The sequence below is a fragment of the Columba livia genome, chromosome 1, assembly GCF_036013475.1.
Source record: "Columba livia isolate bColLiv1 breed racing homer chromosome 1, bColLiv1.pat.W.v2, whole genome shotgun sequence".
NCBI lineage: Eukaryota > Metazoa > Chordata > Aves > Columbiformes > Columbidae > Columba > Columba livia.
Window position 1 is genome coordinate 30195426 of NC_088602.1, and position 72089 is coordinate 30267514.

Sequence of the window (72089 nt, forward strand, 5' to 3'; positions counted from 1 at the left end):
GGCTTTTTTCTTAACCTAGATATAAAACCCAGTTTTGGCTCCGTCCTAACTGGCCAGCCAAACTGTGTTATAAGGTTAGGCCATAAACAAATTTAACAACTGTTGTTAATTAAATAGTTATTGTAGTATAGATGGGGTCAAACAAAGGGTATGTGTGGGAGGGAAGGGGAAGAGAGTGCCTAAGTGGCAAAAGATTGGGGGAATCTTGGCTCCTGATTTAGAAGGCGTGAACAAGCAAGAACTCTGTGGAAAAGACCTCTGGGACATAACAATAATAGTTAACATTTTGAATTTTCATGCAAATATTAATCAATTAATAGCAAATGACAGCTCATATTCCATCATTCACACTTCCCTGTGCTCTGAAATCATCTTGGTAAGTAAGACTTGGCTTTCCTGAAGCAGAAATCCTTTATCTAACTCTATCAGTGGTATCACTGTGACAGCAGCGTTTCATCGACATATTAGTGCCTCTCCATGCCAGGAGGTTGTCCAAGTTCCAGGTGGTTAAAGAAGTCGTTACGGAATGAGAATTCCAGCTGGAGATTTATAGAAGAGCAACAGGGGAAAAAAAAAATAAAGAAGATTACACTTAATTTCAATATTCAGAAATGTGCTTTCCTTGTCAAGAAAGTAGAACCCTGCCTGCATATCTGCAGCCTGCCTTGCATACTGATTTTGTGTGTGCCTAGCTAAAACCAGTGCCTGTGACATGATCCGATTTCGACTCTACAGAGGAAGGCAGGAGGAGCAAAATTTATGTTTCAGGTCTGTAAGGCATTTTAAAGTTAATCGGGTCCTTTGGGTCTGTTATAATTTGCGTAAGATTGCTGTTGATTATTAGAATAGCTATTTAAGATTTTTGTTAATAGTCTGTTACATGGACCCAGTGGAAAGATTCCAATAGCAGTCTGTTAGTTTTTCCCTGTCACATTCAGGTTACAGACCCTTCACAGATGTTGTAAATAGACATCAATACTAAAAGGGAATATTACACAAATTAAAATCATAAGTGTGCTCAAACTGCCAACACAGACATTTTGTTAAAAACATCTGTCACATAAAAGCAAACATTTAAGGCCATTATATTTATAACAATTGTTTTCATTTTTAATATGTACAACATATTTTTATTTTCTTCTCTTCTTATTGACTCGACTATTTTTTCTTAGTCTTTAATACTTATTTTTCCCAATGTTACTTATGTTCTTGACCATATTAATAATGATGACAACTTTTAATGAAAAGAAATAAATCTCAGTAGTTGGAAATCTAATAGATACTTGCACAACAAATGAGTCAACTGAGAATCCAACACTATGTTCTCCAAAAAATATATCGTTATCAGATATTATAAATACAAGTATTAAGCTGGATGTCTGTTTGGTTACATCCAGCTATTACATTCTGTTCTGAAATTAATTTCTCAGGTGAAAAGGATAAATGACGTATAAATCTCCTATCCCGGGTCTTTCTGTTGCATTATTGCTGATGCAGCTGTTCTAGTTGTACCAGTATTCACCATGACACTGTGCAATACGGCCCCCCTGAAGCTGGACACCCCTGGGGTGCTTTCTTCCTGGCACACCTACCACACTGGGATTATCCACCCCTTCCTTCTCCCCTTCCACTGTTGCTTGCAGCTTCTGGGTACAGCCTTTGTGATACCTTTTAGCCCAAGGATCTCTAGGGCTATGAGGCTGGTGAAGGGTTTGGAAGGGAAGCCAAATGAGGAACGGCTAAAGTCACTTGTTTTGTTCAGCTTGGAGGAGACTGAGGGGAGACCTCATGGTGGCTACAGCTTCCTCACAAAGGGAGGAGGAGGGGCAGGTACCAAACTCTTCTCTTTAGTGATCAATGGCAGAACCTGAGGGAATGGCAGGAAGATGTGGCAGGGGAGGTCCAGGTTGGACATTAGGAAAAGGTTCGTCCCCCAGAGGGTGGTGGAGCACTGGAACAGGCTCCCCAGGGAGGTGTCACGGCCCCAAGCCTGACAGTGTTCAGGAAGAGACTGGACAACACCCTCAGACACATGGTGTGAACTGTGGGGTTGTCCTGTGCAGGGACAGGTGTTAGACTCGATGATCCTTGTGGGTCCCTTCCAACTCAGTACATTCTATGATTCTAGGCTTCTCTCGTCAGTGTTGACCTCTTAGGCTGTTCCTACTGCAAAGTAAAAGAGTGTTAGGAACCATCAGTGCCCCCATTAACCCTGCTTACAGCTCTTCTCTTTCTCTCTGGTGGGTTTGTTCTGGAGTGAGCTATTTGGAGCTAAGGCAGGAAAAGAACTAACAGTCAAGAAGTTGGGACAGCTGGGACCTCACAGTCAGGCCCACACCTTTGTCTCCTTCCGTTAGTAGCCGACCACTGTCACACTTCCTAACAGCTCGAACATGTCATAAGATTATATAAATTCAATTAATTGTCACAATCATGAAGGTTTTGCTCCTGGGAGAATGAGAATCTTGATCTGGTTAAAATCAATACTTGCTGTTTTCTTTATTATCTGTGCTCTGAAAACCACTTAAATATATGCTCAGCTTTAAGGCCACACCTAGTTTTCCTTAAGTCAGTGAGATATTTTTTATATAAGGCCTCTATATAGTTAGACACTGTCGAAGAACATTTGCAGTCTCTTGAGACACTGTGTTTCTGCATGGCACAGAGGGTGTGCCGGACCCTTTACGAATGTAAACAGAGACACATCCCATGGCCTGGGGAATTGCTGAACCAACTCAAACTCACACAGGAAAGCCATGAAGAATGTAAATACTGACTTCTGGTTCAACTCAAGAGTGGAGCAGACCTCATGAAGAGATTAGAAAGATGCTGTGTGGTGTAGGACTGAATAGGCCAGGCCCATAGCATCATAGAAAATTTGGTTGGAAGAGACGTCTGGAGGTCACCAGGTCATATAGTCTAACCTCTCTCTCAAAGCAGGGCTGCCACCAGCACTAGAGCAGTCTTTAGGTTGAAGGAACATTGAGATTTTTTTTTTTTCCTGGTTGTAAGGCGATATCCATACTCATTGCTTTGCAGCACAGCATCGTACATTGAAAAGTGCAATTATTAAAATCAGAGTAAAGCCAAAACCAGAAGTCGGTGGGTTTCACTGAGTTGCTGAAACACAGTCAAGAGTGATTTGAGATTGTAAAGGGTATCATGTAGAATCCCACTGCTGCTGCAGCAGGATTCGGGCTTGCCAAAAATCCCATCACATCCGTGCATCATATCTGTCAGCCCTGGTACTCAAGAATCTCAACTAGATACCTCTATCTAGGCACCAGAAAGAGCTCCATTGACTGTACTAACCAGAATTCAGCTGGCTACAACAGCAACTTACACAACATGCTCTCAGATAAACACCTGTGTGTAGACACCTATAGGAGACAAATCCTACTTTGAGTGGCAAGTCAGGATGTTTCTGGAAGAAAAGGAGTTTCAAATGCTGTTTTAAAGAACACGATGTTCATGCCCATCTTTATTGTGGAGGTACATATCCCATACCCTTAACGTTTCAAAAGAAATTATTAGGAGGCCACACTGTATGAGCCTGGACTCTCAGTCTATGCAGTCTTACTCAGCCCAAAGCATCAGAATTTAAACTTCTCTCGTATATGCATTAGGGTTTCTGTGCTGTCTAACTGACACTTAACTGTATAATCATTGTACTTTTAAATTTTAGTATTTAATAATATTTGCTCAATTGTATTCTCTTGTTATTTTTCATTTAACAGAAAATACCCAAGGGAAACAATAAGAAAAGATAGTGAACGTGCATAAAAAGGATGAGGTATTACAATTTCTCCTGCACAAATGTCATAATGTTTTTTTAGGCTTTTTCAGTGGGAAAATGGGAACACAATGGGTCACAAATAAAATGTTGCTTTCAGTGTTACTGCTTTTATGAACTGCAAACTAGAACCACCAGGCATTCCGGCAGCGTGTAGATAAGAACCAGCAGTGTCAAGGCACTAACCGGACAGATTCCTGTAAAGCACGTAGCCCCTAGACCTGCATGGGATCCTGTGCTGAAAAATATACAATTCCTGCAATGTGTTAGTTCCTCTGTTTTCTGCACATCTTAATTTTTGTGTGTATCTTGCTTTGAGACACCTTATTTGCCGTGCTCTGCATTAGTTCAGGCAAACGTTTCTCAGTCTGCATGTGTGTTTTGTTCTATTACTTCAATTACTTTGCTCTGTGAACAGAGTTACTGCTGTTTGTGGCATGAGTTCTGGTAGCATTGTTCAATCCTGTTCTTTATGAGCTTAAAAGTGCACAAATTCAGGCATTTCTACACCTGTCTTTCTAATTTAATGCCAAATTAAGCTATTCTCTAGAAATTACCAGGTACATCAGTAGAGATTTTCAGACAACTGGTTTAGGGTGCATGTATGTTCAAAATATTTAATTATAGCTAAAGCAAAGGAGTTTTTCTTTTCTGGGGTAAATGAACTGGAAGATTTAGCAGGAAACAAAATATAAGAATCAAATTGCTAGGTTATTTTTTCAGAAAGAATGAAGTAGGAAGTTAAGAGTTAGCTGAGGGTCAGCGTAATACGTCTAAGGGTTTGGCAGGGATTTTCTGAGGTGATTTTATGTTTAATTGCATTGCAGCTTTGCATCACAGCTGGACTCTGCTGAGACAGAGGTAAACCACCACATGGAAGACCCAATATGAGAATATTAGCTGAAAATCCATGGACACATCATCTCTCAGTAACTCTGTGTGCTCTTGTGCCTTGCAGAAAAGTGGTCCTTTGAAATCTCTTGCCTATCAGTCAATGGGTCAACAGTCCCTCGGTACCAGAGGGGAAAGGCTGTGCTGGGCCAGCAGACTGGCAAACCACATGTGGTAACTTTGTGCAAGACCTGACAGGTTGGGAAAATTAATCTCTGGTCTTTGTGGCTTGTTCTAGGTCCTTTCAAAGCTCAGTGGGAACTTTCATTGCTTTTTCTTAGTGCTGGCTCAGATTTTTTGCAGTGCTCAGTTCAGATCCTACTTCATGCACTCCTGGAAGAACATGGTTTTGTGAACACTTCGTAGCACACTGCCTTTGTGCTTAACTGTTGTATCTATGGTTGATCTCTTCCTTCGAGCATGCAGCTGCACAGGAACCTGTATTTATCCTCAGATTCTTCGTGCTTTCAACTGCATTCAGCTCTTACAAGTGTCTTCTATTTATTGTTTTTCTGTTGGAGCCTTTGTTCGCTTAAGTCTTTGATCTCACATATCCAAATATACATATTCTCTCGAACACTGTACTCAGACGGTCAGAGGAAGGAACAGTCTTTGCAAATACGCATTGTGTCAGTATCTCAAAAATCAGGGAAAGTCACATGCATAAGGCCAAGCTTTATCCTCTGTTTATAAGATAGTAAGGAGCAGGGAAGCTTCTTATCACTGCACAGAGCAGCTCTGCTTGGAAGGTGAGAGGCCCCAGAGAGGGTCAGTCCTGTGCTGATGCAGTATTGTGGTGATGCGATGATGATAAGCAGATATATGGGAGGACAAGAAAGTCACACAACCCTTTTCTGTTCCAGTCTCTTTCCCAGCAGAAGGCTGAAGTCCCTTATAATCACCCTGTGTGGCCTTGGGGTGAGGGTGGAAGGTGAGTTAAGGCCAGTCAAGTGTGGCTGGTGAGTGGTGTGTCATCCAGGTGCTCTTCATGGTTTCTACAAGGGAGGCTTTTCAAGCCAGTGAGATCTTTGCTCTCCCCCACAGGACAGCTCCCACATGGAGCAAGAAGGTGGAGATGTGGCTAGTGCCACTTTTACGCTGTAAACTCTCTCAAGTGAGAGATAGACTTACAACTTGCCTTAAAAATGCCTGGACACCCTGAGAGCTATGTAAACATTAATAGTATGACTGAGCTGTCATTTCATAGGGGAGATTCAGAGGATGGGCTCTTCTGCCCTCATGAATTCTGCTATGGCACATTTATGCCTTCCAGTAGAGTCTCATACAAAGATGGCCTCCCAGTTTCTTTGGAATAAACAGAACATCAAATGTGACAAAAGCCCACTGCCACAAAATGTTAACTGATTACATCTGCTACAATAATAAATTAAGCGTTTAACAAAATTCATATTTGAAGTTTCATGTGTGTGGTTTTTCATGATCAGAAGCATAAGCTGAGATATGTTTCATTAAGGATTTCTTTGAAATGGCTCAAATTCTAGACCCAGTCCCTCATCTGGCATGAATCCTCACAGATGCTTATGTAAACATGTCTGCTTCCATAAATTGTGGGTCTGGCCCTGACATTTTAAAAGATAAGTTTTAATTGAGTAGAAATTAGAATATCTGTCCTCTCTGGGGAGATCCTAAGTCCCTGGGTTTTATATGTTTTCAACACCTCCAGATTCTTTGTTATCTATGCCCTGCTAAAAGCAGGGGGGCTCAATGGCTGTGGTCAGAAGGCAGTGTTTGCAGTAAGAAGACTGTAGTGATTTTATTTTAGTTAAAAAAAAATAAATTAAAACTTAGTTGGCAATGGCAGTGCCAAAGGGTGTTATAGAAAAAGGAGTATGGTGACCCTCAAGATTTATGGTTGTGGAAGGCATTCACAAGCCTGAGTGCTTTTCTCCCAGGAGGGTACAAACCCACACAGGGGACTTGCTCTCTCACGTAGTGACTTCCCCAGCCACGACCCAGCGTGTATGACACACTGGGCAGTACTAGTGCACTAGCCAGGAGGAAGCCAGTTGTTAAAGAGAAGGTTAACTGTTTTGTTTACCAGTATCCAAATTTTCTACATATAACTGCTACAAAAATGACAGGAGTTTCTCTTGCAAGTGAGTGAGAAGTTTGATCTTTATTTTGTGTCTGTTTCCAGAATGAACTGTCTCTACGCCATTACATATGGGATCCATAGGACACTATGTTAGGAATCTGCATTGACTGTCCATGGTGCCTCAACTCCCCTTGAGAATAATTTAATCTCTGTTCTGCCTTTATTCACATGCTGCCATTCAGGCTTCCCCTGAGTACCTCGTCAATGGAGAGTAAGTACAGCACAGGATTTGGTCCTTTCACTTCAATTTTTACGGTGTGTTCTTATATAAACACATTTCGAGGAGTTTTACAAAAGCTGCATAATTCAAGACAGCTTTTGGCATGATGATAAGAACTGAAAAGAGAGCAGAAAATATCCTTTCACTTTGATTTCAAAACGGAGGAGTAAAAAGTGTCCCAGACATCTGAGATGGAATGGTCCAGAAAAAGACTTCTTAGCAACCCCCATCTACATAAACAGTGAGACAAATGAGCCAGTATGAAATGCGGTGAAAAGCCATGGGAGCTCCAGTGTGTGCTTTTTAGGATCTCAGAGGCTGAAAAGAAAACAACTTTAAGCCTAGAGCTTGTTGGGAATTTTCTGCTTGGGTTGACCTTCCACACAAGAAAAGGTTCTCTCTGTAACACCAACACCGGAAAACACTGATTTTGTAAAAAGCAAGGCAAAACAAAACAAACAACCTGACGTTTCCATTTGGGAAATTCTCATTAAATGTCTCATTTTAGGTTATTTATTTAGCCAGTTAAGAGTTATTTAAACTCACTTGGAAAATTTAATTACAAGTCACTATAAGAAAATAGTAAGGACCCCACATCATTGCCTAGACATAACCACATTATGTTGTCTGAGATGTGCTGCTGTATCTCACCTGGTTTCCAGCTGCTGCCCAGACAGGCTCTGGTCTGCCATAGCCCTGTGTCTCATCTGTCAGCCCTCTGCAGGTATCTTTGGATGCATTACTGCACAGCATCCTCCTTGGAGGTTGCAGCTGACCCAGGCTTTTTCTTCCTTGCCACCTTTTTTGAGGCCCAGTACTGAAACTCATTTAGCAGGGTGTGTTCTGTGAAAGCCAAAGGTGAACTCAGAGAAATCTGGTGTCCATCTGGCTGTTCTGTCTGGTTTCCCATTTACCTGCTGAGCTGACTGCCCAGTCTGGTCTGGGAGCCCTGTGTAACTCGCTCTGGCTCTGCCAGGAGAATGACCTACAGAATTAGCTTTACATACATCTCACAAGCTCTGGATGGAAAATTCAGAGAAAAAGCAGACAGATACCTGGACAGCGTCCCAGATCTTTGGGAGGAGGTGTCGTGGGGAAGTTTTCTGCAAATTTTTTCTACTTGGGAAGAGATAGACTTGGTATTGTATCCAGTGTATGTCTTTTCTATGAATGTTCTTTCATTAACCAAGTATAACCATCCATAATATAAACTCTAAATAACCCACCACACGGTATGAAACTATAGGTAAGTAAAATTTAGAATGGTTCAAATGAAGTCAGCCAGAGCCTAAAGTTTCCTTTTTTTTTTTTTTTTTTTTCTGTAATGGAAAGTAGAAAATTACACCCTTGGACTTTTTACTTCTTCCTACTGATATTCAGACTGACCATGGCACATTCAGGTGAGTGAAGATACAGAAGACTCACTATAAAAGTCCAATAGCCCATTACAACTTCAAACATGTGAATTAAGATCTACAGGGGAAAATTAACTACTTCCTCCAACTATATAAGAAAATTATAACATCTTGCTTACATGAACAGGACTAAGACATACATGTGTGTTGTATAACCCTTTCACAACATCTAATAGAATCTGATTCTTTTTAAGCATACCATTGCCTTAATTCATAGAATCATAGAATCATTTCGATTAGAAGACATCCTCAGGATCCTCAAGCCCAACCATAATCTAACTCTAGCACTTAACCATGTCCCTAAGAACCTCACCTAAATGCCTTTTAAACACCTCAAGGGATGGTGACTCAACCACTTCCCTGAGCAGCCTGTTCCAATGACAACCCTTTCTGTGAATAAATTTTTCTTAATATTGAATCTAAACCTCCCCTGGTGCAATTTGAGGCCATTTCGTCTTGTCCTATCACTTGCTACTTGGGAGAAGAGACCAACACCCTCCATGCCACAACCTCCTTTCAGATAGTTGTAGACAGCGATCAGGTCTCCCCTTAGTCTCCTTTTCTCCAGCCTAAACAGCCCCAGTTTCTTCAGCTGCTCCTCATCAGACTTGTGATCCAGACCCTTCACCAGCTTCATTGCCCTTCTCTGAACTCCCTCCATCACCTCAATGTCTTTCTTGTACTGAGGGACCCAAAACTGAACACAGATTCGCGGTGCAGCCTCACTAGTGCCAAGTACAGGGACACAATCACTTCTCTAGTCCTGCTGGTCATACTATTCCTGATACAACCCAGGATGCTGCTGGCCTTCTTGGCCACCTGGTCACACTGCTGGCTCATATTCAGTCGGCTGCCAATCAACACCCCCAGGTCCCTCTCTGCCAGGCAGTTTTCCAGCCACTCTCCCCTGAGGCTGTAGGGCTCCGTGGGGTTGTTGTGACTCAAGTGTAAGACCCAGTACTTGGCCTTGTTGAACTTCACACAACTGACCTCCGCCTGTCAATCCAACCAGTCCAGATCCCTCTGTATGGCTACCCTACCCTCAAACAGATCAACACTCCCACCCAATGTGGTGTCATCTGCAAACTTACTAAGGGTGCACTCGATCTTCTTGTCCAGTTCATTGATAAAGAGATTAAACAGAACTGGGCCCCGTACTGAGCCCTGGGGAACACCACTCATGACTGGCTGCCAACTGGATTTGGCTCAGGTTACAGAACATTGTATTTTGTCTAAATTTCCACACTACGGAACTCAGTGCTCTTTGGTCGGGGGCATACCTTAGCTGTAGCAGCTTGATTGAATTATGTTTTGTAAATGCTTACCTGCCCAAAATGTATTACATTAGATTAACAAGGCAGCAAAAAGAAAATTAAATTTGGGGTTATTTTCATATTATAGTAATGGGATGTTAATTTTTAATGACATTAAAAAGTAAATCACCTACAGCAAGCACTAGGAAGTTGTCAGTAACTGAGATTTTTCTTTTCCTTTTCAAGGACTATATTGTAAGGTACTTTCAGGGTCAGATGTAGCTCTGATATGGTTGGGGCTGGCAAGGTAGCTACACAAATTCTCTCATCTCGTGTTGCTCCTCCTAAGACAACCAGGTCATCTTTACCCTTCCGTGTATGCACATGTCTGACTTCTGTCATCAAACAGTTCAACAGCACTGACCTTTTTTTTTTTTTTGTATTCACATTCTTCAATTTGCCTGTAGAAATTGCATATTTGATTGTTGCGCACTTAATTAAAAACTGTTGTGTGGAAATAGGTAACATTAGATTTGGGAAATGGTTTGCATGCACTTCCATGGGTCTAGGCCCAATCCTGCAAACTGCAACCACACTGAACTTAACAGCAGTTCACAACATTTGGAAGATAAAACCATGCACTGCACAGGCCTGTCATTCTAGAGAAATTGGCTTTGTATTTATAACCTTTGCAAAAGAGCTTTAGTTTTCGTTTTTGCCTTTGGAAAAAACAAAACCAAATCAAAATGTGAACTTCAGTATTTCCAGCAAATCTCCAAGGAAACTCCCATCTAAATTATGTGAACCATCAAGTTTATGGGTATAGCTGTTAAACTCAGTTGTTGTCTAATTGTATTCATGCTTAAGCTTGAGCTGTAGGACAGAAACTGAGCCATATTATAATTGGATTAAAAATATAGTGTGCCCCATGTAGAGACCCTAGTCCTCTCCCAGGACCAGATGACAGAGGGATTTGGATGGAAGTGAACAGGCTGTCATCACTTCTTCCTACACTGAAAAACTAACTGCAAATATAAGACTTTTCTCCCAGGCCTTACATACTCAGCCTGGATTCTTCCTGACATTTGTAAAAGAGACAGCCTTCCTTCTTCTTGAGTTAGGCAACGGTGAGATCCTGGATTTCAGGGACTGTCTGTTCTGGAGCTTCCTCAGTGTGCTCTCTATGTCAGCCTCTATGGCCCTATATGGTAGTCACCAGCACTGCCCAGCTGTAGGGTGTGTGACACCAACAACAACCCCAAGAAAACCCAGGGTTTCCTTGAAAAGCACCCTAGGCTAAAGGGAAGTCAGGGCATCATCTGAAAGTTGGAACAGATACAATCTTTTCCAATTTCTGTCAATCCGGACCCTGACACAAGATCTAACTGGGTTAATAGTGCCTGTTTAGAAGTCACCACCTGGCTTTCATCTACACTGCATGGGACAAGCCTCCTCATGAACAAACTGCATCCATACCAACTTGGCTCAAGATCTCCTGCAAGCCTGGTGAAACACCTTGCCATCAGGTGTCATTATCATTCTGTGCTCAGCTCAAAGTTTCTGAAATAGTGCAAGGCCAAGGCTGCAGCCCACCAGAGTTATGTTTTTGCAGCAAGACAGTGAGGTCCATATTTCATGTCCTGGGCTGTGATGTAAAAGCATATGGGGGAGTCTGAGGATGAAAAACCTGCTCAAACAGCATTAAAGAATGATAGAAGATGGAGAGATGCAAAGCTGGTACAGGCTTCACCACAGCTCTGCCTGGGCACTGTCTTGGACAGAGCTATTTGGAGAGGTCCAAAATATAGCCAGAGAGAAAATAAAGTAGTAAGTAGTAAGGGTAGTTGAGAGCCTGGTACAGGAGCTTGCTCCTGGTCCTCCTTTCCTTTGCACTGCAGAAATACTCAGAGATGGTATTGCACAGCTTGTGTCTGCTGCCAGCAGTTAACATCTTTGGGCAAGGAGGTCCTACCTGTAAGGCACATGGGGCCAAATGTTCCACACCACTACCGGTTTTAACCTGTGCTGCTTTTTCACAGATATGAAGAGAGCTTGTGCTGCCTGCTGAGTGTACTGTGCTGTGCTCCCAGCTCAGGGCAGCTCTCCAGCAGCAAGAGCAGGGATGGATGGATGGAAACACAATAATTCAGCATTTCCCTCTTCCTGAAACTGCAATTGCTAGCAGGGGCAGCTGGTTATCCACAAGGGTAACACTGGTCCGTGTTACCCAGGGCCCAAAGTTCAGGCCTGTGCCTACCTTCTTGCTGCTAAGGCTCCTGCTTCCCAAAGATGTGGCTGCCACGAGTCTAGACCCTCCTTTCTGGCATGAGGGCTTGGCCACGAGTGTGACATGGTCCACATTTATTTGGCTAAGTACCTCATTAGCTGTTGGTGGTTTTGGTTTTCACCTCTGACGAGGGCAGGGCACCCCCAGGGTCAGAAGGAGGGGCACAACAGGATTCGGGAGCTTAATGTGTACATATATGGAGCTATAATTTTCCTTGGATGTGCTCCTGTGGGTCCAAGCAAACACAGCATTTGTGCTTTCACTGCCAACAGCGTCGCTTTGCTACTGTCTTCCATTTCTTCCACACATGGCTTTCTAAAAGGACTGAATAAAATGAATTTTATTGCAGTTTTATTAAATAACTTTGGTTTATGTTAGTATATGCATCAAGATTGCCAGCATATGTCCTATTTCTGGGTGTATTTAAGCTGGAATGGACGATAAAATACATATGGGAAAACATCAGAGTTGGCAGAAAAGATGTCTTCCTGTGAAAAATGATGACACTGAGTGCTATCAAAACCAGTCTAAAACTACCTTCAAAAGGGCCAGGATTTTACCTCAACAATTTGAAGAAACCTTTCCCATTTATATGTTCTCTGATTCTGTAAACGAGCAATATTATACATCTTAGGTCTGTCACATAAAGAAAAAACGTACATATGAGTTTAATCCCTTTGTTGGTTTATAACCTTAGAACTCAGGCAAGAGAGTCACAAATCCATGTAGACATCCCTGAGTGCTGACTTTTGCATTTGGATTTCTGATTTAGTTGAAAAATATATAAAAACTTGTGTAGCCAGACAGCTCCCTATTGGCTACACATCTGTATGGGCTCAAGAGCATAATATATTTTTGTAAAGATCTGGAATAAATTGTGCTCAATGAATTGGCCCCTCATATGCTCATTTCAAACAGCAGATTTGGATGAACTCATGTATCATGGGACCATCTGTGGCAAAACAATACCTCTGTGGTCAAATCCAGTGGGAGCTGCTATCATAAAAGTGGAAGTTGTGTATATGCAGAAATAAATAATTGGGGGGCAATTGAAATGTACTTACAGATCAATATTAGTGACTGCAAGCTACATTCGGTGTCTCAGGAATTAGTTTTGCATTTTTTAAAAAATCACAATGAGTGAAGAAAAGCAGCTTCTACGGTAAGGATCACCTACTTGATCTCAGCCTTCTAGAAAAGAGATACCTGGTTTGAGGTGTGAAAATGTCATCTAGAAATGTCATTTATAGAGAGCTTCATGGTAGTTTGGCAGCAGAATATGTCATCTTGTGAGCTTGCATTTTTCTCCATTGACAAGAGGGAAAATATTCAGAGCAGTACACTTAAGTTTTATCCAGCTAAAATTAGTAATCTACTGTTGAACATGTACTCAGTAGACCACTTACCCAGTGCACGTGCATAAACAGCAAGCAAGGGTACAATACTGAAAGCAGACTTACTAGTGTTTTTGTTGATATGTAGCTTTATCCACGCCTCACTCTGAAGGCCCAACTCAGCCTCTTTTGTTAGGTGAAGAATGTGTCTTGTCCTTCTTATTCACCTGACCTGACCTTGTTTCTTTAAGAATGCAAAAGTCCTTGAATGCATCCAGAGGAGAGCAACAAAGCCAATGAAAGGGATGGAAGGAATATCCTATAAGGAGTGGCTGAGGACTTTGGGCTTGTCTAGTTTTGAGAAAAGGAGGCTGGGAGGGGTGATCTCGTTGCTCCCTTCAGCTTTCTGAGGAGGGGAAGTGTAAGGAGGTGCTGAGCTCTTCACTCTGGGATCCAGTGAGAGGATACATAGGAATTGTTCAAAGATGCACCATGGGAGGTTTAGACAAGCGATTAGGAAGCATTTCTTTACTGAGAGGGTGGACAAACCCTGGAACAGGCTTCCTAGAGAAGTGGTTGATGCCCCAAGCCCATCAGGGTTTGTGTCATTTGGACAATGCACTTAACAACATGATTTAACTTTTGGTCAACCCTGAACTGGTCAGACAGTGGACTAGATGAGCATTGTAGGTCCTTTCCAACTGGAACAGTCTTCTATTCTATTCTATTCTATTCTATTCTATTCTATTCTATTCTATTCTATTCTATTCTATTCTATTCTATTCTATTCTATTCTATTCTATTCATTCTTTCTCCTGTAAACTTAAACAGATCACTGTTTGCAATCACTAACCCTTAACTCTAGTTTGGCTGCTTAGCTGAGTGTACACACATTTAAACTAAGCAGATTTCAGATGTGAAAGCTCCGTTTTCTTTCATGACCAGGATTCTGGTAGAGTGGGTAAAAACTGCACACAGATTTATGAATCCTGTTGTTCACCCAGCTTAATATTTGGCTCTGCTTCAACCTCTTTCTCTTCCTGTTTTCCCAAGAATGTTCCCCCTTTGGAAGCCAGCTTCATTAATGCAAAGTTCAAAATTCTCCAGAGACTCCCTCCCACCTTCCCAGCCAGCTCACATCCTCACTAGGAGCCTTGCAGGTCTGTCCTTACCAAGACAGGCTCTTTTCCAGGACCCTCTGGTCAGAGTCAGTTCCTCCTCCTGCCACCTGATATCCTGTGTGCAGCACAAACCCACATCCCTCAGCTCTTTTAAGCTCAATTTCCTCCCTCTGAATTCCTTGCTGAATTTAGGTGACCCATAATGCTTCCCAGAAGGTCCAATTATGAGTCACTTGCTCTTAACACACGAACCATCTTTCAGCACATCTGCAAAGTGAACTGTAGTTAGCACAGGTGAGACTGAGCCTCTAGCAACTCTGTTCCATGCCAAAAATGTGTATTTAGACTTTCAGAAACACATAAACCGTTCTCACATCCCCACTTCTGAAGACACCGTTCTCATATCTCCACTTCTGAAGACACAGGACTATATTTATTTGTGGCTTTTAATAAATATATAAGTAGTGTCACTTGTTCCTGGCTAGTATTAATATTGCTACTGTTAGGTTAGTTGTGGTAGCAGTCTGAGGAACGTTGTAAATTGGCTAACCTGTTACTAAGAAAAATAACCCCCAATCTCCTGTCCCTTGTTCTTGTCCTAAAGCATTCCTCCCCATGTGAGCACAGCAGTCTGCGTGTCTGCAAAATGAGCTGCCCTGGGGAGGGCATCCACCTGAAGATTGTTTTTTTCACTGGGTAAGCTTAAACCCCTCTCAGCTTCTCACCTGAGTTCTTTGCACAACTAGAAGGAAGGAGGCAAAGCAGAAGCAGGAAAGCAAGGTGGGACTGGGCAAAGGTGGGACTGTGTCTTTCAGCACCGATGCCTCTGTATACCAACTTGTAGTGTCTATTGAACTGCACCTTAAATTAGTTTACCTGATGTTGCCTATGAAGAAAAGGCTACTTACATCTCTTTCAAAGATCCAGAAAATTAAAAAAAAAAAAAATGCCGTTCTATGGTGGAAATGCTTCTGAGAACAAAACTGTCACTTCAGGTAACAGCATTTTCTTCAGCTCCTGTCAGATCTTACTCCCTAGATTTTATGCGGATGTCTTTGTGGTTTCAGATTTTTTTATAAAGAAGATTTTGTGACAGTCAGAACACAGTTAGTAGTTAAAAAAAGAACAAAAAGTAGTGTGTACAGCCTCTGAAACAGTTAATGCAGAATGATAAAGCTGTACCTCACTCATGCAGGAAAAATACCAGCCCTTTCTTTACTCCAACATCAACATGTTTACCACTGGGCTGGAGGGAAGACAACACCCTAGGTATACTCTTAAGAATAAAGTTATTTTGTCCTGCAGGAATTTTCATTGCTTTTACGCTCGCAAATACAGTACAGATGTGGATATTAGGAGAAAGCATTTGAAAAGCCATAAAACTGCTACTCATTTTATCATCTACTTATAGTCTCTATATGATTACCCTGTCTTTAGTTACGGCAGTGCGTTAGTCAGCTGTGCTCAGCACTGACACATGGCAGATGAACCGCTCTGTGCGCTGCTCCTGTGGTGCTCTAAAGCTGATAAAACTCAGCAGCTGTTATTTTCACTGGCTTGTGCAGTGCATAGTGGGTGTTCTGGTCACTTTATAAATATCACCTTTACACTTCCAAATGCTTAAGAAGCACATTTATTTCTAACAGAGTATCCCCACTTAGGTGCAATGTGTGTTTAGTTGGTGTTACATAAAAAGGTTGGTTCTGAGGTCAAAACGTCTCTCCAGAATGACACATACAAGAGTGAAAATATTTTTACATTTGTATCCTAGGAACATACACCTAATTCTGGTCAAGTGTTCTCCACAGGAAGAGCCACACTGGTGGAAGAGGCTGTAGTGTCCAGCTGCTGCTTCTGGCCCTTGGCTGCGAAGTCCCGACCCCACAGGTGAGCCAGCAGAAGCAGCCAAGGGGGTTGTCCCCACCACACCAGTGCTGAGCCACCCATGCTAATTCAGGTGTTCATCATTTTATAAGTGAACTGCACTGGCTCTGTGTTTTCAGAACAAGTGACAATCCCAGCTGACCCTCTGTGGGGACACTAACATGTAGCAGAACAATGGGAAGAAGCTGGAAAGGAACAGTTAGGGGAAATATGATAGAGGTCTGCAAAATGCTGGCTGCTGTGAAGGATTGACTACTCACTTGTCCCTTCCAGCACAAGACTGAAGCCAGGTTGAAAACAAAAAAAAGAAATTCTTCAAGCAGGGAGTGGGCATGGATTTTTTTGCCAAAAGGCACTGGATGCATGGATTTAAAGGGAGAGTAGACAAGCACTTGGAGAGGGGCCCACTATGAGGTACTAAACAAACAAACAAACAAACAAAAGAAGTTCGCTGGCACAAATACTGTCCCACGTTGAGAATGGTCAGAAGCTGTGGAAACATGTTACAACTTGCCTGTTCTCATTTGTCAACAGGCATCCCATTGCGGCTACTGTTTTTCTTTTCCCTGAGGGACACCATGAATGTGAACCCCATTGCCACAATTCAGACAGATGAGTTGCCTATTTTGGGGGCAGTTGCAAGCTGACTCAAAATGCTGGGGATGAGCCTTAGTTGGGGAAAACACTGGGGGTATCCCCTGCCACTTTTTGGAGTTAGAATACGGGCCCAGGTTACTCTGATCTAAGGCAGTACAGCTGTCCTTAGGTTCACCATCTAGCCAAAACAATGGACAATTACATGGAAGAAATCACATGCCTATGCTCAAAACTGTGCTCCTGAAAGCCTCTGCTTGTTATCCATGAGCATTTTGCATGGGTCTCTGAAATCTTCTGAGGATCTATAATCGCTCAGCACCTAAGCTCCATTAACATCTATTATCCAAATATTTCTCTGCCTAAACACCCATGGGGTTCATCCCTGTGGGCATATGTACAGCAGCAAATCAGCCCTCAATAGCTCCATGCTGGGGTGGTGGTAGCTTCCATCTTCCTTTCTATGGTGAAGGTAGCTACCAGCAGAAAACCATAATCTTTTTGGGTGGTTTTACAGAAGAGCTGGTAGTGAGGAAGCACCAAGCAGCAGTTACACGGTATGGAAGACCAGTGCTCAAGCTCCATCTTGACCTTTTATTCAGTGGTGTTCATTCCCATGATTCCTGCTCTGCTTTGTTAATTAGTCTGGTAGTTAATATCCCCACTAGGGAAGGGAGGGACCAAGATCTGAGTACATATGAGTGAGAGGATTTAAACTCCTATTTCCCATAGCACAGGGATAAGTGAGATGCTCATTCTCTCTGCCCACCTTCCCATGTGGCAGCAGCAGCAGAGCCCAAGCATATTTGTCCGAGGCAAATGGGAATGTCCTGCTTGGTTTGCCCTTGTGAGGGCACCAAGGAGCATGCCCTCCACACCACTCCATGGTTCTTCCATCTCCTGCTGCCATGTTGCTGGAAATACTTTGCCTGTCCAGAAACTACTATAAATAGAGAGTGAATAATTGTTTGTAGCAGTCATTTAGGGTAGAGGGAGGGCAGTACATAGGCGGCATCCAAATCCTTGTTTGCATTACGCTTAGATTATAACCAATTTTTTGTCCCCAGCCAAGCCAGTCCTGAGACACAGCCAGGAGCCCAACACCTCTTTTCCCCAAATGTCAGAGCTACAAAATGATGCTCTCTTCTTTGGGCTCTTTCCTTGATAAGGCATTGAATCCTCTTCTAGCACAGCTTGAAGACATGGGATACATATCCCCAAAAAGCTTTTCAGATCATAGTGAAGCCAGACCTGTAAGAGATGAGAGTTGAAACCCATCCTCCACTAAGGTGGGTACCCTAGGGGTACCCTAAAAGCTACCTATTGTAGCAGTGAAGTTTATAAGTCCAGATCATTTAGTGGGTTTTGTGGATCAGAATATGCATCTGTCCTCTGCCCATACCAAATTCCAGAACTGTCTCAAGAGAAGTGCAAGGTATATGATGAAGGGACACTGTGCAATTGCCTTCTCCCCAGAGACTAATTTCTTCCTAATCCTCATCAGTTCCTGGTTGGGTTTCACCTTGAAGCTGAAGGGCTCATATCTTTTAGAAGTGTTTATTCATCTCCACAACAATTCAGAGTTCTCCTTAATATCGTTCACATATTAAAAAAAAAAAATAATAAAAAGGTGATTAGATGTTCAAATTAGATCAACATATTCTGGGAACACATATAGCACATTTCCTGGATACGCGGTCTCTCCTGAGCCCAGGTGCTCCCTCAGGCCCTGCTCCACCATCCCACCAGCACTGTAATGTGCAAACAGCAACAGCAGCAGCCAGCAGCAGTGCAGAACTCAACCATTCCTGGTAAACCCCACTATCATCTGCTGGGGAAAAAAGCGGATGGACTCACAGCCACCTGAGCTTTTTAAAAATGATTATCAGGTGTGTCTGGGCTTTGGAGCTAACTACTACAAGATCTCAGCCTCCCCTTCCTCCCTCTCAGTCCAGACACTTAAAGGCAGAGAGAATATTCCAAATCTGTGCCACCGAATGCTCCAGCACTGTGTCTGCAATGCCTCATCATCCCGATGCTGTCAGTGGGTGCCAACTCAAACAAAAACCAGTGAGCATGGCGCAGACAGGGGGAAATGGGCTTCTCCCCACGCGCTGATGGAGACGGAACGGCGCGTGGCAGCGGCCCGGCAGCCCCTCCTGGCCTGAGAGGCACCGAGCTGGGGCAGCAGAACACTGCAGGTGCAGAAAACCCATGGAGCTCGAGTCTCCCTGCAGATTTCCTACGTTCCTTCCAAAGTCACAGTATTTTAATTGATATTTCTTGTGAGAATTCAACAGGTGCAACATAAATCCCAGGGATTGTGCTGAATCCCACAAAACCTTGACTTGCGTTTTGGAAGGAGGGAGGGGGGAAAGAAGTTTTCTTGCTCTTTGGGTTTTTAGCCTTGAGCTACATGAAACAGAAAAAATGCTGTGTTTGGTCAAAGTGCTGCCAGATTAAAATAAGCAGCTATCCATCTTATTTTCCTGAAAGGATGGTTAACTCATTGAGAAAAACTTATTGACTGTAAAAATACATTCAATTATAGCAGAACTATGATAGGGACAAACTTCACTTTTCCTTACACATCTTGGAACAGGGGGCAAAAGCTCCTATATCCATTTCTGCCCCTTCAGACTTACTCAGCAAAGCAGATGAGACAGTAGCTGTGTCAGGAAAAGAACCTTTGGATTTGTGGATGCACACTAGAACTCTGTCAAAAACACTTAATAGACCCATTTTGCCATGGTTTTAGTTATAAGATGAGAGGTACTAGAGGTAATGAAAGTAGATGTCACAACATACGATTTCTTTAGCAGTAAGTTGTGATATATCTCCTCTTGGTTTACTCTCTACTTGACCTATGGCTCAATATCTTCAGGGCACCACATGGTACATAGATAAACAATGAAGAGATAGGGAGGGAGATGTTGGAAACAAAAACAGACTTCCACTTCTCATTTTTGCAATTGTCCATGTATAATATTTTTCTAAGAAAATTCCTGATAAGGGTTTGTTAGAGAGTCAGGAGGTTTTTAAACGTTTTTTGTGTAAAACAAGTTTTATAAAATGTTAATCCACCCCAAAACTTCAGACCACCTAAGAAGACCATATTTCTAGCCCTCAGAAAGTGAGCAAGCTGATAAACTGCAAATCTGTGTGTTCTTCTCCATACTCCTGTATCCACTTCTCTGCTCTTTTACCTCATTTGCAGTTTCATATGAGTGCCTGGCACATGTCTTGCACTGATGCCAGGCTAGTTTATCTCCAGCCCTAAGATGGGATTGATACACCTGATTTTGGAAGAGACAGTGACAGTAAAGCCCTCCTCTTAGGAGCAAGAGAATGACCAGCCCTTCTCCAGAGGGAATTGCTGTGAGATGTTCTGCCGAGTGCTGTGATAATCTAACGGGGTCAAAGAGAGTGGGACCAGGCATGTCTCTCCTCATTTCCTCCTAACAAAGCAGATTTGTCTACATTTATAAAGAACACAAAGAGAAAAGGCTACCTGAAGTTTAACTAGGAAGCAAATAGAAAGTTTAGATAAAAGTCTTCCAAGGAAACATAATGAGCAGAATTACAGTAGAAACAGTTGCTATATGGATAAGGCAAAATATTTGACAAGGAAAACATATCTGAGAAGAAAGCACAAGGGCAGAGCTATTATAGCCTCTGAGGCCTTTTCCCTCAGACTTCTTATTTTATAACATATTTCTAAAACACAACACCCACAACTGTTTTTCTTCATCTATCAAAGCATAAAATTGCCAGTCCTTTGACCTAACTTAAATGAAGGAAGTAGCAATGTTAGGTTTAATTAAAAACAGCAAATATTTGTACAGCTGTCCTTGGTTTCACGGCACAGAAATAGGTTTAGCATCAAATCTTACAGTTTTAAATCCTCTGGGAACCATATACAAAAACATATAGGATCCTTCTGGCTAACTTGCCAAAGCCAGAAATGCCTTTTTTTGGAGTTATTTCAGGTGGGGCTCGTTCAGCCTTCCTGTTTCCAGCCCACTGTTTTCCTACTTGAGACTTTTTTTTCTTTTTTTCTGCTCTCCAAATGTGGCACTGTCAGCTTGACAGATTTGGATGCGTTTGGTGCTTTTGGGGCTTGTGAGTAGTAACAATAATAATAATAAAAATGAAGATAAGCTGAGAAATTTTGAGTTATCAGCAGCTATAACTTTTTGGTGGAAACCCTGACAGCTGGACCTGGCTGGGTGTTTCCAGGGGTCTCTGCCTGTCGGTGTGGGTGTCAATGGGAGGCATCTGGTGCAGGATGCAGGAGCATCAACCAGATCCACGCCGAACATCCCCAAAACCGGGAGGGGTTTGCAATGAAAGGTTTCACTCCTGACCCTTGGCCTCCTTTTAAATTGCACATCGAAATGTTGTAAAATCCTTCAGCACGGAGCTTTATAACGCAGCCTCTGGAGGGCTGACTCCACGCACACTCCACCTCCTGGAATAGGCCAACTTTGGCAAGTCTGCTCCCAGTGGGGACCACAGGAGGATTTACACCCCTTTGTGCAAAAGGTTCAGCAGCCACCAGCTCTGCACCCACCCACCCGTCCCTCCCAAGGATGCACGGGTTTCAACCTGCCCAAGCCAGCCCAGGGAGGGCTGGAGAGGCGGGTGGGGTGCATGGCCACCCACGGAGGAGCCAGAGATAAGAAGACAGAGGTGGGGAAGGGGCCAAGTGGAGTTTAAAAAGCTGCACCCGGGTCTGGAGTGGGAAGGGAGGTGGGAAGGCAAATGACCAGTCCAGCTGCCCTGCTTGTGTCTCTCAGGCACCAGTCAGGGGCTCTCTGTACCCTCTGGGCTGTCGCAGCCCCACATCCTCCCCACAGTCCCCCCCAGCCTTCCCACACCCAAACCTTCAGGCCAGCTTGGCACAGCCTGAGAGAGGAGACGGAAGTGTCTGAGCCTGGTGGGGCTCTGGAGCTGGAGGAAGAGAAATCAGTCCCAGGGAAGAGCCTGAAGGATGGAGACGAGAGTGGAGAAATATCTCCTCCCAGCCCAGGTGAGCCCAGGCCAGAGAGACTGGCCTGGCCAGGGCTGGCGAGGTGTGAGACACTTCGAGAGATGGCTGTGCGCAGCAAGCTGTCCCGACTAGTAGAAGCGACTTCCCAGCTTGTAGAAATAGAACAGACTCTCCTGCTCCCTCTCCTACAGCAGCTTCCTCTTCCTCTCCACCCAAAAGTAAGTGAGGCAAGTAAGTGCTCTTATCTCGGGCTATTGGTGGAAGGGCAGTGGGCTGCACTAATAATTGCATGCTCTGGGTCTTGCCATGCAAACTGGAAGAGTTAAATAATTTAAGGCCACAGCCTGCAAAACAATTAGAATGCTAACAACAGTTCAGTGTAGTTGCACCACAAGGGTTCAGGGGACAAAACCAATTTTGGGCAGTATGAAGGCTTACTGACATGCTGAGTAGCCTGGAAAGATTAGAGCTTTTTTCAGAAGCAGGCTTTATATGTCTAAATTTCTACAAATGCACATAAAGTTTTAATTATAAAGCTATTCTCCAGTTCTAAAAGAGGCAAAAACCAACACAAGATGAAGAGACCAGTAACTTGGAAGGGAAACATGACTGACCTGCAGAGCCCATGGCTGTTCCAGATTGACACAATATACATCCAGCATATGAGACCCAGTGAAGCAATACCTGAAAAAATCCTCAGTTTTCCAATAAATGCACTGGTTATGCATATTACCCCAGGAAGAAGTCTAAGAAAAAGCCTAGGCATGGGCTTGCAATTCATGAGTTTAGCTGTCATGTCTAAGTCAGTTTGACATTGCCCCAAAACTTTCACCTTATGATTATTCTTGGGTGTACCATGTAGAACAAGATGGCAGTTCTTATCCAAATTTTAGTAGCAAAGATGCATGCCACAGAACCCCCATTATTAGTTGAAACTAATTTCTGGGTCAGCTGAGCTGAAACTAGGATTTGCTCTTCTACTTTTATGCCAGCCTTCCCAGCACAGACCAGCACAATGTGGGAAGCTGGGGCATACTGAAGCAGCAAAGATGTAACCACTTAAAGTCTCATCTGGTGGATAAATATTGGTGGTCAATATTTTTCTATGACTTCAGGTTTCTCAGTGTCTTGGTGATGACTTTGACACATTGCAAGATACTGTTTTCATGGGTGCTTGGTCAATGTGCTGAGTCCAGCTGGCTTTGAGATTGTTCACAGTTTGTTAAAAATCAAATCCAAGCTACATCAAGTCAAGATGCAACTCAGTCATAAACTCAGCCACCAAGAATCAGAGGCAACCTTTGAACATCTGGGTCCAAATACTTTTAGTTTCCAGGAATATCCATCTAAGAGTCCACTAGGAATAAATTCGCCTGGAGATGGGTGGGGAGATATTGGAAGATATGCATGACATAAAAAGAAGAGTATGTTAAGAATCAGCTGAAATTGTTAGACATTATTCTTCAAAAATGAGATTGCAGTGACAGGTTGGACCTCTGCAATACCAGTTTTCCAGTAGGACTTCTTAATTGCTTGTAATTTAAAATAAATAAGGCAAATGACATTTATTTTTTGTACAAATGCTAGCTTGATGAACTACAGCCACCTCAATGAAAGCTTTACTTTCTTCCTCTTCTTTCCCAGAACTACTTTAATATTTGTTTGTGTGAAAGCATGTGTTTAGATACCACTGGGAATACAGTCTACTTTGGATTCTGATTTTCCTGTTCTACTTGAAGCTAAGTTAGGTCCTTTTTTTCATTGAAAACCCATTATCATGACCCATTGAGCGCTGGGACTTCTCCCCCTTCCTTTCTAGAATGAGGTTACATAAATTCTGCAGTAGGTTTCCTCAGACCCTGCATCATGGATAAGCAACCCATTTAACTGTGAGTAGTTTCATTGCTGCAGATTTGATTTTGAAGTAAATTGGATTTCAAGGGACCCATTTATATTACAACCTGCTCATAAATTCAGATGAACGAGCCCTTAAAAATAAGCTGTAAGCCAATGAGTTGGACGAAGTCCCTTCAAAATGGCAGCCCTTGGAAACATGTCCTTCCAGTCACTGTTTTTGAAGGAAAGCTCTGAGTTTATGGCTCAGAGACACTCAGACACGCTAGCATTCATTATTTGATATGTTTCATTAATTGCTACGCTTATGTCTCTTTCAGTTTTTTCTTGATAATCCCGACTTTCCCATGTTCCATTTATTTTGGGGTTGTTCCTTGTTTTCCTTTTGTTGGTTTATAGTATTGGTTTATCAGCTAAACTGGTTCAAAAAATCACTCTATAAAATGGTCCCAAAACAGATAGACATAGGCTTGAAGAAAAAATAGATTGAAGGTATGGGAAGGACAACACTGAAGTAGCCCATCCCCTGTAGGTATTGGGAACAATGCTTTCTGCTGTGCCCCAGTACCTGTTAGTCATTGCTAGTACTCAGCAATTAAAGGGTGAACTTCTGATGAAAAGTGACAGCCTGGCAAGAATTGGGAGCAAATCCTTCACTAGCGAAAGCAAGTGTGTTGTTACTGATTTTGCCTGGCGTACAACTGCAAAGAGACTGCCTAGGGAAAGGGTCTGCATGGAGACAGAGAAGAGCAAGGGGCCCCTGTCCCCCATCCTGAGACCCAAGCAGCCACATCACCCACTGCCTAATCAGCTGTCTACCAACATCACACCCATAAGCAAACTCCTTGCCCCTTTTGCCTTTTGCCTCCGCAAAGATGCCCTGCAATAATGTCCGTGTTTTCGCTCTCCTGTAATTACACACTGTCAAGGTGAACAGAATGGCTTTTTTTTTCTTTTTTTTTCTTTTTTTTCTTTTTTTTTTCTTTTTTTTTTTTTTTTTTTTTCACAGAGATTCTATATTTTAAGCAGCAATGTGAGTGCATTGGAAACGGAAAAATACAAGGTATAAAAGCTTCCCAAAATAGCAGCGTGTGGCTTACCCTGGCTGTGCTCAGGTGCAGCTATGCATTACTACAGCTTTTTGATAACATCCTGCCTCCTGTGCCGAAATTACCAAGGGGTCGTGAAGACAGTACTAAATCAGAAATGTGTGGCAGATTGGACTGGCCCAATCTCAACGGCAGCCAGTGGGGAATGGAACATAAATCACGCTAAGAAGTTAAAATAGCCATCCCATTTGCAAAACAGTCATGGTGTTTTCTTTAAGGGGGAAAAGAAAATAGTGTCCTTAAAGGGTGCCAGACTGACAGGGCGGGATAATAAAAAAACTTCTGACTGTGCAAGTTTCTCCTGCCCCCGTGCTACGGTGCTGCTGCTCTGCCTGGTGCAGCAGAAGAAGAAGGTTGGGGCAGCAGGCTTGGTACTTCAAGCCAAAAGGTGCAGCATCAGCAGACCTGCACATGCACCTGTAGAACTCTTGCCCTGGATCTCCTGTCGGGGTGAAACAGTGCAGTTGCTGTGAAATTAGGCCAGTGGCATTTAATTTGTACCAAGAGTGAGTCACATCACCGGGACTGGAGGGATGGCGTGACGGCAGCCCTACCGGGGCTCTCGCAGGCAGGCGGGGGGACAGTACATTGCCTTTGCTAAGCCTGCCCACAGCGGTGCCAGCCGCAGGCTTTGTTTTCTTCCTATATTGAGACCCATCCCTGGGGAACAAAACAGAAACCACAAGTTCATTGCAGGCCTAACAACAGGACAGCATCAGACATTGCTGACTTTGGCCACAAGTGAGCTGAATACCTGGAGATGGCCTGTTCCTCAGGAGAACAGTGGGGGCTGGTGCAGCCAGGAATCTCTGCCAGCTGCTCTGCACAGCATAAGCCCAGAGCACTTCACCTGGCGGATTTGCGCATTTGGGGGGAGGAATGTGGAATGGGTGGCTGTTGCTAGATGACATTTGTAATGGTAGTTAATAAGCTTGTTTTCTGGTTCTGTTTTGCTGACACAAATCAGAGATTTGTTCTCAATTGCAAAGTGACTTGCTCTTCCTATGAGAGAGAACTGAAGACTGATTCATAAATAATGCCTTAGGGATGATGGAAACGAGATAAATTGCTTTCATTAGAAAGCAAAACAGCAGCATAGTCCCTGCTTGCCACCATGGATTGAACAAATGTGAACAAATGTGCCAGCATGCACGTTTTTCATTTTCCAGGCACTGATATTATGAAGCTGTTCCTGAAACTAATAGCTTTGAATCTTCATTTTTTACAGTAATTAATACAAAGAGTGATCCTGGAAAAAATTGCCTCACCCTCCATAAAGTTATTTGCAAGCCATAGGCATCAATACTTGTTTGTGTGGATATTTTTTAAAATACTGACAAATGGACAATTTTAAGTTCTTCAAGTGAGGAATTGCCTCCAAGATACTTCTGGAAGCTCAGAGGAAATATGCTTAGGCAGTTCCATTTTGTTAATATGATAGCGCTGCACTCCACGCGCATTCGCACCTGCTGTGCAAGAAAGATGCTTTGCAGCAGCAAACCGCAGAACGAACTACACTAGGGGCTTAGAGGATATTTTTTTCCACAGTAATAGCAACTTCACAATAAATTATTAACAACTCCACCATTCTCGGTGGTATATGTCTTAGGAGATATCTTCCAAATGCAACTGTTTTAGAAAACAGCAGGTGAGAGATGGATACAGACTTGAGAAGGGTCTTATCTGTCCCACAGAGGTTTCTCAAAGACTAAGCTACTCAAGCCATGTTCCCTTTAGGGTCTCAAGAGAGAAAGAAGCACTCCAGATTCAGTTCATCCTATAACAGCCATCTAAGATCGGTCAGATAACCTGTTCCTGTTGCTCCCCGCTGACTACACGCGGAGCCTCTGGGACAAAGCTCCGGCTTAGACTTTCACATGCCCAAGGAATGCCATAAGAATCACTTTCTAAAATGACCATTTTATTCCTCCAGAAATCGACCTATCCTGAGAATATATACTGGAAAAAAATGAAGTAGGTCAGTGGGGGCGGAGGCGCTAAGTTACCAGGAATGGACATTAGGAGCTCTGGCACTCCAGCCCTGACTCCCAGATTTTGGCCCGCCAATCGTGAAGAGCATCCAGCACCTGGACTAGGGCACCACCACTGCCACTCTGCCTTCAGTGGAAATTTTGTCTACCAGGCCGCATGGAGATTAAGAAAAAATGTTGAGGGTTGGCAGTGGGCTGAGGTCTAAAATTCGAGCGTGCTGAAGAAAAAGGCAGCTGTCTGTAAGAGCCAGCTGTAGGAATCTGTTTGATGGGTCAGGTTGGCATCTCTGAGTAAAATAAAAGATGGAAGAAAGCAGTTTGTGTCTTCTCTAAGGAAGCCTTTATAAAAGCGGCTTCTTCACAAGTGCAAAGCAACTTGGTGGATAGTATCAATTTTATGTTAAGGTTCAAAAATAAAAGCTGAGCCATCAGAAACATCCTGAAACTTCAGCCTGCCACTGAGTGACAACTGCATGAAACAGACACAGAGCAGTGGAAAAATTTAAGCCATAAATTAGACAGCCTTGAAACTAGTAGGCCATGCTGTTTTTATTCTGGGGGAGGTTCTTTATTAACTCATCTGTCTAAACATATGGACAAATGAAAGCTGCAGGGAGGATCTGTGCTCCTGTCTTGCAATTGAAAACACTTGAAATCAAATCACTGCAAATATTCCTGTTACCTTCACTTACATGGCAAAGTACGGCAGGAACTGTTGCTCTCTATCAGTTCAGCTCACAAGGGCCCTATTTCCTGAAGTTAAAATGGAAAGAATTTTTAGTCTGAAACTTTTGCTTTTCCTTCAGTTAGTTACTGCTCACTTTTACTGAAAGGAGAGAGATAAGTCAAGTTTTTATTCTCTGTCATGTATCCTAAGGCTGCCATGTGCTGGACACCTGCAAAAGCTAGCAAAGCTAGCTTGTTTACTTAGTGCAATTTATTTGACCTTTTAATATATTTGAGTAGGGATTTTATACCTAAGGCAACTTTACAGAACAGATTTGAAAGGTGACCTTCAAAGGAAACATCAAAATCTTTCTGAAAAAGGAAACTTTGGAAATATATGTGAAAAAGGCTGCTTTTCAGCTAACCTTAGGACTCCCTGGCTTTTTGGCACAGGGGCGTACCAGAGCGATGAGTTCGCCTTGCCCACAGCAGACCCACAACTGCTATTGTACAATACCTAAGGGTCCAAGAATGGTGCTGGATGGCTAGTTTTGGTATTTTTGTAATTACTACCTTCTGTCTTCTGTCTGGGGCAGTCATTCAGCACTGGTTTTGATGTTAAACCACATTTTAATCCTTCAAATGCAAACCCTTTTTGTTGCTACCATTATGAAGCTGGGATTGTCTAGGTGAAATGGAGTTTTAAAACTGGTTTCTCTGTTGTTTTTAATAACAAAGGTAAAACCAACAACAGGTCTGAACCTTCATACTTTTAAGAATAACATTAAAACTCAATCTCCTCACAGCTAAAATCACGGGCTGCTACTTACAGAGTAAATACATCAAGTGAAGGAGGTAAGAGGTGCCAAAATCTTGTGTGTACTACATGCTATGGAACAAAGTTGATCCATCCCCTATAGCTTGTCCTGGGGCGTTCATTGCATGTGGGACTCTGCAGAGGCATAGGTTGTGAACAAGACCATGTTTGCACATAAATTTTATGATGACAGAGGCTGATTCTGCTGCCAGAAGAGGATGTCTTGTCCTCTTGACCTCCACGTGCTCATTCGCACCATTGAGGTCCTCCTTCCTTTGTGCGGACACAATCATTTCCTAGAGTAAACCAGGCTGGGGGAACCATTGTGAGTTAAAACTCTGCTTCTACCATCTGCTCCTACTCCTCTTTTAAGGAGAGGTAGGAGCAGACGGTGGTAGAGGGGGATTTTTTTTTCAGTATTTGTATAAATGTGCATAGTAGATGTGCACCACTTTACAGTGCTCACAAACCTCCGCTGGCCCAGCTCAGTGGCAGCAGAATGTTGCCCCTGCCCTAGGCAAGGTCCTACAGCCAGCAGCACTATTGCTGCTTAGAGGGGCACTGGCTCCACTTAGCTTTTTCCTAAAAATATCAGGAGGGGTTTCCATGAGCTGTAACATATGACATTGGTTTGACTGGATTAAGGAATGCATTTGCCCCATGCAGAGCATTTCCCCTAGCATGGGCAGGTGCCAGAGCAGCACTTCTCACATTGCAGGCCATGCCACATCTGATGGTCTGGGAAGGCTTCATCATTTGTTATGATGTGCGACTGGAAGAGCTGTTGATGTCACCTGCCTTGCAGGTGATCCCAGTCACCTCACAGATGAAGGACAAAGCATGGAAGTGATGCTTCAGCAAGGGTTGCTCTCACAAAGTCCCTTTGGGACCCATTGTGAGCTCTCCAGTGATGCCTGGATACAACATTTCCCTGAGGCCCTCCCCTGGCCCATCAGGGTAAGGGGAGTTGACTTGCACGAGGACAGCTAGTAAAGCTCTGTCTGGTAGAAAGAGTTAAAAGAAAAAAATGAAATATTGCTGATGCCTGGGGAACAAAGTGCCCCTTAAAAGTGAGCAGGTGAAACTGCTACCCGAGGCTTCCTGCCAAGATGGCTTGCAGCACTATTTAATGGTTACATTAAAGGTATCTCAAAACTAAAGATGTTTCACAGTAAATCAGATATGAACTTTCATGGTTATGAAGTTTCTGCTTAGAAAATCATGCCTATAAAGCCTAGGGAGCATTATTTTTCACTCACTTCTTTCTGCTTTTCCTTTTAGGATAGCATTGAGTTTAGAAACATCTGTAGTCGTATGGCTTTGCAAAGAGAGGGACAACAATTTGAGAAAGACTTACATGAAGCCCAGCAGTGTTTGAAGACCATCATTGAGAAACTCATTTGTTCGCTGGCAGTTTTCCCCTCAGATTCTTGTATCTCAGTCCGGTTTGCCCTGAGACAAATCCTGCAAAATCTCCTGGCAATGTGAAACAGCAGTCTGCTTGGCCAAGGAACAGCAAGGCCTATGAGCTGTAGTTACCCTATAAAGATAAGAGATAACTTGAAAGGTGAATCCTGGATATTTTACTGTAGCAAGAGTTCCTGCTGACTTTACATCAGTGAAGACTTCCCAACAGAGACGGTGTTCCTGCAAAGGACTGAATAGCCTTCTTACATCACTTATACCAAAGTCATGTTAATATGAGCTGGGAACATCTTCAGAAGTCGATCTGGAGGAACAGGAATTCGTTCTTAAACAATAAGGTCTCAAAATGAATACAGAAAGGTGGAGACTGAGAAGACAACCATCAGGAATCTCTCAGTTTTCATCACAGCTCAGGAAAATGTGTTTTCAGTTAATTTTTTATGGAGTGGATACTTGAGAGAGACAGAGAAAATATAGTGCTTAAGTATGGGCTCTTTCATGAGAAGGTATATGGCCTGATTATGCTGCAAATAAAGACAGCCTGCTAAATCTTTACTGCATTTTACCATAAGAGTAAGAAGCCAACAAACCAATGGAAAGGTGAAGGTGTGGTATCTTCCAGTAAAAAAAAAAAAAAAGAGAGAAGAAAAATATGTGGGACCAGTGGGATCAGTCACTTAAAAGCAATAAAAGCTCTTGGTAGATGATCTAGTGGAGGTGAATGGAAAGCAAAGCAAAAGAGGCATTAACACTGTGAAGCAAGGTATTTATAAACTGAGGTGAAACATTTGTGAAGATTGCAGAGCTTTCTCAGCCCCTGTGACTGTGCAGCAGACAGCATAAAACTCTGCTCTCCTGCTGCTAAATCAGGAGGGTTTATGAAGTCACTTATTTCTGTCAAACAGCTGCAGCTGTAATGCTGAGAAGAGGCATTTTCCCCCCTCTTTTGCAGTAAGATTTAACGTCTCTGTGATTGCCGAACAGGAATAACGGCTTGTAAAACTTTTTTTTTTTTTCAAAGGGATAAATTAAGCTCATTTTAACTGTGATTTGGGCAGCAGGTGAGGGAATTATGTAGACTATGAGATAGAAAAGTATCTCTTTCCATTGGCTGGAGGAGTGAATTTCCACACGTAATTTTTTTTGTCTTTTTTAATTTTTTTCGACGTGTGATCGTGAACATCATCAGCTGAATACTTTCCGAGTGTGGTTCCATACTCTGATTGATTTGCCATATTTTATGTTCACACTTTAAATGTTACACTGGTGTAATTCTCACAGCTATAATTAAGGCTACCTCAAAACACTTTTTCACTGGTTCTTAGTGTGAATGCAGACAACTGCCCTGGGTTGAAATTTTGCCTGGGATGTCTCAGCTTAGAATTCATTTAGAAATGGGAAGAAAAAACATGGAAGTTGGGCCAGAACCAGATATCTCCTTTTTTCACTTTTTTTCCCCTTTCTTTCTTTCTTTCAAGTGTGACTCCCTCAAGGGAAGAGGGGAAAAAGGGCTCTGCTGAGAGCAGAACATGGTGTCTGCCAAAACATTGTGCTCTCAAGGGTAACACTGAACATAACAGCAGGCAGCAACAAACAGAGGGGATGCACACAAAGGTGTTATACCCAACCCTACAAAGGTATTAGTGAGTGTGTATCTACTATAGTTTCTACAGTTGCTTCTACTAGTTTTGCTCACTCTGCTCTCACACATGAGCACCCTATTACAGGGTCTGTGTTTCAGTTCCTTCAGCAGGGAGTTAGCCCCACGCACAGTTTTATCTCCGGTTTAATTTAAAAGTCATTTAAAAGAGAAACTTCCCCAAGGACTCTCTATGTCCCTCACTTGTATCTAGCTCAGTGCACTGAAATCCTGAAGATCCACTGCAAGATCCCATTGACTTCACCAGGGCCAGAATCTGGGCTATGCTCACCAGGTCAAAGCTCACATCATCAGTGTTTGCTGACAGGGTTGGCACTGGAAAGACTATGAAAAAAAACCAAAACAGGCTGATTTCAACTCTCTCTGCCCAGTCACATGTGTGTGCACAGAGCTAATAACCAAGTACAAAAGAACAAAAGCATTTGGCAGGTAATTTTCTCTTCAAGCTTCTAAGAAACCAGCAAGTGTTGTAGATTAAAAGTACATTACATCTAAAAAATACTCTGGCCACAGTTTCACCAAATTGGACAGGTTCCCTTCCGGATTGCTCTAGGCCTGCAGAGATCCATTGCAGGTAAGAAATAGACCCAGAGACTTAGGGGAAGTTTATACCTTCTGTATATGACTCTTCATGTTTTTTTACAAGAATTAGTGTTTATGCTGAAAATTTCCAGAACTTTTTCTTTCCCAAACATTCTCACTTAAAATGAATATTTTAAGTCAAGGTCAGTTAAAAAGAAAACAGTGTTAAATTATTTGAAATTCTGGATAGAAATTTTAGAATCTCTTGGGAAACTTCATCTTGCATCAGACTATACATCACAGGTGCTCAACTCCTCTCCTTGTCCTTGAGATGATGGTGCAACAGAATGGCAGGGCAGTAGGTTCTCAGGTCCCGAGCCTGCAAACTCCATGGGTATGGTTTCATGATTCGAAGTGCTCACATTACTGTGGTTTAATAAGTTACCACCCATCAGCTGAGCTGTGGCAACTGTCTGCGCACATACAATTAACTCACCCTAATTGCAAAATGTGCAACTCACCCACTTTCAGGAGACCAGTGCAGCTGCACATTGATATCAAGTTATCCCTTGGCATGCTTGAGGCTAAAGGTCCCGTTTCATCATACATTAATCAAGATGAATCATGGTAGAAGATATGATGAGCATTGGGCATGCCTCTTGGGTGGGGATTCACAGCTCTCCTGGCCTTGTGTCTCGTGGACTCCCACCATGGTGACCAGCCCTCGAGCTGAGGTGCAAGCTGCTCTCTGCAGTGCGTCTTGTCTGCTGTGTAGCAGTCAAAAATCAGAGAATCCGAGGTAATAGACTGAAATTTGCCTTCCTGCCCCTGACATGGGAAGCAAGGATGGTGCAAGGTAACCTGCTGCCCAGAAATGGCTGCCCTTCCTCAATGATGGGTAAAGGTTTTAAACTAAAAGGAGAGATTTAGGGTAGACACAAGGAAGAAATTTTTTACAGTGAGGGTGGTAAAATGTTGGCCCAGGTTGCCTAGAGAGGTGGTAGGTGCCCCATCCCTGGAGACATTCAAGGCCAGGCTGGATGGGGCTCTGAGCAACCTGATCTAGTTGAAGATGTCCCTGCTCATTGCAGGGGGTTGGACTAGATGACCTTTGAAGGTCCCTTCCAACCCAAACTATTCTATGATGGCTATGTCACCAGCTTGCACGTCACATGCGCTGTTGCTACGCCTATAAAAGCTCACTTTTTATGCCAAGATACTCTACTTTGGTTTCAGGTGAAGGACTAACACGGTTTGCACCTCTGTGATTTCATATACCCACCCCAAAATCCTGCTCTGCAGCATCTGTGTTTCAAAGATCTCCATATGCATCTTCTCTTTTCTGTTGTGCGTTCCAAATAACACCACCCAATTTAGCACAACTGCTGTGCATATGATCCACAAAATTAGCCTGTTTGTATGGGTTATGTATTTACATCTCCTGCTACCAGGCATTTGATGAAACAGCTTCCTCCTCCTTACCAGTCTTTTTGGGCTCAGATGACTCAATTCCTTACTCATGTGAGCAGCCCTTGCTTGAATGTGTACTCTGTTGTTTCAGCTGGGTCTTCCTACAGTAGCATCTAATGGATCAGGATGTTTCCCACCAGCATGCCAGGTTTAAAGCACAAGATACACTTGCTACATCAGGAAATTAGTGAATAAGAAGCTGAACTGGCAAAGAAACCTGGAGCATGAAAGTATCAATGATTCTATCTGGTAAAAGTATTTTCCCATTACACTCAGCACATGAGGCTCATGTTAACAAATGGGGCAAAGTAGTCCAGGAAAACTACAGTAAGGTAATAAAAATGTACACACACACACACACACACACACACACACCCTTTTTATTGCATGTGTAGAACTATCTTATTTCCAAAAACTAAATAATGATGAAATCTCAAGACTGAAAAAATAAATTTAAAAAAAAGTTAATGATTTTTCAGTAGTTTTTCCTAAATAAACCACGCTAACTGCCCTGCATTTTATTTTAGCTGCTTGAAATATCTTGGGATTTAAAATAGGAAAGAAGCCTAGGCCATTTTTTTCCAGGTGTTTGTTTTTGCTTTGAGCAGTTCTATCATCTAGGTAACCTATTTTAAATCCCTGTAATAAATTTCAGCTGTCATTCACCTTTGAGCAGTGCACCTGCACTCATGAATCCTTATTTTGGGACTGCTTTAACCTTCCAAACTTCTGACCAGCTTCAAATAGGCACAGCTGCTTGTTTGTCAAACATTAAAGCACGTTTCCTCCACAGCCAACCCCAAATATTTGGTCCTAGATCAATGCCAGCCTAAATGTGCAATATCTGATGGACCACCACAGCTAGAAATTGAGTATTTTTAACAATTTTAAGCAGAATATACCATTTCTTAGAAGTCGCTGGCATTTGAGCCTATCCAGACAATTCAGGGATTGCTAAATTTGTGTTTAGTTATGTGTAAATTTGCATGTGCTATAAATATGTCATGCAAAGCATCCAAAGCTGCTCTAGGAAAACTTATTTTATAATTGCACCTCACCACAGTATGTTCTGGTTTCTCTCCTCTATTTGTTTGTGGGCAGTACAGAAGGACAGTGTGCAAAGAGCGCTGCCATGGTAGTGGCATTAAGCAAGCAATGGAAAGAAGAGTTGTCAGAGTTAAGTTTTCCATTCGCTCCATTTTGCACAGGCATAATGTGAAAAGCTTTTCACTACACAATTACGAAATCTTAATCTGAAGGTTCCTGCTCCACTGTCTGCATGGAATGGACAGTGTTCACCAAATGAGCAGCTACGTGATATTTAGTTCAGCACATGTCTACGTGTTTGCTGCCCACTGCTCAGCGTCAGGGAGGCAGTGGGAGGCATTGCTGTTTTGCAGAGGAGGAGGTGCGGCATGCAGAGATGACAGCTGAGAGATGCCACCCATTTGGTGGGCCCAGCCCTCAGCAGCCAAAGCCCTTGGTGCCTCCCCTTGTCCTCCTTGAAGCCCTGGCCCTGCTGTGTCCCCTGGGCTGATCCCTCCCATGGGCAAGGAAAGGCTGGGTCTGGGCTCAGCCACCGCGTGGGAACAGACCACCCAGAGAGGATCTCAGAAGCTAAATGTGCCCCAACCTGGACTGAAACAAGAGTGCTTGGGCTTTTACCAACTTTTCACTGTGCAGCCCAGCTCACAGTACTGCAACATGGATGCGTGTAACTTAAATGATCGATGCAACCTTGTTCCTCCACAAGAAAACCATCAGTGGAGCCCAGGAGTCCCGGCAGTGTCATCCACACTGGGCTGTGGAGCCGGGCGCAGCGCGGGGCTGCGTCCCCCGGGATGGCGGGCACAGGGTGCGGGGGAAGCGCCAGCGACTCCGGAACGCATTAGACTTCCTAGACCATGGCGGGGCTCGGCTGTCCCTCCCGCCCGGAGCAGCGCAGCCCCTCCTCGCCTTTGAGCCATTTCAGGCGAGACGCGGGGGCTACGCGGGGGCGCCGTTCCTGATGCCGCCCAGTGGGTGGCGCTCTCGAGTCGCCCACGGGGCTGCGCGGGCGCGGAGCGGAGCGGGGCCGGGCCCGGCAGCACCGCCGTGCGCGCTGCGAGGCGGCCGGGCGGGGGCTGCCGGCGGGGCCGAAGGAAAACTAGAGGGAGGTGAGGGTGCGTGCAAAGGTGGGAGGAATTAAAAGCGGAAAAAGTGATGCGGCCTTGGGGAGTGAGAAGGGCTGGGAGGCGAGGAGGGCGGCATTCGGCAGCAGGAGTATGGAGTAAGGTGAGGGAAGGAGTGGAGGGAGGGAGGAGGCAGGAAAGGAAAGGAAAGGAAAGGAAAGGAAAGGAAAGGAAAGGAAAGGAAAGGAAAGGAAAGGAAAGGAAAGGAAAGGAAAGGAAAGGAAAGGAAAGGAAAGGAAAGGAAAGGAAAGGAAAGGAAAGGAAAGGAAAGGAAAGGAAAGGAGGAGGAGAGGAGAGAGAGAACAGAAGAGAAGAAGAAGAAGAAAATGAGAAGAAAATGAGGAGAGAAACTCATCTGTGCCTTTTCCCCCCCAAGTTTTTTCAGAAGATCAATGATTAAGTAAACGATTGCTATTTCTTTTTGCTATGAAGCTTCTGCTCACTTCCATGCTATGTACTGAGACTGAAAGTGGAAGAACTCAAAATACTACAGGAAGACCATTTTCAGATATAATATTCACAAAGCTCTCAAAGCACTGGAAATCTCCAGAAGGGGTTGTCTGAGGCTTTCAGCCCAATTTCTGAATGATGCCCCCTCTATAAATAGGTAGTTTTTGTACCACTATAACTGTGTAAAGAGACAGGTTTCTTTTTTTTAATCACAGTTACTTTGGTGACACCACAAGTGTAGCTCTGCCTTCACTAGTGGTAACATGTACCAGTATAACATCTACCTCTTCTGAAGAGGAAAAAATTATACCGGTGAAGAAGAGCCTTAGAACTGGTGCAAAACTGTAGGTTCATCAGCAAGGCTATGCCCCTTTTGCTGTTCCATGACGTCCAACAGGTAAGCTTTGTGTTCAGAATCCCACTAAGGGCCTCAACAATTATCAGCAGTATGAGACTACACAAAATTGAGTATTATTTGGTCTTGCTCATTTTAATGCCAGTTCTGGAAATGCTGAAAGTTTTCTACATAAAATCAGATGAAGAAAAGATGCTTAGTACTACAGTAATAGCCTTTAACCCAAAGACTTGAATTGCTTCTTTTGCCCTCCTGCCCCCAGGAAAACACATTTTCCAGCTTTTCTTCAATTTCTTTGCACTGTCCCTTGGAAGGTTATTAACATTCTGATGCCCAAGCGTTGTACACCAGTGTGGATGGGCACAGTATTGCCAGGAGACACATGGCAATACCCATGTGCACATGAAGGAAAGTTAGAATAGCCCACTTTCCAAAAGGACCTGCAAATAATTTTTGGTTTTCCTTTTTAAATAACTGCCTATGAGTCAGACATGACAAGGCTCCTGTAATCTTCACAGACAATTAAGTAATTCATTCCTTTTGTCTGTGGGTAGATACTGCTGTCAAAACTCAGGCCCATTCTGGAAATAGCTGAAGTGCTTTCTTTGGAAAAAAACAAAACAAAACACAAAAGAACGGACAACAACAAAATAAACAGCACCAACCTCTTACTTCCTCCCACCTTTGATTAAATAATCTTAAATCTGAAGACTGTATAGTAGGGAAATTTGCTTGTGTGGGGCATTGCTTTTGAAGTTGATGTGACAGCTTGTTGCACGACGCTTTGTACACATTCTTCCGTTTCACTGGGAGGAATGCAAGAGATAAGCAGAGCAAATACCTTTTGATTTTTGTTACTACAGGTTGACAAAATACAGCTTTGTCACTTCTGATGTTACACTGACAACCAGTGTTTCACACCTCAGCAGTGTGGAAGTGGCTGCAGTGTCTGTCACACGGGCTGAGGTGTCCCAAAGCCTAAATGGGTGGACTCCATACAAAGCCAGGCTCTTCCTGATGCCCATCCCCACTGCAGCATCAATGTCAGAGTGAGCAGAGACAAGTCTTCCTCCCTACAAGGGTTATCATTCACCTTTGTTAACAGGATATTCTGAGTAATACATGTGTCGTTTTCAGTTTCCTGAACTTTTTTTGCATGGACAATGTTGTCCCAAATACCCGCATCACCAAGGAGCCCTGCAAGCTCCTCAGGACACCTGAATTCTGAGAAAGCAATAGGAAATTTGTGATAGGGGTGAAACAGGCTGCAGTGTCAAACCAGACGTTTAAAAGAGATCCAGATTCTGCAACATAAGAACATAAATCAAACTCAGAGGGGGAAAAAATGTTAGACTCATGGAATTGTCAGTTAGAGACTTTGTATTCCTCTTCCCCATGGTGAAATGGGATGATATCTTTCATAACTGCACTGTCCAAACCACTTCTTAGATCCATGGCTTATTTCCATTATTTTAGTAAAGGTGTGCCTCGATCTGCATGTGATATTTGAAACAGGGGACTTCTAGCACTTTCCAGTTTGGCTGGTCCATAACCACATAAAGTAGTACCATGGAAGAACAGCTCCTCAGTCTTATTCAAAGAGAGGAAAAAATGAATGCAGTTAAGAAAATGCAGATGCAACCCAAATATTGGGAGTATTTTTCCAACTGCTGCATATTGCAGATGGTGGAAGGATCCCTCCAGAAAATGTTGGTTTACCCTTCATCCTGGCACGCACTGAATTAATCTGAACAGAGAAGCAGCACTCACTAGAATTAGTCAAGAAATTAAACAGTTTTTGATAGAAAATCTCATAGACTGAGTATTTCTCCCCCCCAAACTTTTTTTTTATTTTTTTATTTTTATTTTTTTTTTTTTAAATGAGAAAAGCAGTTGTGTTAAAAACATCATGGGGAGTAATTCTGAACTGGCAGAGAGATGGGATAGATGATTGAATAGATTCTTTCCATCACCACATTCTGTGATCTATGAACTCACCTTTGGGAAACTTTTTTCAGTTCAAACTGAGTTCTGCTCTCCCAGGGTCATCTGAAGAAAATGGGTTATTTAACCTGAGCAGCATTAACACTACCACTGCACTTTGGCTTTCACAGTTGGTAAGATGTTTCAGCACTAAGAAACTTTGTCACAGGGTGACTTCTCTCTGATGTGCCTTCTTCCCGGAGGCTCCCCCATAATATTTTCTGCTGGTGCTTCACACTGCAAGCGAGAGATACTACTCTTAGCTGGACGTGCTGGAGACCGAATCCACTCCACAGCCAGCCTGGCATTTGCTGCACCAAGTCCTCTGTGGCTCCCTTTTGCTTTCTGTCCCATACCTTGCAGGCAGAAAGCTCATATGAGAGACACTATTGAAATATGGTGCCCAGTGCAATTTCTAAAGAAAAGCCCACCTTTCTGGCCCACAGTGGATGGTCCCCTGACCAAAGATTGCAGAGTTACTTGGAAACCTTGAGCAGTCCTGCAGCTCCATCCTGTTGCAAACACCAGATTAGTGCTTAGTAAAAGTGGCTGTGTCCTTGGCCAGTAATTCCACTTATTGGGGTTCATCATAATGCAGGGTAACTGGGTGGCAAGTGGCAAGTGTCCAAGTCATTATTTTAAATTAAGGAACCTGCAGAGGAGTTCACATGGGATCTAGACTCACAAGACAGTGTTTGTGCAGAAAGTAAACAACAAATTAGAAGACAACCTTCAATGTATGAAAGTTGTAGAGGAGAGAACTGGTGTCCCCTAAAGCAGACCAAGGCACTTGATCAGGCACCTGGGAATGAGAGGTGAAGATAATTTGCAAGACTGACAGTCTTGGGAACATGTGGTGATGTCTCCAGCCCTGCAGAAGACTCAGGGAGGTCCCCAGCCATGGAGTGACTGGTTTTCCTCTGGGTTCACTCCCATGCAAGCCACTTCTGTCACAGCACGGAAGTGTTGCTTTGTCTGGGTTGCTTTCTCTCGGACACTTGATTTTTCTCCAAGCACCTGCATTTATAGCCAAAAGTCCAGGACGCAGAACAATGTCTGATTTAGTTTACAGCTCAGAGGATGTAAGGAGGAAGTGATGTGGATATCAGTTCAGGAAAAAACAGTAACTTGGAAAGAGAGGCAGAAGAGGACATTCACCTATTTCAGCTGCAACAGTTTGTCATCACATGGTGCTAAGGGGACAACATCAGCCTGAGATTCTGGTGATCTACAGATTTTCTTCTTATTAAACCTTCCAAATTAGAGACAATGCAAATTTGTGTAAATAACAGTGTGTAGCATATAATTCTTCTTGGTGTAAAACTGACTTCTGGGGTCAAGAAATAATTAAAATTTGAAAAAAAAAAATCAGAATATTTAATTGCATTTATATTTGTTTTCAGACTGGAGCTTTGTGGCTCAGGAAATGGATACACTGACCTTTTGCTTGCGTGTTCTTCAGCTCCTGCTCTGCCACAGGCAAGTGAGTGCAAGTGAACTCTGTGGTCCTCCCCAAACCCTGATACACGCAGACTCCAGTGATCAGGAGCCTGTGCTGGTCTTGCCACAGATTTCCTTTGTGGTCTTGGATGGGAAGGTGTCTGTGTGCCTCAGTTTTTCCATCTGTAAAATAAGAATGATGTTACACTGCTTCACCAGCATAGCTCAATGTCTGTTTAAAAAGCAGCCTGTGACCTTTGAATGAATCGTGGTAATGAGCTGTTTGCCTTATTTATAAATATTGTTTGGTGTGATACAAATATTTTTTTTATTGTACATGCTGTGTTTATTTTGAGCAAGTGTATGCAGCCCTAATGAAAGCAAGAGACCAAGTATTTTGCTTTCCCACATAATTCAACCAACATTCTCAAGCCCTGATCTCTAACACCTCAGCTATTACAGTCCTGGGCCTCTCTTGAGCAGAAACTGCTGATCATGCCAAATTCTCTGGTGTTTTGTAATGTGGGCTAACATGCGCTGGGGTTTGGATGAGACCAACAGGCTCATTTTCACTTAAAGCCTGCAGCAGCACTGGAACTGTAGATCACAGAAGTGAAAGGTCAGTGTGTCCCTCCCCTGAGCCACACAGCTCCTGTTTGAAAACAAATAAAAATATCATGTGACTGTTACGATTTTTAAAAAGTTTTAATAGCTTTATTGCCTTTCTTCCTCCAGAAAGTCAACTTTACACCAAAAGGAAAGTTAGATGCTATTCCTTTTGTACATTTGCATTGTTCTTTACTTGGAACAAGAAGAAAAACTGCACACCTCTTAATTCTCTCATTCTTTTAATTTTGTGTGTCTCAGTCTATGTGTAGAGTATTAGCCAAAATTTAGATGGCCTTCTGGAACAAAGCTGTTGAATATGACCATGTGCTTTGAGAAATTAAGGTCTGAATAGATACTGACAAGTTGATTAAGTTACCGCAGGCTAATGAGTGTCCCTAGAGAATGATTAAAATGAGCACTTAACTTGGGTGGGCTGGGAACACGCGCACAATCAATTACTATGGCTGGGTAGATGATTAATAAGTTGTTAAACCACAATAAATTGACAGTTTGCCATGTCTGTGCCCTGAAGGACATGATGGTTTCCCCTTTCCACTTCCGAAGGGTGGTCTCAGCTGCTTTTCTAGGTTTTGTGTGGAGTTAACCAGAGAGGCAGGCACACAGAACGGACAAGATGATCCCACTTACTTTGTCAACCTGTTTTGGAATGGTAGAAATCAAACTCTCTGACAGCTGAAGTTGGTAAGATGAATCTCACACAAAATACCTAAAATGGTATTGTTCTCAGCACTCCTCCTTTCCTTGAAAAAGGCTAGCCCTTGAGTACTAGATCCCGCAGATGTGGCTTACCAGTGGTGAAGTCAAAACCCAGAGGAGGAGATACAGTAATCCTAAACCTCAGTAACTACCTCTGGCAAGGAGGACAATGGACAACTATCTGCTGCTACTAACTAAGAGAAAGTCAAGAATGATTCTATGTGCCTCCTCACCTTAGAGTTCAACAATAACCTCAGGTTACTTCCCAAACAACTGTAAAAAAAGCTATACAGCCTGGAATCTCATCCACTGCTGTTCTATTAAAAGAGACACAAATTAGGGAATCCGGGCAGATTTATATTATCTGACAAGGCGATTGGTACTGAAGAATTACCAGGTTAATCAGAAACATCTCCAACACCCCTTCTTAACTAAGTACCCTCTAGTAATATCTTTCTGCAAGCTACAACAGTCTTCTGCCATAGAATACATAACAGAAACCACCTCCACATCAATACTTCTCTGGCTATGCAGCGTATCACTAGCTTGTAAATCAAAAATCCAGATCATGACAGCATCAAAACTCTACTTGAATATACTTGAATGGGACCAGTGTACAGCATATCAGCCTGAGAGCAGTGGAAACCTTATTTGCTTTATCCTCACTCACAATTTTAATTTCAATAGCCCATATTTTCTCCAGAATATGAGCAGAGACATGAGAGTTAAGGTGACGTGCAAGATGCCGGCCTTTTCATGGGATACCTGTAGAAGGATTTATAAGTAAGTTTATAAATTCTGTCACCAAGCTCAACCTGTACCTAAGATGACATGTTCATCATTTGAACTGGAAACCTGGATTGCCATATCAATTCCTACCACAAATTTGATGATCATTACCCTGCTAGTGCTCCCCCTGTGCAATAGCTTATTCAAGTATAATTTTCCTGGACACTATGGATGACATCTAAAAGGTAACCTCCAGAAGAGAACATGAGTATATACACATATACACGCATACACACACAGTATACACAATATGTATGTATAAAACCTGCAGACCAGATTAGCAACTCAGTATAACCATCAAAATCTGAGAAAGCTGGTAATGCAGCCAAGCCCTCATATATCACCACCACCACCACATTTGCTCTTGTGGACAGCTTAGTGGTCTAAGAAGGACTGTTTCTCAACAATTGTACTACTTGAGACAACTGCATCATGTGTTTGAAGGAGCCGTCCAAGCACCACATAAGGAATTACCTCAGCCAAAAAACAACCCAGAAGGACATTTTATCTCCAGTTATTAGATGCTATTACACCCTGGAACCTACATAAAAAAACACCGAGCAATTGCAGCTTAAGCTTATCTCTAGCTATAAACTCAGTGCTGCCTTCCTAACCCTTTTCCAAGAACTGATTCCAAGATCACTGAAATCAATGCAACATGAAACTGACAGGCATTAAAGGAAGTGCTGTGTAGAATGTATTGCATGGCATGGCCTCGTCATGAATAGCGTGGTATAAAAAGTTTATCTCAGTCTGTTGCAAGGTATACATACAAATCCTGGAAATGGTGATTAGCAAAGAAGGGTGAGTCTCCAGAAATCAGAGTCAAGTAGTTACTAAAAGCATTGCATACTGCTGAGAGGTTTATGAAAAACATGAAAATTGGCTCTGATGAGCTTAGTCACAATTTTCACCTCTAGTTACACCAGAAAAACTGCACCTCCTCCCAGCCCTCGATTTTTGTGTTAGTCACTGAGACTTCTGCTACAGGTAGTTATTAGAATGAGAAATGCAAAGATGCATAAGAAATAAAAAATGCTGTTATTCAGCTTCTGTGAAACACAGAATTTATATGACTGACATCAGGAGTGCAAGTGAACCCCTGTATCAGAAGCCAACTCACTATGTTATAGACTGCCTGCCTAACATTGCTCTTATTTTTGGTGGCTAAGGTCTTTCACCGAAACAGAAATACAGAGCTGCTGAAGTTATTGTTACCCTGGGTATAACATCTCACCCTACAGCAGTTGCATTCTGATTGAAACAAGGTTTTGACCTGACAGAATGTATAATGAGCCAAATTTGAGCAGCTACAGCCCCAGGTCCCTTGAGCAACTTGCGGAGAGAAGGCGGAAGAACCAGAAAGCTTCATGATGGAGACTGAACAGCTGGGAGGGGAGTTCTGCTGATGGAGTCCCTTGTGTTCACTCTTCATCAAATCTTGACAAAGGTTTACAGTGAACAAGCAGGCAATTCCTTCCCTACTTAGTATGGCAAATTTGCACATGGTAAAGAATTAGGTCAATTCCTATCTTGTAATTCAGAAAAAAACTGAATATACATTCTGCTGCATGCGTAATAGATATGAAGTCATGATCAGAAGAGGGGCCTCATGTTTCTGCTCCTTTCTGGATATAAATTGCTCTAAATATATGTGGAAAAGCGTAAAAAAATAACAGTATAAAAAAAGAAAGAAAAGTTCTTTGCTGAAGAAAGTCAATAAAGCAAATAAGCATGCATGGATTTATCAATGTGAGGGAGGAGGAAAAGGAAGAGAGAATGGAAAGAAAGAGGGGAGCACATGGAAAGGAAAGGTGTTTCTTGTCTGCCAGGAGGAAGGTTGTTTCAAAACTCTCTTCTCAGAGGTTAAATGAATTACTTTATCTCCTACAACAATTTTTCTCTTGAAAAAAATGAAGTGGCAATACCCATTGAACTTCTCCAGAAGCGGTCTTTATGGAAATTGAGGTGAAGTCCCTGTGGGCTGCAACTCAAGTGTCCATCAAAAATGTTGAGAAGGAGGAGGAAGGGTCAGCAATCCAGCATGCTGAAAGGGTGACGACGTCTGTGATCAGGCAAGTTCAAGTATATCCATTATCAAAACGCCATGACCAGTTTGCTTAAACTTTACTCAAAGGCATTTTAAAATAGAGAAGAAGCACAAGACTTATGAGGAGTGGCTGAGGGAGCAGGGGCTGTTCAGCCTGGAGAAAAGGAGGCTGAGGGGAGACCCTATTGCTATCTACAACTACCTGAAAGGAGGTCGTAGCATGGAGGGTGTTGGTCTCTTCTCCCAAGTAGCAAGTGATAGGATGAGAGGAAATGGCCTCAAGTTGCGCCAGGGAGGTTTAGATTGGATATTAGGAAAAAATTCTTCATGGAAAGGGTTGCCAGGGGAACAGGCTGCCCAGGGAAGTGGTGGAGTCACCATCCCTGGAGATGTTTAAAAGGCGTTTTAGACGAGGTTCTTAGGGACATGGTTTAGTGCTAGAGTTAGGTTATGGTTGGACTTGATGATCCTGAGGGTCTCTTCCAACTGAAATGATTCTATGATTCTGTGATCTCTACTGTGTGATCTTTCCCAGAGTTGCCTAGGGAGGAAGTTTCTCTGCCTTGAAGCTCTCTTCAGTGATATTCAGTGTAACTCTAAGTATTCTGTTTGTCAGCTATGGATCCCTTTAATTTTTGTCCACTTACACAGGTCCATGTGAAAATTCAGCAAGATGCTCTCATTGACACTACCTATTTCTTATTTTGGCCTTATAAGAACTGCTACTGGTGTCCCAAGTCAGTAAGGGCACATGCCAGTTCTCAGCTACTGCTGGAAATCAGTTATCAAACATGAACAGTAGTTTAGGTTAAACTGACTTGGAGCAAATTATTTACAAAAATGCTTATCATCAATGTGAAAGGAAGTCAGGGTAATTTTAATGCAAATGAACTTAATTATTTCAAAGATTCCAGTATATATTAAACTTTATTGTGTCCATTGCTTTATATCCTCATCCTGGTTGACACACTTCTGTCAATACAATCTCTCTCATACTTTGTTATTTTTAGTCTACTTTTCAAAGTTAGCTTTGCAGAAGACTTAAGCAAATATCCGAATGTTGGTACCACTGAAATTACTAAAAAATATGTCCATAAGCTGTATCTCATTACAGGCAAATATAAAAACAAAATGGAAATTTTGTAATGTAAGCAGTTTTCAACTTCCAAATGGACAAGGAAAGGTTTGAAAATTTTTTAGAAGTAAAATATATCTGTTTTCGAATCTCCTTACTTAATAAGGCTTATCAGATCAGCCTTAAACTTTCCAAAAACATTCTTCTTTGCCAGGAGACCACACGTGAAGTTTCAGGTGCAAAAAAATTTGGCTTAAAAAAGAAAAAGAAAAAAAAATGGGGTCTTAGCATAAAAATCAACATGGAACTGCTACTGTAGTTTCATTATAAAGACTCATAAAAAACATTTCCAGTTGCTCTCCAGTAGGTCTGATTTCCATAAGTAAAGCCTCACTTTATTTCTTCCACAGTTCCTTACAAGTCTTTAAGGAGTTATGAAAATGTTCTTGCCAACAGGGAATTTCTTGCAGAAGTAAAGTATCTTAGGAAACATTTTTTATAGATCTGGACACTTATTACTGATTAAAGGCCTGATCCTTCAGAGCTGAGTGTTTGCAGTTTTCACTGGCTTCTGTGGGAATGACATATGCTGGGCACCTTTTCATGTTAGATATAATATCTACCTACCTGAACTCCATAATTCCATCAGGCTTGTGAAAAACCTTAGTGCTTGCCCTCCAAACCACAGAGGGCCAGTCCCCATATTCAAACCCAAGAGTTTAAAATTCATGGTTCTGGCCCTTAAGATAGTGGGACAGCCTTAAAATTAATGATTTGTGAATTTAAAATTTAAAGTTGTTTTTTTAAAAATTTTTTTAAAGTAAGTTTCTTGCCTTTCAGGTTTCTTCACGGGAATCCAGGCTAGAAAGTAATTTTTGTTTAGAATAGAAGAAGGTTTTTCTCATTGCTTCCCCTTTCCTGCAGACAGAGCTAAAGAAAGATGCCAAACATCACAGGAGTTGGTACTGGACTAGAGGAGATGGTCCAGTGACACGAACTCATCATCCCCCTTGTGGGTCTGGTGCTGCTCTCCTGCCCACCCCAACACAGCCCTGCAGAGCCTCCTGTGTTTCCTAAGCACTTCACTGGGGACACAGGATGAGAGCAGACAAAAAGTCTGTGGGAGGCAGAGCTGCAGCTGCTGGAGGAGCTTATTTTATCTGTCAGCAACTGTACATGAACCCTCTCTACTACAGGATAAAATCTGACAGAGAGGCATAAGTCCTGACAGAGAAAGTTTTATGTACATTAAAGTCCCCATCAACCTGTCAATGCATAAATGGCCATATGCAATGTAAGTGATGATTAAAAGTGATCCAAAAGAACGCATTTAAAAACCAAATAAACCTATCCACTACACCAGATCCACACCAAAGTTTTTTGGTAAGTTAAACTGTTTTTAAGTCACAGAGATCAGCAACGAGAGGTCCGACTGCCAAAAGGCATTTTAGACATTCAGCAGATTTCCTATTAAAATGTAAGATAAGAAACCGTCAAAATGTACATGAAAAACCCCCAGTCAACCGTGTAAAATTTCTTGAGGAATCAAGGAAAGCGTATCCCGTTCATGGGACTGCTTCCAGGGCCTTCTCCCTCTCCTTCAGCTTTTGTGCTTTTGTGTTTATGGCAAAAACAGTTTACAGTTGGAACAGCTAAATTCAGCCTGCATCCCGATAGCAGCTCCTTCTCTTGGAAGGATGTTTATTATTCCTGATGCCTTTAATGCCTAGTGAATCTGTGTAACCAACAACTGTGATCCATGTAATCCTGTGCCACTTTCACTTCTCCTTTATTGACCAGGCAGGTATTAGTTCTGCTGCTTGTTTGTGTCTTTCCACTGAGCAGGCTGTCAGCTCTTCACACATGAGCATTTCTTACCACACTACACGTTTGCACAGTGTCAGCACAACAGCTTGCTTGGAGCTTCCAAGGGATACCAAATAAAAACCAACCAACCAACCAACCAACCAACCCACCAGAAAAACCCAAACAAACAAAAGAATAAACAAAACCCAAACAACCCTGAAGCCACCCAAGTAATTTGCTGAGGTCCGATTGCCTGTTTATATCATTAAACCTGGAAGACAGCAAGAGAATGAGGAGAAATATGATATTTGGTTCAAAAAAGAAAAATAATAGAAAATCAGCCACTGTGAGGAACCAGTCTTCATCTTTCTCATAGTGCTCTCTGACCTCTGGGTAGTCTCCTTCCGAGGAAGTACTGGAAATAAACTCTTATTTTTCAGATATGAAAATCAACATTATGTATTCTGTAAGGTAATGACAATTAACTTAGTGTCTTATATTTTCCTGGAACCTTTCCATGAATAGAAGACACTGACTTAATTGAATCACTCAAATCACATTGTAATTGTGAGTCAAAAATGTCATTCTTGATTTGCCTGCATTTTTATACCACGGAGGTAAACAGATGTACCTAACCCAGTGATACATCCGTATGAATGCATGCACTAGACCTACACACAGAACAAATGGCTGTGGATATTTGTCAGGCTGCTGCTAGCAGTGGCCTCATATTTTTTGGATAAGCTTCAGATAAAAGTCTAAACATCTGGATACTTATAAAAATCACCCAGAGCTCCTGGATGTCGAGGTTTTTCTCTCATTCATTTGGATGTGTACGTGAAATTGTCAGTGGGCACAGAAGTGCTGTAATGCGAAGGGTAATCAGCCAATGGACAGAAATAGGAATCAGATGTCTTTCAAATAAAACTTGCCTCTCCACCAGCAATCCTCCAGCGAATCTCCCACACCTGTGGATGAGGGGTTACGCTGCTGTTACTACCATTCAGAACTCTTTTAATGCTGGACTTATTTTTAAAAGACAGCTCTCGCAGCTTATAAAGCAAGGTTTTGGCTTTGGCTAATGAAAAGCATTAATGTACTGTGGGAGGTGGAGAGAGAGAAAGATTATAATTAAATCTCTGCACTCCTCTCCCGTCTCTAAGGGCTTGGATAAGAAACAGTTCTGCTGGGCAGCTGAATTTGAGCTAAATAAGATAGCTGGGGGAGGGAGCCTTCTTGGTGGTTTCATGTAGGCTTGCACATGTGGTAGGGCCAGGGAACATTTCTGATGAAAATAAAATTGTTTTGGGCTTGATCCAGCTGAAAATACTGACAGCCTGCCTGGCCCTGCAACTTTCATGAGGTTGCAGATCCTGGCTCCTAGCAGGAAGCTTGGCCCGGCTGCTGTGGAAGGCCCAGCAAGCAAAACAACAGTTTGATGCCTGAAAGTTGCGTATCCAATTGGGAGAGGCAGAAGGACTTGTGCCAACACGCTCCCTCTCTCCTAATGCTGCCAAGGTTGGGCTCCTTGTACCTTCAATCGCTCTGACCCACAGCCTGCAGGTGCAGCCAAGAAATCGCTTGGGAGCCCAAAGTTGGAGGCAATCATACCTCTGCTCATAAAAAAGGTCTGGTGGGTTTCAGTATCTCAGAGGCTGGTAGTGACAACTGTTAATGGCTTCCTGTGGGACGAACATGATTCTCCCTTCATCCCCCTGTGTTGTTTTCCTTTTTTTTTACTATCAGCCTCTCTTGAGTTTGATTTGGCCTCAAAAAGCAAGTGTTCTGTTGAAATGATTTACAACTTACATTAATTTATATAGTGCCCTTCATGTACATCACAGACGGGTCTTTATAACAAGTAAGTTTGAAACAATGTTGGTGCCATGTGCCAAAAAAATGCAACTATTGAAAACAGTAGACTGAAAGACCCCAAACGCTGTTTTAAAAGTTCTGATGGAATTTGATATAAACATTTTTGGGTGGAGGGGATGTTGGATTCTGCGTCTTTGGGTTGCCAGGAGTTGTGTTTCATGCACCCTCAGGCTGAGACAGGGGACTGGTGGAAAACAAAAAGTAAGCTCATAAGCTTGGTCAGCTGTTGGAGACATGGGCAACAAAAATACATTAAACTCAGAGCTATAGAAGTAATTCCTGCAGCTGTCTGGATCAGAGACTCAGCTCTGCATCCTCTCAGCTCTTGCATCTTATCACCCTATAAAATCACCAGTGGGCCAGAACTTCTCACATCATGACAAGATGGCCTGTTCCAGGAGCAGAAATAGGGGCAAAACGAGCAGAGTTGGTTCACCTTTCTGACACATAATCAAATCCAGCTCCAAGTTTGTGCTCTAAGCTCCTTTTAAAGGGGAAAAAGAAAAATTCCTACCAACACACAACCCTAATCCTGGCAACTCTGTGCCTTTCTCAGCGTTTCACTGACTTAAACTGCTTCAGAGGAATAGGAAAGCCCATAGCCACACTGATGACACCTATGGAAAGATATTTTTTTCAAAAACTTGCAAGGACTGATCACATGCAGAGAAAACAAGGAATATAATGAAAACGAAAAATGATGTTGAAGTAAAAGCAGGCTGTTAGTTAGTGTCCCTTATTATCTCTTTAATCACTGACTAAGCCCTTGTACCTGTGGCCATTTCTTGTGATTTAAACCAGCAGTAATTAGTCCCCATCCAAAAGAGTACTCAAACACATACCTTAACTCTAAGAAGATGATCTCTGCCGAAGTCACTGTGAGGACCCACACACTTGCACGCTGGATTGAAGCCTGCATTTTCCCTTTTCTGAACTGAAACAGTGCTTTTTCCTGTGACCGTGGAGTTAACTTGAAAATTCGCCCCCACACAGATGGCCTGCCACTCTTTTTTTTCCACTCCAGCAAAGCTTACTCAAATATTTCAGCCGCCGTTGCAGAGCAGGCCTGATTCTGTACTTGGGAACTCACTGAGAATTTTGCTTTTGATTTCAGTGTGTTTAGGATCAGGCCTCAGCAAGCACTAGAAATCTAATGAGTAAGTGTGTGGCCTGTGTTTTCAGAGGTTCTCAGCATTTTGGACTACCAGATCAGTCTCCTTGTAGAAGCACAGTTTTGAAGAGTGTGTAAGTATCATTTATATATGCATACAGACTCACTTCATGGATGCATATATATATGCATATATAATTTTTACTGTTTCACCAGAATTGTGCAAATGTGTTATATGATCAAAGCACAAACCGCTATTATTTTAATGATAGAAACCCTTGCTTTTCCCTGCAGTTGTCTTTGTTGAACTAAGCCAAGACAACACTTCTATCAGAAATATACGTAGACGCGTAAACCAAATTACACTGCATCTTGTTAAGCACAGAGCTGGATTTTACTCTCAGTTATACCAGTGTAACTTCGTTCAAGACAAAAGGCATCCCTCTGATCTTACACCAAGCAGATGTACTTCTTCTGAGCAGAAGACATAAAAGACCTGTCAGAACTTGTGCTCCTCAGTGGGATTTATATCGCTGTAAGTAGGTTTGTTTGAGTTGAAGATGTGTGTGCATTCATAATGGGAGCTATTCTTCTCTCCCTAAGTGCAACTTATGGATCTGGACATGACTGCATTATAAAAATGTAATAAAATGTTTTGCCTGTGAACATGCAGTAAAATACACTTCATTTTTTTGTGAGGTTAGTTGTATGTAATCTGATTCTTACATTATAACATTACAAATTTAGTATAAAGGCTCTCTCACTTTGATATGATAGTCTGCATAGCAGAATGATTAATGGGATAAAACAAGAGCTTTTTGCTCTTGCAAATACAATCCGAAAACATGCTTGAGCTCTCCAGAGAAATGCACTGCATGGGTTGAGACCCGGGGTTCACTGGTTTGCACAGGACTCCACAGGATCTTGATAGCATCACTTGGGAAAGATCCAGGACCAAGGTCCCAGTGGTCCGTGGCTTCCTGGAAGAACAAGCTTCCCTTAATGCCACCTTGCAGCTTGACCCATAATGTATCCACTTGCAGAAATGCCACCTCCATACCAGATCTTTGACCTGCTGTCTAGGGAAGGGATGGCTAATTCTAAACAAATACTGTGGGAAGGCCACATCTCCCTCCATGTTCCTTTCAGCTGCTCTTTTTTTGTTGCAGTGCCTGCCCTCATGCATCACACCCAGAAGCAAGGTGTTGTCTCCAGGTGGTCCTGAGAAGCTTCTGAGAGTCCCTGTGCCTCTGGTCAGGGCAACCAACCATATTTCAGACCAAATAAAAGCTGCCACATGATGGAGTCAGGTCTGTTTGTAAAAGGTTGTGAGCACAGTGTTGTGAGACAAGGGGGCGATATTAGCAGAGAATGACAATGTGAAAAGAGAGGGGAGCAGTGAGATAGTGTGGAAACCACATGCCTGGTGTGAGTCCTGGGTAGAAGGACACATCTTCACAGAGGGAATGATGTTAATAATATTGCAATGTCTCAGGCAGCTTCTCCGAATGGGCATGGCAGTTTTTGCTGTACATGCGCATAGATATGCCTGTCACAGCAGTACCAACAGACTTCCATGGAGGAGCAAAATGAGTTGCTTTTTCCATCTTAAAAATAATTTCGTTATTGTTATGATGGTACACAATGACACTGTTCTCTCAGCATTTAGGTATTGAATTCCCCTCTTTTAGAGGGGACTTAAACTTGAGTGACCTGTGGTCCCACCATCTACGTACTGAACCCTCTTTGTTACTTGTGCTTTTTGGAGAGATTATGCTGCCATGATTTATATAAAGAGTCTGCCCTCTTAGAGGGGATTTCATATGACCCCATGATCCCATTATTTAAGGACTAAGATCCTCCTTGTTAGAGGTTACTTTAACTGCCATTTACACACTCAGCTCCACAGAATAGGGCTTTCCCCACCAGTGTCAATAAAGTTAGCTTTTGTTTGAGTATTCTTCCTCTCTGCAATTAAATCACACTTGAGAGGCAACACTCCTATTTTTTATAGCGTGCTCTCAGGCTGGCTGCATCCTCCCATGCCAGTGGCATGTTAAGCAACACCTAGACCCAGAAGTCATTGTGCAGCTGTGTCTGTGAACCCCATCAGCCAGCATGGGAGTGCAAGGGGACAGGACTGGTGACGGCATTTTAAATGACTGCAATGAGTTCCCTAAGTAACACACGCTCAGGCAAAAACCAAAACCATCAGCACTGAAAACTGATACGATGAAAAGAATTAACTTTGAAATTTGTATGTCCTTCTCAGACCTTGCCTTTTTATCTCAAGCATTTCACATTTGTGAACTCTGTGTACTTTGTATACATTTGTGCTAGTAGTATAAAAATCTTTGATTTAGGGTGTTCAGGCAAATGATGCTTAATATAACTTAAAGCAGAATAAATGCTAGGGCAGTTTTAGGACACCTGTGGAGACAGCCTCTAGCAGGCTTCACAGATCAGAAAGAAAGTAGTGAGAAATAAGGCTTTTTAGAATACACTTACTGCACAGACCAAAGCACTTCAATTCCACAAAAAAAGACAGAAAAGGGGAAATGTAACTAGGAATAAAACAACAGTAGTGTCAATACATAAGATGTGGCAGGAAAAAGATGATGTTGACATAAAGCATGGCAATGTGGAAAAGCAATAAGGAAAGTGAAGGCATAAGAAAATAAATGGGTCTACGAAATACCTGTCTTTTTATTGTAGAACTGTATAGATGGATCATGAAAGAAATAAAAGGCCTATGAGTGCTATAGGAATTTCACTCTTTAGAGATGGCAAAATTTCTAATAAAGACATAGCCAGTGGTGTTTGAAACAAGTCAATCCATGAGACACTTCACAAGCAGTGAAAGGAGGCTTATGCTGCTCACACAAGTATTACAGAGCAATTTACCTACAGAGGCTATTTAAAATCACCTGCTCCAAAGGAATATGCATCTGAGGTGACATTTGGCATATTTGCTTTATATTTAAGATAAGCTTAAGAGATTTTAATGTATCAGAATAATTTCAGGTAAATGGGGAGATGTTTCTTTTGTGCCAGGATTCATGAAAGAAAATAAGTAACTATAAACAAAAGTAATGAGAGGTTCTCTTGTCTGACAGAAATGTTAGGAAAAAAATGGAGAAAACAAAATGGCATTCATCAGTAAAAGAAGCAGACATTAATAAAAGTCTTTGCTAATCCATTTGCACTTCCATTATTTGAATTGTTCTAAATTGATGAGACTTTTTGTAAAAAAATTAAAATCAATTGAAGGAATTGCTTTATTTGACCTAACAAGAAATATTGTATTTGATATTCAAGTGTAAAATGTTCTTACAATAAAGCTGAAGCAAATTTTGAAATTAAATAGTTAACACTGAAAAATTCAAATATTCAGTTTTTAAAATGTCAACCTAATACACTTCAACCCTTTTTTATTAGGTTCTCCTCGTATCTATACATGTATAGGTACTCTTGTTTTCAGCTGAAGTAATTTGAGACAATTAACATGATTTCAGTAAATATATCAGTCTATTTCAATTTGCATGTTTTCTCAGTGGGAAAAAGAAGGTTTAAAGAAGCTTTTCACTCAGTTTTAATGAGGAAATAACAGGTGTGAAATTGTTGCCAGTCAAGATGACTTGAAGAAAAATTAAACACATTAAACAAATCGGTTTCACTTTCTGATGATGGCTCATTGATGAAAGGCACTGTACAGCCTGGAGAAGAGGAGGCTGAGGGGAAACTATCACTCTGCGACTACCTGAAAGGAGGTTGTAGCATGGAGGGTGTTGGTCTTTTCTCCCAGGTAGCAAGTGAGCATCAGGGGAGGTTTAGATTGGATATTAGGAAAAACTTCTTCACGGAAAGGGTTGTCAGGCATTGGAACAGGCTGCCCAGGGAAGTGGTTGAGTCACCATTCCTGGAGGTGTTTAAAAGATGGGGTTCTTAGGGACATGGTTTAGTGCCAGAGTTAGGTCAATGATGGGACTCGATGGTCTTGAGGGTCTCTTTCAACCAAAATGATACTATGATTCTATGAAAACACTTACTGAAGTGCTACTTGCTTTAATATCAAACTATATATCTATGTAGCATTGCAAAATACATTATCTGTGCAGCAGCTCTGGAGTACATGAATAACTGAATAATTGGCAGATCCTAAAATAGCATTTTCAGTGGGAAATTGCATGATAATCACAGAATCACAGAATGGTTAGGGTTGGAAGGGACCTCTGAAGATCATAATAGATTGCACAGGAATGCATCCAGACAGGTTTTTAATGTCTCCAGAGAAAGAGACTCCACAACCTCACATTCAGATGGAACCTTCTATGCTTCAGTCTGTGTCCATTGCCCCTCACCCTATCATTGGGCACCACTGAAAGTAGTGTGGTACCATCCTCTAGACCTCCACTCTTGAGATATTTATAAGCATTGATAAGATCCCCTCTCAGCCTTCTCTTCTCCAGGCTGAACAGACCCAGTGGTCTCAGTGTCTCTTCATACGAAAGGTACTTTAGGCCCCTCATCATCTTTGTAGCCACCACTGCACTCCCTCCAGTAATTTCTTGTCCTTCTTAAACTGAGGAGCCCAGAACTGGATGCAGTACTCCAGATGCGGCCTCACCAGGCCAGAGTAGAGGTCTGGTCACACTTTTCTTAATGCACCGCAGGATACCATTGGCCTTCTTGGCCACAAGGGCATGTTGTTGACTCATGGTCAACCTGTCGTTGACCAGAACTCCCAGGTTCTTCTCTGCAGTGCTGCTTTCCAGCAGGTCCACCCCTAATCTGTACTGGTGCCTGGGGTTGTTCCTCCCCAGGTGCAGGACTCTATACTTGCCCTTGCTAAAATTCATTAGGCTCTTCTTTGCCCAGTTCTCCATCCTGTCCAGGTCTCACTGAATGGCAGCACAGCCTTCTGGTGTGCCAGCCCTTCCTCCCAGTTTGGTATCATCAGCAAACTTGCTGAGGGTGCACTCAGTCTCTTCATCCAGGTCATTGATGAACAGGTTGAACAGAGCTGGACACCGTAGTGACCCCTGGGGAACCCCACTAACTACAGGCCTCCAGTCAGACTCTGCACTGTTGATCACAACCCTCTGAACTCTGTCATCCAGCCAGTTCATGATCCATCTCACCATGCATTCATAATGCAAATGTTTACCTTGGAAATCTGTGTGAATTAGTACTGATGATGACGCTAGTCTGTTTCTGTTGATAATCCAGAGGGTTGTGGGAAAATAACGGAAGATTGGCAAGGAAAATTATAAACACGCTCAAGTGACCTGCAGATGAGGTGTAGAAAAACACATGTATCATACTAATTGCTGTTTAGCCTTGTGTGTTGAACAAGTAGAACATCTGTGTTTCGATAACACAGGCCTGTGATAGACTTAGGAGTACTCTATTGAACGTGCATGAGATTCCTGCTCCTCTGTGGGAAAAATCAAAGCACAGTGGAAAACTGCACCTATGTGAATCCCTGAAATACAAGCGAAAACAGCAGGTTCAGGGATCCTCTAACATGGATTGAGCTCCACAGTGCCTGCATCACCACTTGTGTGCCTCTGCCTGGGTGCTGCTCTGGGGATCCCCTGGCTGGTGATACAACAAAAATATTACTCTTTGAGTTTAATCTTTGGTTTTGTGATTGTTCCTGTGTCCCGCCTGTGTCAACTCACACAGGGTTACGTAAAGTACTGGTGAAAATATCTTAGTGGCATAAAATGTGGTAGAGTGGCAAGTGATGGTGAGGTCTGGTCATATGTAAAAAATGACATGGACTTGGCATACAAAGATCATGCATTTTGATACAGGCAAAGCCCAGAAATTTGTGTGTAGGACTGAAGAAGAAAAGGATGGCCACAGAGTCCGGGGCTCAGGAAGGCAATGCCTCTGAGAAGGACTTGGGACTCAAGGACAGGTACTTGCATTAGGGTTCCTACTACAATGCTGTAGCTAAAACAAGACCTAAATGTAAAAAGAGTGGAGCAACCAGTGGCAATACGGATATAATTTTACATTTGTACATAGCTGCAGGGACACAGATGTTGGAACATTATGTACAGTTATAGTCATGTTGAAAAGCTGAAGAAGATGCAAAAAATGAGCCAGGAAAAAATATGCCAGTGCTGGGAAAAAAAAAAATCTGCACAGCGCAAGACCTAAAGACCTGAGAAAAAAGACGAAGAATAGGTAACTTGAATATACCATGAGTACTTTCATCACAAGACACTGCTCTGGGGCTAAGGTGGAGAAAGCTACTGTGATGAGCAATGGAGAGTAAAAATGAAAAAAATTCACAAGCGAAATAAAGCAAATATTTTGAAAAGCCAAAGTCATTTCACTTATTCTTCACCTCAAGATTAGATGTCTATATGGACAACTGTGATTCAGAGAAACTCCAGGTCGACAGCATTATATGGAAGTAACTTGATTTAAAACAAACAAACAAACAAACAAACAACAACAAAAAAAGTGACCTTTTTTTTTCCTGGGAAACCAGTCCTAATGATCTAATAGCATTCCTGGGCACATCTGTATGACTCTCTGACTCTGTTTCTATGGATAACACTTTGTGGAGCAGACCCAAGTCTTCCTGCACATCCAATTTACCTTTTGGCAAAGAACTGAGAGGAGACATAGTTTTGTAGCGCTTGCCAAAGCTAACAAGAAGCGTATCTTACGCAAGACAAAGCCCTGCTTGCAGATGAATTTAAGCCAAAGCAAAGTATAACTGCAGGCAAACAGTGTAGTCATAAACATCCTGGACACTATTTTGCCTTTGGTTCTTCACCATTGTTGCATGGTTTTAAATGATGGTTGAATTTGTTCAGGGCTGCTGTTGCTCTCCATATGTACATGTGTGCCTTGGCATTTCTGTTGCTCCATGGTATTGGGGAGATAATAGTTCTGCGATGCTCTTGTCCTGCTTCTGTAACAAAACCATTAGCACTAAGAGCTCATTTTCAGCTCTATCTCTGTGGTATCCTCTCTGTCAATTCCTAAGGGCGTGGGATCCTCTCCATCAATTCCTAAGGGCTTTAGTCAGTGTGTTTGAAACAGACACAGCCACATCCTTGCACAGACTGAATTTGTGTCCACAGTGGTTCGCTGTACCCAGAGCTTCCAGCACCGTTTGATTTACTGTGTTTACAGAGGCCAGAGTCTTCAGAAGATTTTATTTCCTACCCCCCCCTGTGCTTCCTAACTTGGAGTCTTGAACATAATTTATGTAAACTGACAAAGTGGAAAAGGATTTGGGGTTCATGTCTAAAATTATTCAGAATTTGACTCTCAAAAATTCTTATCCATTAAAGGGTTGGAATTTTCCTTTTCTTAAGAAAACAACCAACCCTCATTTCTTTTTAAAAGTCAAAATATCCTGGAAAGCATCAGTTATGAGCTGTAATTATAAAATAATGTCAATTTTACAGACACATGTGCATAGTCTTCCATCCTGATACTCACCTAACGTAAAAACTCAGGTAAGCAGCCCTGTTAAAGTCAATGGAAAAATTTGCCTAGAGAGGGTAAAGTTCACAGGATCAGATCCTCTGCAAAGAGTTTCTTTGTTTCCAGAGATATCTTGTGCTTCTCTGAGTAAAAAATGTCATCATATTTCAAAGTGAGATTTTGCAGGCCATTGATCTAGAATGTGAGCTAGTTCCTTTGGGTATTTTGGAAAATCAGAAACAACATATTTATTTAATTTAGAAAAATTACTTCCGTCCAAGGCTGTTTCTCAAGAAACATTAATGACAACCTAAAACTTGCAAACTTGCTACATATACGTGCCAGGCATAGCATAAAAATAAATAGCTTGATACTTTGTGGTATGAAATCTCTCTGAACAAGTATTTCATACTGGATTGTAACAGATCTTCAAAGACCTTCCAGTGTCCTGGAAAAATAATCATAGTTTTAAAGGGCTAGTAAATATATATCTTCACATGGAGGTTAGCAAAGATTTCAATAAACTGTAAAGATTCCTTTTTACAATTTTCATACTTAACCTCAGAATAATTAATCATGTTACTTTTTTTTAAGGTTTACATTGAAGTAATAATAAATAAACTTTTCAAAATAGTAAAATATTTTTGTTCTCATGCCAATAGGACAAGCCAAGGACATTACAAATTAAAGATGACATCTCCAATCTAGATTTTGACCCCGGCTAAGTAATTTTCATGTTTCTGGCCTCTCTTCATCCCTTGAGGAAAATGGATGAAACCTTTCTACCAAAAGTTCAGGGTACACCTGACCTAAATTCTTCCAGATTATAGACTTCAAGAACAGAAACCCAGGTCTGTAAGTTGTGCATCATTATTGAATTGCATCTGTTTGTGTTGTTACAGGGCAGGGTACATTTGCAAAAATAACTAAGTGAATTATGGACAAAGTATTAGTCTGAAAATAAAAAAAGAAAAGTATTTGGTCCTGTTACTGCCTGCTTTAAAGGAGCTTAACTGAATTTTCTCTCATATGCTTCATTATTTTCTCCTTTATGCTTATTAAGTAAATCCCAAACTTGAAATTTAATAAAGGTGGGTGGTTTTGTTTGTTTTTTAAATCTTTTGCAATAAACCCCTCTGAATATTGTGGTGTTTTGTTCGTGGGGGCTTTTTTTGTGTGTGTGTTTGTTGTTTGGTATTCAATTTTGTGGTTGTTGGTTTGGTTTGGTTTGGTTTGGTTTGGTTTGGTTTGGTTTGGTTTGGTTTGGTTTGGTTTGGTTTGGTTTGGTTTGGTTTGGTTTGGGTTTTTTTTAATCCTGAAAAAGAAAATGATAGAACAAATGGGCAGAAAGTACTCAGGTGGAGACAAAATTCAAAATTTTGCTACTAGTCAGAAACCCCACTTCCTACCTCCCCGAGAACATAAGATCGAAGGTGCATTTTGCCCTGAACCAGGCATCCTGTACCAAATATCAAACAGCAAACAAACAGTGATTATTTACCAGAATATTCTTGTAGTCTTCAAGGAGTTATGGCTCAGGGACTTTCTGTGCTGGGGTTGGTGTCTTTGTGTGTAGCAAATTTTTATGTGAAGGATATAATATCTCAGCTGAAATATACACAAAAGGTCTGCGTTTTGCTTGCTTTCAGCTTGATGTCTACTAGATGCATTTGACTCTCTTCTCCTTCCTCCTTCTGGTTCTTGTCCTGGGTGAGAGGCATCCTTATTCACCTTCTCCACCTCTGTAATTCAGAGATTCAACAATTCAACTCAAAACTCAGTTTTCATGATGTAGACTAGAATGTAATAATTTATGGACAGTTCGATAAAGCTAAAATTAAATGTTACATTTATAATTAAGTACCCAAGTTTCAGTAAGATGCTTGTGAAACATTTCCATTTTGTCAAATCAAGCAACCTCTTCTGATAGAAAACCTGTCTGCTGGAAAATTTTCAAGCTTCTCTGAGTGTTATGCTATATTTTTGGCTCAAGAAGCTCAGTAAGGGCTCTGTATTTTTATTTTAAAACAGCGTGTCAAAATTAATTATTGGAAATTTCACTGACATAAAGGAAAATATTTGGGCCAGGGCATTCATTGTTATACAGACTATTACCAGAATTTTCACACTGCAGTCATAACCACATATTCATGTAGACTAACTAAATAAAATACAGATTTCAAGCAAACAAGGGTAGAATTTTTGGCTAACACACACGAGGCAATATATTTTCTGCAGTTTGACTTTTATCAATTCAGGTTGTTCAGCCTTGACTACAGATGTTTTGGACACTTAACTATCTGCTCATAAAAAAAAGTTGGCTCAGAAATGAGGGAGGCCAGAGGCTTGCCAGGGATTTTGCCATCTCTTTTATGGAGCAATCTCAAGAAAGAAATGTCAAAAAGGCCATTTTGTGTTTGGTATCTGTATCCTGCCTAAGCCCCATTTCAGGTGCCTAACTCCCCCAGAAGACTATCAGGTTGCTAGGGCATGTTTTCCCATTCATAAATCCATGCCTACTACTCCCAGCCACTGTTCTGTGGAAATGGCTTCCAGGGGTATTTGTTCTATCACTTTCCCAGTGACTGGGTTGAGGCTGGCTGGCTTGTAGTTCCCTGGATCCTTCCTTTTCCATGTCCTTTATCACCATCTCTCCTGTCCTATTCATCAGTGGGCCCACATTTTCCCTGATCTTTTTGCTGCTGATGGGTAACACTTGTGGAAACCTTTGCTCATCACCTTTCAGGCATGTTCTGGTTTTCCTAACCCTGGTCCTGCATGCTCAGACAGAATCTCTGTTTTCCTCTTGGGTCATCTGTCTTTGTTTCTACTTCTTTAATTAAAGTTTAAACTCCAAGCTTATTTTAAACATTACAGGAAAACACTGTAGAGAGGAAAGAATGAGTCTGACAAGCTTGCATTTGTAGGTCACATTGCTGAAGAGGTGTGGAGGCCACATTTCCTGAGTGCTGATGGCTTCTGTCATTTACCATGTTGTCCACTTGAGGAGTGACAAAGATATAAAAAACTAAGGCCTGAGTTTAGCCCAACAACATCATTCAAAGCTGCTTCTGTATGCAGGCTTGGAAACTGCAAGGACTCCAAGTCTTCACTGAAACAGTGGCCTGAGCTGAGCAAATATGTGTGATACGTCAAACACAAGATAATGCAATCTTGGAATCTTTTATATGAGTATGGGCTGGGAAATATGGACTATTCCTAAAAGGTCTGGAATTAGAAGTGATATCCATTATTGTGACTTTAGCTCATGACTATGGCAAGAATTATTCGTAACACATAGTATTAGGTATGTAAGCTAATCGGGAGGGAAATTGAACCCCATATGGGAATACTGAATATTGGTTTGTTCTTCTTGAAGCTGCTGGATAAAGAAAGGAAATAACGGGGATAAATGGTGAATTTTGTTTCACTAAAAAAGTTTGGGTTTTTTTTAAATCCTTAATCCAGTGCATTGTAAAACCATTTTTTTTTTCAGAAATATTCAGAGGGAGAGACAGATTTTACTACCTGCTTAACACACACTGAAATAGCTGACAATTTATTGAAGCATACATCTAGAACAATGCAGACACCACTTAAATCCCTCTTCTCAGAGTTTGGGGCCAGAACTTGAGCAGAGTCTCTAAAACCCCAACTGAGCAGCCACACCAAGAGACACTTCTGTGGGAGTTGTCTCCTTTCTCTTTGGAGGGGAGCCTGGTCAGGAGCTTCTGAATAGAAGTTTTGCTGAAAAGGGCTTAGTCGTAAGGAAGAGTTTGCTTTCAGCAAATAGCTATTTTCCAATTTAAAACATGCCCTGTGGACAAAAGTTCCTGCCTTACTTCAAGGCTAGATATCTATAAAGCGTGGAGATGTTCAGGAAGGTGGAAGGTGCTCCGTGCAGGTAAGGAGGGCCCATCATCTCATGTGTTGTAGTCATTCAGAGCTGCTCAGAGCTCATTTGTGTTTGAACACAGTGGTTTGGTTTGGGGAAGACCATTAGTTTCCTTTAATTGTTGTCCTGTCCTGAAGGCTTGGGGGAAAAAAAGGACAGGAATATGGGAATATGGCATTGTGAAATTCCTCCAGAAGAACAGCTACTTATCCAAAGGATTCAGTGAAAGTTGGCTTCTCTATAGAAGTCCAGGTCTGGACATGTACATGCTGATGGAATAGCGAATCTCTGTTCTGCAATTATATTTAGAAAGATAAATGTTTTCCATTTGCTTCCTCCCCTCCCACCCTGGGATAAGGGCCTTATTCAGTTCAGCCTGAGAGATGGAGGTTTGAGGAGATAATAAGAGTTTCACAGATGAAAAGAAAGCAACGGGAGTGTGAGGAGAAAGTGAAAAGGAAGGGAAGAGGTAAGAGTCCTGGCTCTAATATTTAAGCATTCCAACTGTTACAAAACTAGACCTTGTAGGAATAAAAGCCTCGTGTGATGGAAATACAGGCTCTGGGATGATTATTTCTGCTGCCTGTGAAGCTAGGAGGTTAAAACAGGGAAATGATAAGTGAAGAAGAGTTATGAGCAGCGAAGAAAGAGGCAGTCCAGGCGCTGGTACAAGCACGTGCACCAGGCAGTTGGCCTGGGCCCATTGCTGAGCCAGGACCCCGGCCAATTTTCCTTTTTTTTTTCTTTCTTCTTGGAAGAAAAAGAGCGAGGTTAAGCTGACCGGGGAAAGCAAAGCTACCACAGCCTTTTGTGGCCTGCAAAGCTGAGTACAGACTGTCATTGTCAGGCTGTGTAACACAGTCCACTTTTGTTGTTTACTTGCAGCAGCGGGTGGAAGGAACTGCTCTGAATCATGTCGGGTGACGGGGAGCCAGGAGAAGGGCTGTCGTGGGAGGAGGCTCCACTGTCTTCCTGAACTTTCACTTTTGATTTTCAGCTGAGCTGGAAACACTGTTCCTTATTGTTATTTTTTTTTTTTAATGCCTGGATCCAAGGCCAGATCCTCAGCTGGGATAAATCGGCTGTACTTCTCTGTAGCCGAGGAAGGAAGGAGGATGCACAGCAGTTCAGGATCCAACCTGCCTTTTTTGGAGACCTGAGTGCTTCTTTTCCCTGATAAAAATCAGATCACTACATTCATATGCTCAATCATCAAGTACGTGAATATTTTTCAAAAGCACAACTTCCCAATGACCCAGAGTGCCTTTAAATAAAGAAGTGCTATTGGGCCTCAGTAGTGTGAAAGGGGTGGTTGAAATCCCTGTCTTGCCCATCTGTTAAACCTGTGTTTGATTTCTGAAAAACCTATAGAGAAAAAGGGTTAAGGGAGACCATACAAGAAGTAGAAGAAATAAATTGAATGCACATGTGCAATCATTATTCATACTAACGTTCCCTGTATTACTTCATAACACAGCTGTATACACAAAAAAACAGTCCGGTTTGGTTTCTTCCTATTCAAATCTTATTAATTTCTGTTTAATGGAACACAAATGTTTGCGCTCTTCATTTTGACGAATGCAGCCTCATAGTGTATTTGTTAAGCACTAGCTAGCATGGTTGTGACCACCTAATACAAATGTCTCTGGGCCTTTCATGGCTCCTGACAGTACATCTTTTGAGCATGACAGTTGCCATGGGGACGGGTGCAATGCCTATTTGGAAGGAAAATTGGGAGCAATGCTCATTACGTCAAAAACTACATTGGGGAGGGGGGGAAGGAGAATGTTTGCTTCTTGTGCTGACACTTAGCTGCTTGTTTTACCCGCCACCCACACACTTCCATCAAACAATATCTCTTTCAAACGCCGAAGTCAAAGTTTGCATCTCCTATCATTCCAGCTGGAACAGTCAGGGGCTGTGTGAAATGAATATCATCGTGTGCAGGGCTGGGGCACTGCCTGGCTGGCTCTATCTGTCACTTCATAACACAGCAACACTGAGCCCTCTCAGTTTTCCCCTCCTCCTGCCCTTGGCTAAATGCTTTGCCCAACTCCTCGGGGCACCGCAGGGACACCAGGGTGGTGCAGGGAGGTGACAGGAGAGTAAATCTAACCAGCTTGCTCAAAACTAGCAGATTTATTGTGGGTTTATGCTAGTGAGAAGAGAACTGGCGTCTCTGCATATCACTGTTTCCACAGATAGGGTAGGTGGCAATAAGAAGCATGAAGACCTTCTATCCTCCCTGTCCTTCCAGAACACTGTGAGAAGTCAAGGGCAAAAACCCCTTTTTGGTAGAAAGAGTCCTGCATCCTTCCATTCTGAAGTGTCTCTTGCTGTATTTTCCTCTGAAGTCTGTATGTTTCTTCCATTAGAAATTGGCCAACGCGATATTTTTCACTGAGTTGTTCCTTTGATTTAGACTTTCAAAAAAACCCCAAACCCACACTGAAAAAACCCCAGACCCCCAGAAACTGGATACCAGCCAAACAGCCAAAGGATGAGATGCAGCAGACTTGTCACAAGGACCACGTTTAGGTGGGGGAGTGGTTTGCAAAACCCTTAAATGTCTGGGTTTGGGTGCTGGGGTAACATATGAAATCTTCTTGGTGAAATACAGGAGATGGCTGCAACACCTTGCTGATAACCCATGATGCCCACACTGAACAGTCAGGGCTGGCTGGGTGCTTGGCCCCTGAGGTACCTGGATCCTGAATAATTACCCTTACAGTCCTGCTTTGCTTTCTGGTTTTATAGGGACCAGGTGCCCACAGCCTCGTTCAAGGGTTTGCATTTCCCGTGCTTTTAGGATCATACAGACTATTCAGAACCTGTTGAGTCCATGTGCTAGACATCTTGGAAATACAACAACTTCCCCAGCATCTGGATGAATACAAATTATCTCACATATGGAAGGTGAGCAGAATTGGCCTTTGCTTTATGGTGGGGGTGGGGGGGAGTGACTTTGGGGTTTTTACATGCTGTCAGAACACTTTTTCATTCTCTTCACTATAAGGTTGTGGATGTGAAATGTGGTGCAGAGAAACACGCAGCTTTGACACACTTTCAAGTTTCCTGGCCATGATCAGTCTGCAATGTTTCTGGCTGTGGCCTCTTTGCACCAGAAAGACTCCTCAACCACCTCCCTCTAACACACTGCCCTGACTGCAGGCAGCAATTAATTTCAAAGGTTTTATTTAAATGAAAAAAAACCAAAAACAAAAAAATCCAAAACCCAACAAAACCAACAAAACCAACAAAAACAAACAAACAAAAAAAACACCAAAAAAACCCAACTCTCAAAACTCCCTCTCCTAGAAATAAATGCCATTATGTGCAGCTGTAACAATTCTCTCTCCCATTCAATCGTGTATTGACAGCTGCCTTTAAACTTGAACTTTCTCCACTCCTGCACAGCCTGCTATCACTTGAACTGTTTGACTAATATTATGATGTAGCAGCAACAGCAGCAGCAGCAGCAACACATGTTATCTGGGGAGAGAGGTTCCCAGGTCTGGATGCCAGAGCCGCAGTGGGGCTCATACATCCCCCATGGAGTCATAACCCCCAGGAGCCGTAAAGGTGATTTTGTGTAGGGTTGACAACATGAACGCCAGGTAGTGCCTGGATCTTGGTGCTCTCCTCTCTCCACTCCTCCTTTCCTTATCCTGGCATTCACCAAAGCCACAAGGCCATGTCTGAAAGGTGCAGGAGCTCCACCACTCCACCTGGCTCTCTTGACTCTCCCTCACCTTGCCCGCCACTTGATCACCACTTTTGCAGGGCTTATTTAGCCCCATTAGATGGGTCTTATTCTTCATTAAGGTGACATGTGTGTAAGACCAATTTAAACTTTTCTGCACAGTCAGATGCTACCCTCCAGATGAAGACATTACAGATTTTGAACTGCATAATTTTGTTTGTCTAAATACTGATGTGTTTGTCTAAATACTGATGAATAAATACTTTATTCTATTTCATTGTACGCTACATCAAAATATGCAATCAATTCCACACTTACAAAATAATAGTATCAATAAGTATTTTATTTCTAAAACAGTTTCTCACTCAGTAGGTATAGCTAAAGAGAATTATAACATACGAAAAATGAGCATTGCAGCAAGTTTCAGAGTTAAATGATGGTATGTGTTTGCCTATGGTAAACACAAGGCAATTTGAGTTAATTTAGCTGTCCCCACCTAGTCACATTTTCCATCACCATAATTTATCTGGCTATCTGATCATTTTGTTTTGTTCAAACTTTAGGCCCAGTTCTTTCTCGAGACTTATGCATGCAATGACATGCACATGTCTCTTAGGCTCAGTGGGAATTACAAGTCTGTCTCTGAAGAGAGAGCTCTAGATCAAAGGCTTATATGTTTAAACAAAATTAATATGAAAACTGCTCTGGAGAAGAACATTTTACAATAGACCAGTGTAAATTTACTTCCCGTCTTGCTTTTTGTACTGTTTGCAAGTATAATTTTCATAAAAATCTAAACTTAGTTGAAAAAAAGCTAGATTTTCATAATATCTAATAAAAAGTTATTGGCTCATCACTTTTATAAGGAAAAAATATTTTCAGAGTTTTCAGAATGTCATTATCCGGTTTTGAAGGAATTTAATGTTCAAGTTTTAATTTTATTATTTTTGCACAATTTCATGACATTGATGCCAGCATCAAAAATCACAAGCAGCAGACACTTTGAGATAGGAGATCTAACTTTTAAACATGCTAAACAACACTTGCATCTTTATGATTCTGAAAGATAATTGCAATAATGGAATGGTTCAATTAAGTAATTACATGCTATCGTTAATTACCTATTGTGAAATACTGTAAATAATAAGTATAAAAATGAAAAACACATTACATTAACGGAAAGAAAATAACTTAAGGAAAGAAGTTCTGAAATGAACTTTTGCAAACCATCAGACATTTCCAGTTTCCACTTAATGGAAAATTTCAGCTGCATTTGGTTATATTCTAAGTCGCTGACAGTCTCAATAGATGTTGGAGGTCTCAGAGGAAGAAAATACATGTCATTTTGAAAGACTACTATTACAATTAAGTCTGCTGTATCACAGAGATTCTATTAAGCAGGAAACAAACACTGTCCTAAGTGTTTATTAGGAAGAAACTCTGCTTTCCAAACACTCAAGGTAACTGCTTTTTGTTCTATGGTAACCAGGTTTCGAAAGAAAGATGTTTCATTGTTCTCTGGTGCAAACCTCCCACACACTTTTGCTTTCTCCTGCTTGCAATGCTTCACAGAGCTGCATGTTGCACACATGGATCCAAAATCAGTCCTGGCACAAATCCTGGCTGGCCTACAAGCATGTTTAGAGGTGTGCCTGCTTTTCTGCTCAAGGTACAGCCTTCTGTGGAGCTGCTGTCTCCAAGGCCCAAAACTAAAGGAGATTGGAAGACCTAGTGGTGGGCTTCACCTCACCTGACATGCCATGCTCATGAAGGACATCTCTGCATCTGAGCCAGTCACTGTCAGCTCCTGTTAGAGTCACGGCAGACAAGCTGGCTCTTCAGAATATGCCTCATCTGGCCCATTTCAGACAACTGCTTCCTGAGGAGGAGATCTGTGCAGCAATGGGGCTTCTCTCCTGTAACCACATGGGGAACCTGCACGGCTACCAGAAGAGTCAAGGTCTGCCTCTGCTCAGGTTCATCACACCTGATGCGCTTAGCAATAATTTGATTTAACAGATAGGCTGGGTGACCAACTCCCTTGGACATTATTGGAAAATGAAAACCATGTCCCAAGTCGAAAAAATTCCTTAGACCTTACACAGTCTTTAATGGTGCCGTGTCATGAGGTGCTCCCTTAAACATCTTCTCTTATGGACTGTACTGTATTTTACACAGCCAGAGGATACTCTGAGTGCAGAATTTCCTTTGGCACTTGGAGGGCAAGGGTTTCTTTACAGCTTCATTGTGGTACTCAGAGGACAAATTTCTCCTATCTACTGAAAACAACAGTATTTCTTCCATTAGAATGAAAACAATAATTTGTATGGAGTTAGTTTTCTTTTTTCTTTCCAGACAGTCAGGGATTTCTTCCATATTCAAATTTGCTTGGCAATATTATAGTTGTACAGTGGAACAGCTTCATTTGAGCCAACGGTATCGAGAATGCAAACAGACCGTGTATTCTGCTACTTCAATCAATTTTCAGGTCTACAAGCCACTTGTACCAATGTTGGCATTCCCAGGTAGAACTGTTCAGTACCTTAACCCCTTGCAAGCTTGAGGCCAGCGTCTCATTTACTCGCTACTGAGACAGTTCAGCATGAATCAACTCCTCTGTCCTTTCTAGATGGAGGTCTGAAATCCTGTTTCTTATAATTCCTTTTCTTTTCAATCTATCCACATCCTTCCTTTTATGAGCTGCTCTCTTCTCTCTCCCTTCTCCTTCCCACATGCCCTTCATGAATCCAGAGCCCTCTCTCTTGTCCAAGGTGAGGTTCCCATGCATTTCCTTGCAAACACACAGGGATTCAATTTGTTCCTTTCCCACTAACACCCAAACTCAGGACCCAAATTCTGAAAGTACTCAAAACAGCAGAAAACAATTCCTGTTTCATGTCTCCTCAGGGATACATCCCAGGCTTTACAACCCAAATACTCCAGAGTATCTGCACAGAGTTTTGCTGGGTTCAGGCTTCTTCGTTCTTATCAAGGGCCATCTGTATTTTCTCACTCGACATACACACTCTTCTTAGGTTTTCTCTTGTCTTCTCTATTGTACAATTTCTCCTCCAAAAAGTGATGTTATGTTTCAGGAGAAAACAATGAGCAGAAAAAACACAGTTTGGTCCCCACCTTAGCCCAACAGGGTGAATTTCCTTTGCATTTGTTCTGGTCAGGCACATAGTTCATGTAGTTGGCATCAATTGTGCATCTTTGCTCATGCTCCTCAATGAATGTGGCCCAAAAACCGCTATCAAAGATACAGATACCAGTAGTAATCTCAAGTTTCTTTCCCTCCATGTTGTATATTAAGCAAGTACTTTGAATGCATGGGAAAACATTTCTGCATTGAGCTTTATTTCTTCATTCTCAGAAGAGGAATGTTCTATAGTTACTGAAGAATCTTATGCCATATGGTCCCACCTACATGATCTTCCTTCCTGTTTTCACAGTATATTTTGCGCTATTTAGCCACTTTTTTTGTTTTGCTGTTGATGTACCCGCAGTGATCCAACAACAGCTAGTTTTTTGCCATTCAGCTGTAGAATTATTGTGACACTAACCATTCTGTGCCTGTATGTGACTGGCTCTAATAGCGGGATGGTCATTTTTCCTTAAATTGTTTTTTTTTTTTTTCCCAGTTCCGTCATCTTTCTCAACTCCTGTTATTAATTTTGTTAACGCTGCTCTTGTAACAACAGCCAGAGGGTTTGGCCTCCAGCTACTTGAAGCATTGAAATACATCTTTTTTCCTTTTACTTTTCACTATCTATTAAGGTCACAGCAAGATCTGCTTCACTTGCATTGTTTTCCCCCTATATTAAATGCAAATATGTTTTATGTTGGTAAGTGGGAATGTTGTAAAGTGGGAAAGACAAGTCTGTAAAATTTGGAGAGTGTCAAATGCTCTGTGCAGAATTAATTTGCCTCCCCTCACCCCGTCTGCCAGTGCCCACAATAGCTCGCTGCATTTTTCCATCACAGTCAGAGGAGGCAGAAACTAAGAAAAAAACCCAATGCAATGACAGGAAAATATGAAAATTGAGTTAAAAAATCACAAATGTGGAAAAATAATAGAAGACATCATCAGCCACTAGACAAGAGACTCAATGAACTACAACTCTGTTATCCAGCTGAGGGTCATGTCCTGAAATGTCTATGGAACATCCTGAAAATTTCCTGAGCTATTAGAAATTTAAATTATTTAGTCTTCAGGCCTGATTACAGAAAAGATTAATCACTTACTGCAGAATGTTTTATATTATACCTGCTGTGTGAGGACTTCTCCATGATTTATAAAGTCCAATGTCACAGCTGCTCTGTGAAGCAAATATTATTCCTGTTGTATGGTAAAAGGCATTTAGATATCCAGAAACTCAGACTGTTTTTAAATACTTTTAATACTGTAAGTTATACCTTGATTATCAATGGAAATACATTTAATTAAAAGGAGATAAAGGACTTCCTACAGTATCCTGTGGTAGTCCTCAGTTTCTCCTAGTTTCTGTTTTCTTATTTGAGTTATGTGTTACTTTTTACATATTATAGATAAAAATAAAAAAATAGAAAGGAATCTGTCCCTTACTTCACAGCACATAAATTCACCATGTTCAGCAGCACATTAAGGAAGTTGACTGTGAAGTTCTCTTGTCTGTTTCCCTATTTTAGGTGATCATCTACTGGGCTCTAGCTTTAGAAAACAAACAAACAAACACAACAATTTTGTTATTTTAAAATTTTAAAGCAGAGAGCCTTTCGGATTTTTTCTTCATTAAGTTGAAACACACACAATGAAAAAGAGACTTTTGCAAGACTATTTGCAAAGTGAAAAAATACTTTTACTGCCATGACTACCATTAAGATAGTAATCAATATTTTATCAGAAAAGTAACAGAGGATTCCTTGGCCCTGTTTGTACTGATGTTTGGTAATTTTTTTTTTCCCTGAAGTATGGGCAAAAAGTAGGCTAAACTGGGCCACTCAAACTATGGACTCAGTCCTGAAAATATTTGTAGTAAGGACCAGCTTTGCACATCTAAGCAGCTTCAACCAACTCTAGAGGAAATATGCTGGATCTCATCCTCACTAACAAGGAGGGTCTGGTCAAAGCAGTAAAGGCTGAGGGCTGCCTGGGTTGCAGTGACCATGAGATGGTGGAGTTCAGCATCTTGTGTGGCAGGAACAGAATAGCAAGTAGAATTGCAACCCTGGACTTTAGCAGGGCTAACTTTGGCCTTTTCAAGCAATTGCTGGGGGAAATCCCATGGGCAAGACTGCTTGAAGGAAAAGCGGCCCAAGATAGCTGGATTGCATTCAGAGATTGCTTCTTCCACGCTCAGGATCAGAGCATCCCAACACATAGAAAGTCAAGGAAGGGAGCCAGGAGGCCTGCATGGTTGAACAGGGATCTGTTGGGTATGCTCAAGCAGAAGAGGAGAGTTTACAGGTCATGGAAGCAGGGGCTGGCCACTTGGGAGGAATATAAGGCTGCTGTTAGAGGATGTAGGAAGGCAGCTAGGATAGCCAAGGCCTCCTTAGAATTACAGCTGGCTAGAGGGGTCAAGGACAGCAAAAAGAACTTTTTCAAATACATAGCAGATAAAACTAATACCAGAGGCAATGTAGGCCCACTGATGAATGAGGTGGGTGCCCTGGTGGCAGAAGATACAGAGAAGGAAGAATTACTGAATGCCTTCTTTGTCTCTGTCTACTCTGCCGGAGGCTGTCCTGGGGAGCCCTGTACCCCTGAGACCCCGGATGAAGCCAGATCAATGGAGGAGTTTGCTTTAGTCGATGAAGACTGGGTTAGGGAGCAATTAAATAGTCTGGACATCCATAAATCCATGGGTCCAGGTGGGATGCATCCGCGGGTGCTGAGGGAGCTGGCTGAAGTCATTGCTGGACCACTCTCCAACATCTTTGCCAAGTCTTGTGTAACGGGGGAGGTGCCCGAGGACTGGAGGAAAGCAAATGTCACTCCAGTCTTCAAAAAAGGCAAGAAGGAGGACCCGGGTAGTTATAGACCGGTCAGCGTCACCTCTGTCCCTGGGAAAGTAATGGAACAGCTTATCCTTGATGCCATCTCAAGGCATATCAAGGATAAGAGGGTGATTAGGGGCAGTCAGCATGGCTTTACCAAGGGTAAGTCATGCTTGACCCATCTCATAGCCTTTTATGAGAATGTAACACCGTGGATGGATGATGGCAGAGTGGTGGATGTGGTCTACCTTGACTTCAGTAAAGCCTTTGACACAGTCTCCCACAGCATCCTCACAGCTAAGTTGAGGAGGTGTGGTCTAGACAATAGAGTAGTGAGGTGGGTTGCAAACTGGCTTAAGGAGAGAAGCCAGAGAGTGGTAGTCAATGGTGCGGAGTATAGTTGGAGGCCAGTATCTAGTGGAGTGACTCAGGGGTCAGTACTGGGGCCAATATTATTCAATATATTCATTAACAATTTGGACAAGGGAATAGAAATAGAGTGTACTATCAGCAAGTTTGCTGATGACACTAAGCTGGGAGGAGTGGCTAACACACCAGAAGGCTGTGCTGCTATCCATCAGGACCTGGACAGGCTAGAGAGTTGGGCAGGGAATAACCTAATGAAATTTAACAAGGGAAAGTGTAGAGTCCTGCATCTGGGCAGGAACAACCCCAGGTTCCAGTATAGGTTGGGAAATTACACATTAGAGAGCAGTGTAGGGGAAAGGGACCTGGGGGTCCTGGTGGACAACAGGATGACCATGAGCCAGCACTGTGCCCTTGTGGCCAGGAAGGCCAATGGTATCCTGGGGTGTATTACAAGGGGGGTGGTTAGTAGATCGAGAGAGGTCCTCCTTCCCCTCTACTCTGCCCTGGTGAGACCGCATCTGGAATATTGTGTCCAGTTCTGGGCCCCTCAGTTCAAGGACAGGGAACTGCTGGAGAAGGTCCAGTGTAGGGCAATGAAGATGATTAAGGGAGTGGAGCACCTCCCTTATGAAGAAAGGCTGAGGGAGCTGGGTCTCTTTAGTTTGGAGAAGAGGAGACTAAGGGGGGACCTTATTAATGTTTATAAATATATAAAGGGTGAGTGCCATGAGGATGGAGCCAGGCTCTTCTCAGTGGCAAACAATGATAGGACAAGGGGTAATGGGATCAAGCTGGAACACAAGAGGTTCCACTTAAATTTGAGAAAAAACTTCTTC

General features: G+C 42.3%; 1 protein-coding gene across 2 annotated transcripts; it reads left to right on the plus strand.

Moving 5' to 3' along the window:
* The first annotated feature begins 21672 nt into the window (after window positions 1–21672).
* On the plus strand, window positions 21673–32470 carry DLEU7 (deleted in lymphocytic leukemia 7). 2 transcript variants are annotated; one of them, XM_005501898.3, is made up of 2 exons: window positions 21673–22119; window positions 29620–32470. In XM_005501898.3, exons 1-2 carry the CDS (start codon window positions 21673–21675, stop codon window positions 29824–29826), a joined length of 654 nt encoding a protein of 217 aa, XP_005501955.2. In that variant the 3' UTR covers window positions 29827–32470. The 2 variants fall into 2 exon arrangements, 1 of the variants encoding a protein (XP_005501955.2); XR_010469839.1 differs by lacking the exon at window positions 21673–22119 and adding an exon at window positions 29014–29482.
* The last annotated feature ends 39619 nt before the right edge of the window (window positions 32471–72089 follow it).

Excerpts from the sequence above, each read along its gene's own strand:
- DLEU7 (XM_005501898.3), top strand. The coding sequence starts at position 21,673 with ATGACCAGTCCAGCTGCCCTGCTTGTGTCTCTCAGGCACCAGTCAGGG. Across the intron at positions 22,120-29,619 it reads CTCTTCCTCTCCACCCAAAA|GATAGCATTGAGTTTAGAAA; the intron begins GTAAGTGAGGCA and ends TTTTCCTTTTAG.